General features: G+C 45.0%; 1 protein-coding gene across 1 annotated transcript; it reads left to right on the top strand.

The window, feature by feature from the left end:
- The first annotated feature begins 10886 nt into the window (after nucleotides 1–10886).
- Nucleotides 10887–52610, top strand: WARS2 (tryptophanyl tRNA synthetase 2, mitochondrial). Its single transcript, XM_086622588.1, has 7 exons — nucleotides 10887–10940; nucleotides 33903–34160; nucleotides 34556–34609; nucleotides 45523–45603; nucleotides 47304–47389; nucleotides 50037–50155; nucleotides 52150–52610. Exons 1-7 carry the CDS (start codon nucleotides 10887–10889, stop codon nucleotides 52596–52598), a joined length of 1101 nt encoding a protein of 366 aa, XP_086478714.1. The 3' UTR covers nucleotides 52599–52610.
- Nucleotides 52611–54539: the final 1929 nt, after the last annotated feature.

Here is a 54539-nt window from a genome sequence, read left to right as displayed (position 1 = left end):
TTCGGCCATTAATGAGATACAGAATCTAACTCTACAGCAGTGTAGGTCCTGGCCTATGTGCTGTACCAGGTCTGGTACTGTATAAATAATTCTACGTCCAGAAACGCTCCATGTTGCAAAGTCAAACATTCGGATGTTAAAGGTCATCAGCAATTTCAGCCCTGCCTAGGAGCCAGCTCACCCTCTTTAATCACATAAGCACATGACAATTTTCCTCTGGATCTCTGTTGAAGATCCTGTATATCTGAGGTTGTCTTTTATAGATAGGTGGTTCGTGTCTTACTTACTGCATATCACCCAAACTCTGCTCTGCAGCCTGAATAATTCGTTTTCTAGGATTTTTTTTTTTTCTGTTATATTTAACTTTTTAATTTCCAACATGTAGAAATTCCTGTTCTGTTTCTGGAGACGAGCACCTGAGGTCCATGCCTCTCCCCTGTCATGTTTCCAGTCCTACCTGTAAGCCCCCCACCCTTTCTCAGAACATCAGGATATTGAGCCCAGCAGCACTTTGGGCCAATGTCTTTCTTCCCAGTACTTCGGTCCCAGCTCCCTACCTTCTGTAGTCTTGTCAGCAAGGTTCCTTCTTCTTTCCCATGCCGTCAGACAAACACCAAAACCACAGCGGAGGCAGCAACGCTCTTCATTTCCCGAGCCCTGAGACAGCACAGCCACACCGTGCACCCCACTGCTCCGCTGGGAGAGAAGGTTGTTGTCCACCCCTGGGTTTGAGAAGGGGCAGAAATCCTTCCGAAAACGTGCGTTTCTAACGTCTTTGTGCAAAGCGGGACTTTCTGAGGCTCATAACTTGAGTAAACGTAGGAAAATTCTGAAGGAAATAGGCAAGCACACATTCCTGACATCAGAGGAATCCCCCGCCCCAACTGCTGATCAAAGGACAAGTCTTTCATCCAAATTAGGTAGGGATTATGAATTCTTACTGGTATCCCTTTCAAGAGTTGTTTTTAGCATATCCATGAAAATAAAGTCTCTCTAATTTTTTTCTTATTTTTCCTCGTCTTTTCAAAGAAAAGGAAAAAGACGGATACAAGGCTGAGAGATGAATCTCTGACATGGGAAATTTCAGGCTAGTTATTTCAAACATAGCGAAGTCCATACACAACTGAAAACAAGGCATTATAATGATGTGGCATAAATTGTCAACATACTTAATCATTAACATTTCCTTCTATTTTGGCTGTAACAAACAGTTTCCTTGACTATTTCTGCTAAACAGAAAACAAAACTGGTTTGTTCTCATATTGATGAGAAGGTGTGCTAAGACCTTGCAAATATTTAGTCAAAAACTTGTTAATAATCCTTCCTATGTTGTATTGAAGATGCTTGGCTCAGTCTGAGCAACCTCTCCAACCGAATTCCCACAGCCAAGCCACAGCCATGACAATGCGGTTTTATCTTACTGTCCCAAGATGGATGGCATGGATCAAATCAGAGCAGTACAGCAGGGTGCCTGATACAAATTAGCCAGGGCATCATTAAAGACTCCAAGCTATCAGTTTGGGGACTTGCCTGCCTCTCCTTTTCCTGCCAGCAGTCCATCCACCTTCCCAAGCCCTGTGGCCACTCTCCTTCAACCCCTTGCCCCCATCATCATGGCACACCTTGGTCTCGACCTGGGGTGGGCAGCTGGCCGGGGCCCATGCTGTGCAGGTCACCTGGAAAATAGGCTGGAGAACAGCAGGAAACCATCATTTCTCCTGCTAAAGACCAGAAGTGACCAGAAATGAACGAGCAAAATGCTTATGTTCCTGACTCCTATGACACTATGGCCAGGGTGAGCTCCGGTTCAGTTTTTTATCAGTCTTAGCATCAGGGTTGAGGACTGATTAGAAAATTGAATTGCCTTCTCCCCAGAAAGGCTGGAGGAGAAGGTAATTTTTCTGGCCTGACTGAGGTGTTTTGAAAGGGGATCCCAAGGCATGTTGATAGAGGAGCCGGCCGTTGGGCTGCTTCGGTGGTACCCGTGTTGTGGACAAACAACTGACTCCAGTTTCCAAGGCTGTCAATCTGGACCCCCCCTCATCACCACCAAATTAATAAAAACGTCTTTAAAAAGCGAATTAAAAGTGCTGAGTAGCCAGCAGGCTGGAGCTTGAAGCCCAAGATCGGGCGGTGGAGAAGGAGCAGGGGGTCTCTTTCTCACCTAGGTAATGATTCTACGAGGCCCATAAGGACATGGTTAAACCGAGTATTACGAAGACTGCACTTAAGAGGGGGAAAATATGTCAATCACACTTTGCCTTTGACAAAAGGAAATTCCTTGAAACTGAGAATGGGGAGAGAGCGGGAGGGAGAGTGTCTCGTCGTGTGGGTGGCCAGGAAACTGGAGGCCAGAAAAGTACGAGAGAGAGAAAGAGCAAGAGACAGGGGGGGGGAAAAACAAAACCCCACCAGACTGAATTCTAATCCAAATGCTGCGAGGCGTTCACACCAGCCCTTGTGAGAATATTAACAAGGTTACAGGAGAGGGGCCTTTAGCCTCGGGAATTATTAGTGAATATGGAATTATATTTGCGCAAACACAACCAGATGCAAGCGGCTAAATGCTCTGCAGATGTGACGGGAGACGGAGCGTGTTCCAAACGGGCAGCGGCTCCGTGCGTTTCAAGCCTCCTCCGCGGGGCCGGGTTGCCGGTCGGAGAGGGCTGCTTCTCCAAAACGGCAACGGGACGGGAGGGACGGGGTCTGCTTTGCCATCGGGAATTCAAACACGGGTACGCTTTCGGGGTTGTTCTGCCACAGGGCCACTAGCATCTCCCAGGTGACTGACCATCACGCCGGAGAATACGTCCCGACTACGTTCTTTCATCTCTCCGTGCCTTGGATTAATTTCCTGCAAGTTTTCATTTTTCTTCCATTTTGCCATGTCTTTGTCAAAAAACCTCTCGCTGTCTTCTCTCCCTGTTCTTCCTCATTGTTTGCTCTCTCCAGTTGCGTTGTCTCACCCCATCGTGGCCTGACCAGTTGGCCCGTATGTGCTTCTGTTACAGCGAGAAATTGATTATGAGAGCCAGGTATTTCTTTGAAGTACTCTTGGTTTACTACAAAGAAAGTCCAGCTTCTTGAAACACGGTTCGATTGAAGAAGAATCCGCCGCTTTGCTCGTGATCCCAGATCTGCTCGCAGTCAGGGCTCTGCTCAGAACCCTTCCCTTGGCTTTCTTCCAAGGCCATTGTGTATTCCCTTCATTTCTTGCACCACGATTTTTTGGGTTTGCTCCCTGCCTGCCCCCTCCCTTTTTCCACTGGTTCCTTCACTCCAATCCATCCTCTGCCCCTGCACGCAGTGTTTACTTTGGGCAGTAGCCTCCGTTGTGCAAGTCATTTCTAAAGTTCCCTCATTCAGCCAGCGCGGGAGGCAGCGAGCACACCTAGCACCCCGAGCGGGATTTATGGACGGTTCTAAACCAAAAAAGCCACCTCTCAGCTCCCAGACTCCCATTATCAGGTGCATAATACCAGTAGCTCGGTGTCTCAATTGGGAACGCAGCTTCATCGTTCCAGATGAATCGCTACTTCCAAAGTAACTGCGGTCCCTACTCGGAAGAGGAAAGAGCATATACTGAATCTTTAAAGATCCACTTTACCAATTTAAGCACAAAGCCACTAAAACGGCCTCAGGCACAATTATAAAAGTTTTCAGTGTCGCTCTGTGGCAGGGCTAAGACTTCTGCTCAAGAGGAAATTTTCTGCTATGAAGAATAATGGCAGCAAATGACTGTCCATCCTACGGAACCGTAAACGTGAAAATACGGAGATCTGGAGGTCACACACGTTAGTTAGACCTGGTTGAGTGTGCTAATTGTGATTTCAATCACCTCAACACTTTGGATTCCTATTAAGTAAGATCTCGCCCATTTCTTTTCTTGAATCGCAGCGCTTGTTTTCAAAAATTTCAAAAATCACAACATTCCTTGTGTGATTTTATCGATGATGTATGCCCTCAAATTTCACCCTCTTTGAAAATATTTTCTGTCACTTAATGTGTGTTTTAAAGGCAATTAAAGACTCTAGAGTCAAGGCTGAATTTTCAAACTTCGGCATGCTTTATTCGTTATTCTTTACACTCTCTGAAAAATACAGTGTTCTCTCCCTACAATCTTTGTTGATTACAAAACAAATTTTCTGGTTATTTCAAAGAGGTATCTGAATATATTAATTTGCTTAGAGATTAAAAATCAGGTATTTAAAAACAAAAAAATGGATCACCTATTATTAGACCTCTCTTTGTCTCCTATGTTGATAAAAAGAATACAGATTCCAGCAACCCAAGAGTATAGGAGGCGGGAGGTTGCCAGTGAAAAGGAAGGGTGGAAAAATACATTTTCACAGACGAAACACTTATTATTCTTTGAGTAAAAGTGCTTCCTACTGCCAAATAAGAATTTTACTCTCCTAGAAATAAAGGGGGAATCAAGTCATCAATGAGAGAGAGCAGCAAAAAGGACTTCAACCTCCCCTACAAACCAGCCTAAAACCTTTGCTAGCTTCCACGTAAATGGAACTCATCCCAACCTTGCACAAAGACTTTATTTCACGTGCTTCTTGTAATTAAACTGGTTTTGTGGGGGTACTTTTCGTGCTACACGTACCCTTGTTGTCCCTCAGGCAGGGCCCGGGGGATGCTCGGCGGTACGGGCTGCAGGCGGTGGCAGGCCTCCGCTGGTGGCCACGTTGAGAAGGCTTTTCCCCATTGTTCCCAACAGGGTCTGTGTTTTATGATGCCTCACAGTATAGGCAGCCACCATCTCCCCCGAGGGCAACGGCAGTTTCTGTTTCGTGGAGAACAATGGATGATGGTGGCCAGTCCAAAAGGGAACAATTGTGCGTGGGGGGAGAAACAACAACAACAACAAAACAATTTTTAGTTGCAAAAAATAACAGCGAGTATGGCCATTCATACCAAGCATCTGGGAGGAAAGCACCTATTGTGCCAGATGCTCTTTGTGGACAAGCTGGGAGGGAGGTGGGAAGCAGCGTGGTGGTTTTCCGCGCTGAAGGGGAAGGCAGGAGCACCCTCCCTGGAGCAGTGATGGAGAGGGAAGCGGACACGTGTGGAGGGCTGGCTCCGGGCTTGTAGGCAACGTGGGCAAAATCATGTTTTGCTGCCCAATGGAGAAGGGACAGGGACACTTCTGCCACGCGTTGGAGGAAAGGTGAGGAGGTGAGGCAGAGGGCTCAGGGAAAAGCCGTGGGGAGCTGCTGCCATCACCAAGAGGCCAGAAGAGCTGGAGACACGGAGCGATGCTGCTTGGCGGTGCCATCCTCCTGCCCAGCCGGAGCCGGTGCCCACGCGATCCCCTCGCTCCCTGAGCAGCGGCGGGTGGCCTGGCTCCGAGTCTGGGCCATAAGAAAAGTGGGTGGCAGAGCAGGGAAGGTTTTGCTGTCACCCCGAACCAACCTGGTGCTCTGGGTAGCTGGTCACTCTGCCTGAACGATGTGCCAGCCTGGCAGACAAGAGGAGCGGGATCGCGTGAGCCTGGGGAACCTCATGCATCCACAGGATAAAGCCAGGCTAAGGGAATGCCAACGGGGGGGTCGTGTATGAAGGATAATTAATGGTGGGAGGTGACAACTCAGCAGGAATTTGGAGTGAAGAAAGCAAAGGATGCTAGGGTCTGTTTCAGCAGCTTTTCATTGCTCTGTGAAACAAAGCAGCTGCAAATCCAGGTGACATATCCATAAACCATAGGTGTTCTGCATTCCCCAGGTGGGAACACAATAGTCAGAGCATAGCCATGAATGTGCATATAAAAAGAATTAAAAAAAAAAAACATTGAAAATATTTATCTGGCAGTGTTATTTAGTATTACACTAACACACACGAGTGATTCTTTCAGAGACAATTACAGCAACTCTGCATTTTACGTACTTCAGTCTTTCTAGTATCTAGAAATACACCCGGCTGTGCCATATCTACATTTTGTAAAGTGTTTATTTTGGTACTTCGTGACAATCTTATTTTTTAAATTAACATAAAATAATCAGTGAAGTGTATATTGAACTGTACATTTAATGGATGTTAAATCCTTACCCGTTCAACAGGTGTTAAGCCTCTGATCTCAGTTTAGCAATCAATATTCACATTAACCACACAGGAGAAAATATGAAAAGTTTGGAGAGGATGCACAGCTTGGTGGAATGATAAACAGTACTGAGAAACAGCCAGCTGGGTTGTTTGGTAGGAAGGAGAACTCATTCAAGCAATGTGTCTGAAAACATAAATGTAAGGTCACACACCTGGAGGGAAAAAAAAAAAAAATAAATTCACTCTTCCAAGGTGGGGGAAGCCTTGTGAACTGCCAATGTGGACAGAGATCACACAGAAAGAATGTGAGCTCCCAGTGCAGCGCAGCAGCTAATGCTATTCTCAGATATATAAAAGTTATTTATTGTTCTGTCAATCTGTGCATCATCTGCAAACTTTCTTAGCAACACTTTTTTTTTTTTTTCGCAGATGGTTGAGTAGAAGCAGACAAATTATATTAAGCATTGCGATAGGATTGTGGCACATTTTGGTTCTTGCCCTGAACAGAAGAGCTGGAAAAACTGAAAAGATTAAGGAGCTACAATTGTAATTGAAAAATGTGCAAAGCCTATTTTATAATGCCAGTTTTGAAAAAAATCAGTCCATGCCATTTCCTTAACAAACAAAAAACCCAGAAAACATTCTTTTCTTATAAGGGGAGATTTCTGAAAGTAAAACGTGTTTTCACTTAAAAGGCAATATGGTTACACAATCTAAAACTGGAAAGTGAAATCAGACCAATTCAGATTGGAAGGGCATATATTTTAGGAACTGGAAAAATTAATAAAAATGTATGATAGATTTTTACATCAATGACTTTTCAATAGTGCCTGGTGCCTAATGACCCCGATTGAAATGGGAATTATTGGCAAGCAGATCTCTCTGTACCCTACTCTCACATCCTTAAGGTCCTTATTCCAAGAAGCAGGTCGAGGGATTCATTTCCTTATTCTTTGTGGTGGCTCTTCTGAGCACCTTGGCCAGACATGGAAGTCACAGGCAAACGTTCACACTGCAGTACAGCTTCCAGAGGGAGCGAGAGAGATGCCATGCTAATTGCCATGGCAAAAACGGCCGCTGTCAGCTTCTCTTGCTCATCTGAGCAACCAGAGTTACAAAGCAGGGGTTCAGACTCTGAATTCCTACCCGTTTCTAAATTTTCCAAATCTGTTTGCCTGTAAGATTTTTCTCACTTAAATTTGCCATGCTTGTTTAAAACTTGTAAGTTTTCTTCATCTTTCCATTAAGTCTAGTAAAAATATTTGCAGTCTTAAGAGTCTTTAATATGTTCACAGGTATGGAAATATCACCATCAGTCGGATATGCCTGAAGGGGGTTTGGCAGATGAGGGAAATGATTAGGAGAGAGAAGAGCATCCTCAAATAATAAGGTTGCTCGAAGCAAAACTCTAGTCCATGGACTGTTACTTGGAGATGTGGTTCCACTTCAGAAAGAAAGAATCGCTGTGGCACACCAGCAACAGAGCAAAAGCCCTCTCAGGGGCTGAAGAACCATTCCAGATGATGATTTTATCAAACCGTCTCCCAGATTTGTTCCAGTTTTGCATACAACTTAACGGAACTTTGGGTACAATGGGGTGAGGGAGTACATGAATCTAGTGAAATGTATTTTAGGTGGTGTTTGCCCTGATGCAGATTAGTATATTGAAGTTTTAAAAGGAGGGCATTTATGCAGGAGATAGGAAGGTCTCAGGGCAGCATCCAAACCAGTAAGTTTCCTTCTTTCCAGGGCTAAATTCCTGTAAGAATACCAGAAAGCATGAGAAAGTACTGTATATCTGGCCTCCAGTGCTTCTTACAACACCTTTTCTCTCCTCTTCCAGTCTTGTGTTCTTTAAAAGCAGACAGATATGGATGACATGTCAGCACTAATTTTTTTCTTTGTGAAGTCTGTTGACATAGGCATTTTTTTCTGCCTGTGGATTTCATTTAACCTATAGATGTTAAATAAAAGTAAGGATGGACATAAATAAGTATGTCCACTCTCCATTCCTACTGACAGTCCCTCAGAACCTTCACCTGGACAGCAATATTTGCACATAAAACTCAATTTCAGATACAAAAGACAGGAGTTATTAAAAGCATCGCTTATGTCACACCCAAAAAAATACATCAAGCAATTTAGAGATACAGAATGGGATGTGGGAACGACGATGGAAGGTCTCCTCAGACACCCAGGCTGGATTAACCGCCGGAAATAATGGCAGAATCGGGTTTTCTATTTACTGTAGTAAAGCAACCTTGTCTATAAACTCCTTATTGCTGCAAACCAAAGGTGTGTGTCTGGGGAGGGCGAGCTTTTCCCCTTGATGTTCCAGGACGTGGAAATACAATCCTTCTTCAGACACAGATGTTTGCAATAGAAAACTTTCACTCCTCTCTCTTCTGTTTTTAATCTGCTCATGACAGGAAACACAGATTCAAAATGAATGTAAAGAACACAGTCGGCATAACTGATGATAATGCAAAAGAACATGCAGGAAAAGATTTCTTTTTCCCAACATATTATAGGGAGAAAAGGTTTACAGATTTCGGAAGATTCTAGGCGGCTTTATTTCTCAGTGGCTACCAGCCCAGTGTTTTTCCACGAACTTCACAGGATACAGCTCTCTGCAATGCCCACACTATCAACAGTTTCAGCACACAAAAGCTAATCCAACACTTCTCCACGCGCTCTGCCAGATCTCCAGCGCTTCCAAACGCCTGCCCAAGCCCCGCTGAACAGACAGATGTTCACGAACGGCCACGGCTTCTCCCATGCCACGTGGGAAATGGGAAATGAAACAGGTGAGAGGAACGGATTCACCCTCTCCAGCCGGCAGGCTCCCAAGAATTTCAAAAATGGGCTTTTAAACTACACCCACCCACGGTCTCAGGTGAAGTTCTTCAGCGTCACGATGTGAAGGGGTGGGCTGGGCTCCTTCCTGGGCTTTTTGGTTGCCTGTTCCAACTTCTCCTCTTACACTGTGATCTCCAGATCCCACCCTACCCGGCCTCCCTTCTCTGCCTGCTCTCCAGCTTGCCTGCTTTTCCATTCAGGTACCACCTTGCTCATGAAATCCTTCCTCAAAACCCTTGGGAGTCACAATATTTACGTGGTAATTTCTGAAAATTCGTTTCTCACACCGTGCGTCACACACTCTTCGATTTGTGTCATTTGTTTTGACCTGCAACTGCACAGGGCCACTGGTAACAGACCTGGAACCGCCCAGTGCCACTGGTAACCGACCCGTAACTGCCCAGTGCCACTGGTAACCAACCCGTAACTGGACAGGGCCACTGGTAACCGACCTGAAACTGCACAGTGCCACTGGTACAGACCTGTAACCGCCCAGTGCCACAGGTACAGACCTGTAACTGCCCAGTGCCACTGGTAACAGACCTGTAACCGCCCAGTGCCACTGGTAACCGACCTGTAACTGCCCAGTGCCACTGGTAACAGACCTGTAACAGCACAGTGCCACTGGTAACCGACCTGAAACTGCACAGGGCCACTGGTAACGGACCTGTAACAGCACAGTGCCACTGGTAACAGATGTGCAACCGCACAGTGCCACTGGTAACAGACCTGTAACTGCACAGTGCCACTGGTAACCGCCCTGAAACTGCACAGTGCCACTGTTAACAGACAGGTAACGGACCTGTAACTGCACAGAGCCACTGGTAACGGACCTGAAACTGCACAGAGCCACTGGTAACGGACCTGTAACTGCACAGTGCCACTGGTAACAGACCTAAAACTGCACAGTGCCAGTGGTAACGGATCTGCAACTGCACAGTGCCACTTGTAACAGACCTGTAACTACACAGTGCCACTGGTAATAGACCTGTAACTGCAAGTGCCACGGGTAACGGACCTGTAACTGCAATTGCCACTGATACAGACCTGTAACTGCACAGTGCCACTGGTAACGGACCTGAAACTGCACAGTGCCACTGGTAACGGACCTGTAACTGCACAGTGCCAGTGGTAACGGACCCGTAACTGCACAGTGCCAGTGGTAACAGACCTGTAACTGCAAGTGCCACTGGTAACGGACCTGTAACTGCACAGGGCCACTGGTAACAGACCTGTAACTGCACAGGGCCACTGGTAACGGACCTGAAACTGCACAGTGACACTGGTAACGGACCCGAAACTGCACAGGGCCACTGGTAACAGACCTGTAACTGCACAGGGCCACTGGTAACGGACCTGTAACTGCACAGGGCCACTGGTAACAGACCTGTAACTGCACAGTGCCACTGGTAACGGACCTGAAACTGCACAGTGCCATTGGTAACAGACCTGTAACTGCATCTTCTTCCCCGACTGCTGGTTTGTGTCCCCAAATCCCGCAGCGGCAGATTCCCACGGTGGCTGTGCCAGATGTTTCCAGCCCCGCAGATGAGACACAGTTCACATCACCTGAACGTTCGGTAACGAGCATTTCGCTGCTCCCCAGTCCGGGAACCGAACTGGGTAGAAATTAACTGGGGCGAAACGCGGCGCACGCTCAGTCGGGCCGGGAGGCGCGGGGGCGGCCGGACCCCCGGGGCCGGCGGGCGGGGACACGCCGCCGAGCAGCGCTTTTCCGGGATGCACCGGCAGGGCCGAGCGGGCGGACGGCGGCCCCGGTAGGGCCCCGGCACGGCCCCCGCCCAACCGCTCCGGTGTCACGTGACACCCCCGCGCGCCCTCAAGCTGCCCCTCCGGGACTGCGCATGCGCGTTTCAGGCAGCGGGCACCCCCCCCCCCTCCGCTGAGCGCATGCGCTGATCCTTCCGGGATTCCGTCCGCCCCCCCCCCCCCCCCCCGCACCCCTTCCCGCCTTTGCCATGGCGACACCGAGCGGCGTGATCCGCGCCCTGCACCGCGGGACTCGCGGCCAGGTAACGGGCCCGGGACGCTTCCCGCGCCCCGCGGGGCCGCCGCGTGCCCGGCTCGACCGGCGCAGCCGGTAACCCGCCCCCGGCGCGGCGGGGCGGCTCGGCGCATGCGCGGGGGGGGACCGGGACGGTGTCGGTCCCGCGTCGGTCGCGCCGTTGTCGCCGCCTCGTCCTTCTCCCACCGGCCGTCCCCGGCGGAAGGAGCGTTTGCTCCGCGGGGCACACGGCGTTCGGTGCCGCGCCGGTCGGTGCGCGGTGCTCGGTTATCTGGACGTTATCCGTGTTTTCAGCGTTACGTTTTTTTACGGAGCGTTATCCTCCCGTTTCCGATGTCCCTACCGGATTCGAACCCCTGGAAAAAAAAACAAGACAAACAAAACGCGCGCAGGTGTCGGCCCTGCCGCGGCACTGCGTGTCGTAGTGCTTTAATTTAGAATCATGGAATCATGGAATGGTTGGGGTTGGACGGGACCTCAAAGACCATCCAGTTCCAACCCCCCTGCCATGGGCAGGGACACCTTCCACTACAGCAGGTTGCCCAAAGCCTCATCCAGCCTGGCCTGAAACACTTCCAGGGATGGGGCTTAATTAATTTGCTTAATGCGCTCGAGATTTTCGTGATGAGGAACAGGAACTGGCCTTCCCCCCGCCGTTCTGTCACAAAATTGGAATAAAGGCACTGTTGGCTGCACTGGGAGGATGCTCCGAGCCGGGCCAGGGAGGAGCACGCACACGTGCAGCGAGTCCGTGCTTGTGGCAACCTGCTTGGAAAAGTTTTCTGTCCAGAAATGATCTGCCTTGCCAGTCTAAATCTTCGTGCAGCTTGCAGTCGTGCTTTTAAAACGAGCGGAAGAGTTATTTGTTAGAACAGTCTGATGGCAACGATACTAACGGTGCGTTGTTTTAGTGAATGGCTGCCTCCCTTAGCTGGACAAGTGGCTTTTTCGTGAAAATCATGCTCACGTTGGTATATCATCCGAATCCTGAATGGCACGGTGTGTTTCTGTAATGGAACACCTTACCCGGAATGGGTGCCAGGAGGGATGTGTCTCGTGTGGCTTGCAGGGAGGAATAGGGTAAGCAGACAATCAGAGGTGGCTTTCACTTTCTTGGCATGACCCGTGCTGTCCCTGACCTTGCAGCGACTGGATTCTGCCTGTTACCCTCAACCACAGAGTTGTTATTCCGGGAATTTCAAGCTGAAGCGCACACTAGCACCCAAAAAGTTGGCGTACGTAGTGGTGAGTCTGGGTAAACTACGAGCTGCAGGAATTTTTGTGATTCAGAACTAGAATTTCAAAGGTTAAATTGAAGAAATGAAGGCATGTTTCAGTTACTTAGGTGAGAGGGAGAACTTGTTACTCCATGTGAAGCTTTCATGACGGATATTTTACTTAGTAACTGTATGCTTCCTACTAGGTGTTATTATGAGGCAGATGCAAGGTTTCCGCTTGTGTTTTTTGTTTCAGAGTTCATTTGTGTATAAAACTACTTTGAATTTTAACCATACAGAAGACCTAAAGAGTCTTGACGTGGCATACTCAATAAGCTTGCTGGGTGTTTCCATTCCTTTAGGTGCTTTGATTTTGTTTCACTTAACGTCCACCTAAAGCTTCCTGGGCTTTTAACACTGAAAATTTGTGTCTGTCTCCATAATGTGTTTGCCAAAGCAAACAACATGCCTGTCTCGCAAAGACGTCTCAAACCACTCTTTAGAACACGAGCTGCAAAGTTCCTTGAAAATAATTGAAAGGGTTTGTACACGCTTGTCTTTCCAGCTCCTCGGGGTGGCTTTTTGGGATTTGTTCAGTATGGTAGCAGGTACCCTGCCCTGCTTCATTCATTCCTCTAGCAAAGGATTCTCTTTTATCTTGTGTAATAGAGAAATTGGCTCTGAGTGAACCTGGCTCTCTTAAATCTCAATATTCTCTCTGACATGAACTTCTTTGCCACCTCTGAGTTGCCCGCCAGGTCAAGATTACTTATCAGGTGCTTTGTCCCTGGTCACTGTGACCTGATGTCCTTCAGATGGGATAGGTCTGAGAATGTGCTTCCTTCCTATTAGTCTTTAAAAGTTAATTTGGAAAACGAGAAGCCCGAAGTTAGTGTTGGTTATGTAACTTCATACCGCCCGTCCCCAAATAACAGCAGTAATTTAAGTTGCTTCTCTGATTTTAAATTTGCAAGTCTGATATGCCGTGGGCTCTTGTCGCTTTCCTCTCTCACTTTAAGTGCCTTCTTATGTCTATCTGGAAAGAATTGCACTGGAATCGAAGTTGTGCTTCAGTGCTTCTTTAAAAGAATTGAAGAAAAAAACCTGACTTCCTAATTTATGCTGTTCCTGTTGCCAGACTGGACTTCAGAGTTGCTCAACTATCGTGTATTTGCTGCGTGCTAGTAAGGAGTATTCAGATTTCAAGCTGGAAATGTGTTTGTCTTCAAGCTTGAGCAGTATATATTTATTGGCACCCTTATGGTTTGATGTTTAAGCGTTTGATAATGCAGTCATGGTTGTTAGAAGACGTGATTTCTGTGATTTCAGCTTTGTTTCACTGCAGCACACGGTTCATCGTGCTGGATTTATCATGCTGTGTGTGGAAAAGTTCCTCTGTATTTTTTCTTGTACGTATTTCTAGTACACAACTAGAATATGTGGTTAAGAAGAAAGTAACATTTAGTAGGAGAGATTAATTGTGTTTTGGGTATCTTGACTTTTAAGAGCTTATTTTCAGATTCCTTACTGTTTTTCAGTGGTCTCTAAGCCAGAGTTATAGAAAGTCATTTCATTGAGTCTGTTTCTTTGATAAGACACTCTTAAAACTGGCAACTAACAGATACTCCAGGGAATTACTGATAAAATTCTGAGAAATCCAGCTGTGGCATAACCTGCTAGTAGGAAAATTTAATCTAAGGTGAGTCAGCTGTTGGTGTGTGAGCTGATAAAACGTGAATTAGGTTTAGTCCTGTCAGCAAAGCTCCAGAAGTTGTTGCTGTCAATGAAAGTGTTCAGTTGTATCTTAAATCTTACTAAATCAGGCCTCACGGTGTGTCAGGCAGTGAATTTTGTGGATTAGTTGTGACATCAGTATCTGATAATCTCTGATATTGATAATCTCTCTGTAGTCTTGCTGCTGCAAAGCCCAAACTGTTCGAGATCAGAAGTGGCCAGTGGTCAAATCCCAGCCAGTTCATTTCTCCAGTTCAGACCTTCATTCTACCTCTTGGTGAGTGCTGCACAGAAAATATCTCTGGTCAATGTTTCATCAGGACCACTGCAAGTACAAGACCTTCGAGGGGTCTTAGCTGACACGTTGGTAATCTTAGCAGCTCATTTAGGAATGTTCCCCTTTCTTTGAGTTAATATCTGAAATAATGCCCCAGGATGGATCCCCGTGGGTCGTTTCTCTCGCTTGCTTTGCAGCGTGTGAGCAAAGGTGGTGCTCAAATCAAGATGTTTTTACAGCATCTTCCTCCACTGCCACAGCCTAATGGGTCTCGAGGCCAAAGTGAGACTGATCTGGCGTCCCTTGCTCTTAACAAATCCATGTTTGCTGTTGTTTTCCTCTAGTTATCTTCTAGGGAATTGCAAAAGATGCTTTTTGTTCACTGGGAATTGATGCTAAGCAGACTGCCTCCCAGACTGCCCCTCTTTTCCTGTATTTTTGGAGACAGGAATGACATTTGTCCTTTTTTGGTCTTCTGGTACTTTGCTTGGCCTCTGAGAACCACAATGATTCTGGCCAATGTTCTCAGTACTTTAAGAAGAGAACGTCAGACTGGTTGGCTCTGATGAGGTTTGACTCATTTCGTGGGGAAGTATTGTTCTGTCTGTGTTCAGGCCACCTGGTCACTCCATTGTTACAGCTAGTCATGTTAATGGCTGGTCGTTTCATATTTTTTAGTGAAGATGGCTGTGAAAAGGGCAGTTAGGTAAAAATTGAAGGGTTGTTTTGGAGGAGACCATTAAAATGCTTTTTCCCAGATTGCAAATTTAATCTTGAAAATGTTTAGCTATTGTTACCATATGGGTTCCGCAGAAAGGAAGTAACTGAAATTACCAGGTCCTAATCCTTAAGGATTTCAAGGGTTGTAGTTAAAACTAGAAGGAGCTGGGTTTTTAGTGTCGTTCAGCTGTGTTACGAGTGAAATGCAAGCAGTGTGAAAGCGTCATAGAATCATAGACTCATAGAATGGTTAGGGCTGGAAGGGACCTTCAAAGGTCATCTAGTCCAGCCCCCCTGCAAGGAACAGGGATATCTCCAACTAGATCAGGTTGCTCAGGGCGTCTGTGTTCCCACCTTGCGTTCGTACCTGTCGCATAGCGGTCACTTCGTTAGCTGTCAGCGAAACGAGGCCCCAGTGCGGGTCACGAGCTGTGAACTGGGCTCCAGAACCTCCGAGTTCCATTGGGCACCCGGATGGATGGGAGAGCAGACAGGTTTTCAGGTGCCTGCCTTGGATTTATGGTCGGGACAGTCGCCGGTGGAGCATCGCTTTACCCCAGAGAGCGTGGAAGCTGGAGGCTGCAAAGTGCTTGAGAAAAACGCAGAGACCAGTTAGCCAGCAAAGACCCGTGCTGTTTGCTGGTGCCCAGTATGGAGTCGTTCAGTGTGTTGTAACCTACAGGACCTTTAGGAAAGGTTTAAGTGACTCGAGAAACGCTTTCCGAATACAAGCAGCCTCTATGTGGATTCACGTGTGGAAATTGGTACTTTTTTTTTTTTTTTTAATTTCCTGTTTTCCTGAATTCGAACTTTTTTTTTTTTGACTGTTATTGTTGGGCACAGATACTAAAAGTATCAACTACCAACTCCTGAAACCAGCTGGATTCAGCCACATATTCCAGCCTTTGCATTAAACCTCTAGTGTCTCCTCCCCAGGAGTCCTTCCTAATGACTCATTTCTTTTTATTTTAATCACTAAGTCAGTCATGTTTAATCCTCTAGAGAAACTGGCTTATCTTTCGGATAAAACGTTGGAAGTGTTCTCCAGGCCAGGATGAAACCATTAGCTTGTGTGTCTTTTTCAGAGCTGAAGTGTATTCTCACTGCCTACTAACTTTCCATTTCTTGGGTCTTCACGGGGTTTGAGAGAACTCGGATTTCCACACAGATCTTTTAGACCTTCCAGTTGTAGAGAGACTTCTCCTCATCTGCCTCGCTCCGTGCCTTGTCTCTAGTGGATTTTGGCCATTGTAGACAGAAATGAAGGATCTTTGAGGCACGAACGTGTCCTATTCATTTCCATAATGGAGTTCTAACAATAAAGTCTGGCAAACGTAGATTGTTTTAGCAGGAAACAGCCCTTTATTCTGGCGTCTTGGGTAGAGTCCCACCATTCTTTCCCCCGCTGGCCCTCGCTTTCAGTCTCCTGGCTGAGCCTGTTTTTTCTCTTGAGACACTTCTGGGTTCATTAACTTGTTTTTGTACAGTGAGTTTAATGAAAGATGCTACTCTGGCAGTCCTGGATGCTGAAGTTTTGCGTGAATTTCTCCGGAGCCTATGTTGGACAACCATATTGTGAATTATGCAGTCTGTAGTGGGTCACCTCTGTCTCTCAACCGCAGACTGGGGGTCTCCTTTTGATGCTCTTTCATTGGCAGATACAATTTCCATTTACTAATACAGCAAGTGCTATTCTAGACGTTCAACAATTACTTTTTCCATGACACAAGTTGTGGTTTTTGCTGGGACTCTCGGGTTAGACGAACAAACATTTCGTGGAGTTGACTCAAATTACGTACAGTAGGATGAGAAGTTGAAGTGAAGAAAACCCCTAAACATTAAGTCAGTTAAGTCACTGTAGATCATGTATTTTTTGAGCTCTGCTGAGCTCGTACATAGTGAATTGAAATCGTTTTCGTTTTGGTTATTTGAGCCCTTGGCTGTAACAATACCATTCTTGGAGTTCCCAACTCAGACAAATCATGTAGCAGATTTTATGATTTTCTGTTGTATCAGGCAGATCTGCATCCACTGGGTACAGTGGATTAAATTCATTTTTCCCCCTGGAGATGCCCACCTTGAGAGTGCACTGAAGTTCTCACTGTGAGGGAGAGGAAATCGATATATATCTGTATAAGTGTGTACACACACACAGACAAGTATACAATGACGTGTATATACTTACTTTTTCATTTCCATCATTCTTGTGCTGAAACGTGATGATTGCTACCAGAAATAAGAAGTCTGCTTTTACTTTTAACTTCGAGTTCTTTGAATTATGCTAAGGTTTACTTCCACTTCCTGGGGCGGGCAGAAGTAATGGAAAGGGGAAGTTCACCCGATTGCTTCCATGATGTTTGCACAGTATCCAAGTGAAGAATTACTGTTGTAGGTTTGGTGTTGGAGGTTTCCTCAGTTTTCACGGCGTTGCACATAGGTCATGTTATGAACTACTACCAGGATGCTGATGTTATCCTCATAACCAAGCAGATAAAACCCTGCTGTCCTTCAGTTCTATTTAGGTGGCACTTTCATAACTGTACGGACCAGGAGCTTCTCTTTGTTTAGATTACCTTGTTTGTAGATGTGGGGTTTGGAGCCTTACAGTACACAGCAGGAGGTGAATTAGGTGCTTCTTGGTGATATTTCAAAGTGGGGTAACCCCATCCAGTTCACTCACTTAGGTGGGTGTCGATATTTATATAATCTCAGGGTTGGGTGGTGCTGAGTTTCCATTTTCAAGGCTCAGAGCTCCTGTATAACTCTTCCCAGAAGGATTCAGGAGCTAAAGTGAGGTGAAATTGTATTTGCACTCCCACCCTGATAGGTGGGGGGTCTGTGGCTTTGAATGCCATCTCTGTCGTTTCTGGTCACGCACACTCAGTGACAATCAAATATTATACCTTGGTCTTCAGAGTGGCCACCTCTCCATCTGGCTGCCGAACTATTAATCTCATTTGGAAGGTTGTTGGCCAGCATTCAAAAAAATTGAATTGCCAGCATCTTCACAGCTGCCTGGGCTCGCCATCATCTTTTTTCCTTTTGCCAGGTGCATAGTTCTGACTTTGGAATCTGCCATGTTAGCTGTGCCTTGGAAAAGATATAGCAACATTTCCATGTTTTCCAGGCTTCCTGATGGTCTCACCAAAGATTCACACAGCAGCTATTTCTGTCACTTGCTTTCACACTTGTAGATGCTCTAATATCCCTGTCCTTCTGCAGCAAGATTGCTAAATGGCCTCTTTCGAGCTTGTCCAACAGCAGAAACAGTTCTTTTCAGGGATTCTGCCTTAATCCTAGGATCCATGGGCATTCACTTTTCTGCTTAACAGCATTGCTTGTTACATTAACAACAGCAAGAAATACGGGGAGGTACAAACTTTTGATGACAGAACCACGTTATGCTCTCCTTCCTAAATAATAATCTTTTTTATAGCCACATCAAAGTTTCTTTCAAAGGTGGTCTTTGACTTTGACTTGAATTGGGTTATCCATTTGCAAATATTTTTCTTGCAATCACATACGTGCCAAGATGTGGAAAGACTTTACTTAATAGGCATCCATAGGGTGCTTTCCTTTTGCGTGGAAGAACAAAACAGTTTCAAACATTTCAAAGCCTCTTTGTTTCTTATGTAAAGGGAATGAGGGGTCCAGCCCTCTGAATTCCTGACTGAATCTCGTTTTGCATCTCTGCTGGCAACAAATTAGCCCATGTGGTTGCTGCCACCAAGAATGAGTGCACCTTCTGCTCTTCAAACACTTCCATTGTTTTTTTGTGGTGTTTTTGTGTTTTTTTTTTCTGAAAGATATCCACATATGAGATCTTTGCAGACTTAAAGCGATGTCAGCACTTTGCATGTTCATCAAGCATTAAGCCTGGTCAGAAGAGCCAAAGGTGCTGCCACACCTGCCAGAGGGACACTTTTACAGTTGGCCATACAACATTGATTGTAAGTCTCTAGTAGAATACTTGCCAGCACTCAAAGAAAAATTGAGCATCACACATCTCTGGGATGCCTGCAGTGCAAACAGTCAGCTGCTTTTACACCGATGCACTCCAAGGGTGCATCCAAACTGGGAGTTAATATTTGCCTGGTTTCCTGCGGGCCAGTTTGGAGAACACAGGTGAGTTAGCAAGAGCCATCTCATCCCTAAACCGGAGCAGTGAGTGCCACACACGAACCAGAGAACGTTTCATCTGAAGTTTCTGGGCTCGGGGTGTGTGACTACAGCTTGCCGTGACGTGGGTGGCCGTTCTAGTCTCACAGGCCATGTTCTGGAAACTTCTACGTGCTTTAGGTCTCAAGCATGGTAACCCTGAATTGTACAGCTGCAAATCCTTACCTGTATTGCCTTTTTTTTTTTTAATGTTCCTTAGATGTTAGCGACCAAGGGGCAAACTTTTTTAGGCAGCTTGTTACTATGCCAGTGACCGAAGGTGCTGATGCACATTAGATGTCAGTCCTACAAGATCTTCCTCTCCTGTAAGCAAAGGCTTTGCTCTGTATACAGAAAAAATCATCAGTTGTAAATTCAGTCTGTTTGTTCAGTGGAAATACAGACACTACAATGATCCTGTCTTCAACTCAACCTCACATTGAATTCCTTAGGAAGAGAATACAGCTTCTACTGACCGTTTGCTTTTTAGGGTCGGTGCTTATATCTCATACAGGGCATCCAGATGAGCTGCTGTGCTCCTGGACTCAGGAACATGCCTTGGCTACATCTTCTGCTCCAGCAGGAGGATTGGACTAGATGATCCTTTGAGGTCCCTTCCAATCCCTGACATTCTGTGATTCTGTGATTCCTGGAGGGCAAGACCTGAGCACAAATGCACCTCTATCTGCATGCCCCTCATCCGTTCCTTGTCCATCGTTTGTCCTTTCTGTGGAAACAGCCTAGCCCGGTGATTTCAGGACCAGCCTGCACTGATAAAACCAGTTTAAATGTAATCTTTGAGTGTTGTCTGTCTTCAGGAAAAGTTTGTAAAATTCAGTAGGAGTCCCTGATACAAGTATGATTATTATGTCTAAAATATTTAAACTGATAGAATTCTCTTCAGCATAGACAAGGAGGACCAGCTGGAGCATTTTCTCTGTGCATGTGTGCACCATTAGGGAATTTACTGAGGTTCCCACCTCCTAAGGCCTCTCAACAGCCATCGGGTGGTTTTAAAACTTTGCTTTTCACCTAAGATGAATTTCAGGCAGTGACCACAAGGTGAAAGTTTTCGAACAGCTGTGTTAATTTTGGCCCCATGTGAAATGAAGCCAACTTTTCCTTACTACAGGAAATTGCCAAATAACATAATGGAGAGGAAATGAACTACTCTTTGAGTTTCTGGGACAATATTCTGAAGAAACGTAGTAATTCCAAACAAAAAATATTTTTTAAAAAACATCCCTCTACATGTAAGTCAGTGGTCTTTGTTTATGTCCTGTAGGGCAGTCGTGGTAGCCGACAGACTCCTCACTTGAACAAAATATAGAAAAAATAGAATAAACTCTTTCAGCTAGAGGTCAGAGAAGGAGCGAGAGTGATCAGATGTTTTTAAGCAATTTGGATACCACTGTGATCAAAAACATAAAACTTCTCTACTTTCTCTGGGAGGGAAGTTGTCATGGTTTGATGTGGAGGGGGGGGGGTGGTTCTGGTGGCAGGAGAGGGATTTTGCTCCCTGCGACCTCCCCGGTTTTGGATCCGGGTTAGGCTTAGTTCTGGCCACCAGATCAGACTGCCATCCCCCTCGGGGTTGAGCCAATAGGGCGCCTCTGCGAATTGCCCTATTTAAGTCAGGACAAGGGAACCGGAAAAGGTGCTTCGCCCAGGATCGACCAGAGAAGGGAGGAGGGCACTGCCCCCGCTCCCTGGCTCCCGGCCGGGCAGCTGCCTGCGTCGGGCCGGCGCCGCCCACGGAGAATGGCGGCGGCGGAGCCAGCTGGGGAACTCGGGGGCACCCCACTCCCGGGGTGCCCACTGGGCTGAGTTCACCTGGAGAGGACTGAGATCTGAGAGAAACAGCCGCATCGACAGCAGGTCAGTGAGGATGGAGCGGGAGGAGGTGCCGGAGCCGAGTTTCCCCTACGGCTGGTGGTGAGATGGCAGGCGGCCCCCCTGCAACCAGGACGGCCTCGGTGGAGCAGCGACCCACTCGCAGCCCGTGGGGAGGAGATGCCTGAGCCTGAGGATGGTCGTGTTGGGGGCACGACAAGGCAGAGAGGCATCTGGAGTCTGCGTGACGACCCACGCCGGAGCGAGTGGCTACAGCTCCCTAAGTACCCGAGACTGTGGTAAAGCCACACCGGAGCAATCTGTGGGGAAGGATTGTTTCCAGTGGGCTGGACTCACGTTGGAGAAATTTGTGGATTTTTCCTCGTGGGTAGGGGATCCATTGGAGCAGGGGAAAAGGGTGTAAGGACTCCTTCTCCTTTAAGAAAGAAGCAGCAGTAACAGCACGGAATGAACTGACCTGCACCCCCCCAGTCCCTGCCCCCTGTGCTGCCGGGGGGAGGAGGTAGAGCCGGGAGGAAAAGGAAGGTGGGGGGGGGAAGGTGTCGGTTTTAAGATCTGGTTTTGTTTCTTTCTGTCCTCTCAAGTAATCGGTTTTTATTTCCCTTTGTCCTTCTAAGTAATCATTAATAAACTGTTTTGCTTTGAGAAAAGCGCTGCCTGTTTTGCCCAGGACCATGGTTGGTGGGTGCTCCCTCTGTTCTTGCCTCAACCCTCAGTCCTTTTGGTTTTTTTTTTTTTTTTTTCTCTCCTCTCTACTTTATTGGAGAAGGAGAGACTGTGTGAGTTTTAGTTGCTGGATCAGCCTAAAACCACGACAGAAGTGTTCGGTTATGGGGGCATTCTTTAGCTTTTTGTTTTGTTTTCTCTAACTTTGTGGTGTTTTCGGTATTTAAGATGGTTTCATCTATTCACTGAAAAGCAGATCAACATTTCGTATTTCAAATAACCTACATTGGTAATTTAGGAATACGATGTACTTTTCGTTACGTTTTGACAGTAACACCTGTGTTGTGGAGCAAAATGATGCTAATTCTTCTCTTGTTGCTGCCAGTTGCATTCTGCTGAAGCGGCGTAGGCTTTGAGTGCAGGTATGTACCAGCTTACAGGTAGGAAATGTTAACCCCTTGTCACATCTCTTGACAACACGGAATGGTTTTTTAAAACATGTCAGTGCTCAGCTGCCACCTGTGAAAAGGCCTCAGTTCTTAAATTTTATGAAATGCAGATAGAAGGACTTCACTCTTGAAACGCCGTCAGATCCGGCCTGTCTAAATGGAACTCTGAATTTCTCTTCATCCTCTTTGGTCATCGTGCTTTGACCTCAGTCATGCCTGTGTGAGATCATAGGCTCAGAGGACCAGAAGAGACCCAACTAGAGGTGAGCTGGTGCTTCTCCTGGCCCAAAATAAAAATTAGTTGCCTCTGCATCTTTATCAACACATCTTCTATTTTTTTTTTTTAATAGAGAACGTCACTAAGCACTCTTCTGAAATGTTTTTTTTTACAGTTGGAAAGTTTTCTTTACATCTGGTCTGAAATTTTCTTACTGCAACTTCAGCTCATTGTTTCTTCCCCTATTAACTATGGTCCCAAAAGTCGTATGTAGAAGACTACATATTTAAGGTGTGTTTAAGACTCTGTCCCTCCACGTCTTCCTTTCACTGGACTAAACCTCAGTTCTTCCAGGCTTTGCTCCATAGTCTTATTTCTGAGGTCTCTCGTTGGACTTGATGATACTTCTATGGCTGCAGGACCTGAAACATGCTCCAGTGCCCCAGCTTGAGGCCATCCTCATCCTGAGCAGGATGAGTAAATTGGTTTGTGTCTTCTGGATTTTAATGCTATTCCTATATTCCTGTGCAGCTTTTGCTGTATTTCATAAAAGTGATGGTTTTGCAGCAGCATGGTACGGATTCACACTCCCCTTCTGAAATGTTCCAGACCCCAGATCCTGGACTGCTGTTCTCCTTCCTGTGTCGGTGCAGTTGAGTAGTCCTTTCTGTACAGATCCGTGTACTTTTGCCTGGTAAATAGCATCCTGTTTGCTCAGACCATTTCTTCGCTTCGTCAATATCGTTTTGAGCCCTTATCGTCCTTCCACCTTTGTGTCATCTGCAGATTTAATGAACGCTCTTTATTTCATCATCCAGATTACTAATGAAGATATTAAAACATTAAATAATACTGGACCCAAGAAAAAAACCTGTAAAACTGTATTTGGTATATCTTCCCACAACCCCCGTAAGCCATCAATAAGTGCCATTTTGGTTTTTTTCTGTCCAGTTCCACCTGCAGCATATATTACGTTCTAGGTGCTATTTCTCTAGCTTATGAGAAACTGATATCATTTTTTAAGTTAATGAAAATCAAGATATAACCTTTAGTAGTTCTGCATTCTAGCATCTCTTGTGCTATATAGAAGGTTATTAGAGTGATCTGACATCACTAGTTCTTGAGAATACTGCTGTCTGCTGTTCTTACCTGTAATTCCTTCTAAGTTCTTTATTTATTCTTGTATTTTTCCAAAGTTCAGCTGACTGATACAGCGTAACTCCATTTCAGTGGAGTCCCAGAGTGGAGCAGGAGGTCCTGCGCTTGTTCCCTGGCCCGCTGCTGCTGTGCCGGTGCGCGCTCCGCCAGCCCTCGGGGCTGCAGCCGGATCACCAGGAAGGCAGACCTGGTGGGTGCTTCAAGGAGCTGTTTCCAGAAGGCATCTGCGCCCTCAGATTTTAGTTGTTTGATTGGTGCTGCTTCAGCCACGTAGTTCCATGAACAGTAAACTAGTTTTTCTATGGATTTGTGTCTTAGAGGTGTTCCCCACAGTGTAATAAGCTCTCCGTAGTAACCCTCTGCTCCCTCTCCTTTTCCCTTGGGTCGCTCTCTCCAAGCAGTGCCTACTCAATGTCAACTATCAGATTTTCCACTTTGAGCATCGTGTGCATCACCTAATGGATTTAGAAGCAGCACGTACCAAACTGGTCTGGCCTTCACGTCTTGGCCGGCGGGCCCAGACGTTCCTGCTGATGGGTCCAGCACACTCAGCTCTCGCTGCAGCCTCCTGTCAGCGAGGCACGGATTTGGGTCGTCTCTTGGCACCTTACTCGTGTGGCAGTTGCAAGAACATGGTGTTGCTGAGTCCTTTACGCTTTCGCTGAGTCTGGGCCTGCGGTTAACGTCTGCAGTTAGGAAGTTTGGTTGGAGAAGCTCTATTTCTTAGCTTAAAAAAATGGAAGTAAATGGTTTGAGAGCAGTTGACGCACGGTTAAGGCTGGTAGGCTGCTTCCTGTCTTGGACCATTTGAAACCATCAGCTGCAGTTCTGTGTATGTCCTTGAAAACCAGGGGGTGCAGAAGTAGCCCGTGTGCCAGCAAGCTCCACGTTGGGCTTGCTCGGTGACTGCGCCTCTTTGGCTATGCCTCAGCCCTGAGCAGATGCCATGGCGTGCTGTCCTGCCAGGTGGGAGCACAGCACAGAGGAAAACAAGACTATGGGGCTGTGTCCTTGCTAAGGAAGACGTGATGGTTTAGAGTAGGGTCGGTGACCGCGTTGGCTGCGTGCAGACCCAGTGCCTGGCTCCTTCACCCACTGCGCGTGATGCTTCCCGCTCGGTCGTGTTACCACCTCCGCTCGCCCCAGGGCATCCGCGGGGTGTTTGAACCAGCCCTTCTGTTTTGTAGGCTGCTCGCCAGCCCCTCAGCCAGCGATGCATCCCACTCCCGTGCAGGAGGGAAGGGTCCGTGGCTGCCCTGGGTCTGGAGTTGCCTCCCGAGACGCGTGGCCACGCGAGCTGCGGCGACCTGCTGCAGAGAACCCGTGCGTCTGCCAGTACGCTGCCCCTGGCACGGAGAGTGGCACGAGGAGCTCGTGAAGGCGAATGAGAGCATCTGCGGGATGCAGCGCCACATTAATTTGCTTAGTCCTTAACGAGGCAGCGTGAGAGGGCAGCCTAACCCAAAAACAGTTGTGCTGGATTCTTCTGCTGGTCCTAGAAGGCTGGGTTAAATTTATAGGGTGCAGTTAGTACGTGCTGTAAATGTTCCTCCTCTAAATGTGTTTCTCATTTTAAATATAAATATTAAAATCTTACTTAAGTTTAAATATAAATGCATGTGACGTTCAAGAAAGGGGTACCGGGCAGTGCTGTTTAAATCTTAATTTAGTTCCGTTTCTGAGCAGCAAGTTAATCCTTTCTCAGAAGCTATTTATCTGAAAACTTGCTCTGGTCTAAATAAGTTGCCTTCTAATTTAATGTTAGCTCTTTAATCCCTAATTTTAAGAATTAAGCACGATAAAATATCATTTGTACCAGATGAATTTGATGAATTACCAGATCAAGGTGAACATATTTTAAAGAGAAGTAATTGCTTAAAAAGCAATAAATGAAGCAAAGTCTGTAGTACATGGACTGCTTCGAAGTTTCCCTTTTCCTTCATTTTTTTTTCCTATCTCTAATAACATTAACACTTAAGTTGTCCCAATTAGGCTTTAAAATTTATGCTTTAGCTAGTAAAATCTGACTCATCTGGTTTCCCTTCAGTTTGCTGCTTAATAGCTGCCCGAAGACAGGTTTTGCCAAGTCCATATTAACAGACGAGTATATAATTTTAGCAACGAGGGCTTTGAATTTGCAAAGTATTAATGAGGGAAATAAAAAAAAATCATAGATGCAAAAGATGCAGTAGTTGAGGGCTTTGTCAGCCAAAGAATTTCTTTTGTCTCTGAGGTCGAGGCAAGTTTTTTTTTTTTGTTTTTCCTTCCCTTTTTGATCGCTGTCGTTAGGATCCTCGTGTTCGAAGTTTCAAATTTTCTAATTAGTGTGTTTTACTCCTGGCTGTGTTTGCTTAACACTGGTCTTTCTTCCCTTTGACTGTCCCATTTTCCTTTCCTCTGGCAAATTTGGACTTGCTGCAGTTTGGGACGACTAGGGCTAAACGAAGGGCCACGGGTAGGATTCTAGCAAGAGGGAGCAGAGCCTGTGACGGGTCCTTGGCTGTTTCCTGAGCCGTTCCAGCCCCATCAATCAGCGCTGGTGCTGCGCAGGCTGCGCGCCGCGTTATGTCGCCGGCACGGCAGCTTCTCCGTCCCTTCCCCTCGCCCCCCCGCCTGCTGCCACGCTGGGGAGAACTGTAGAGGGAAGCCATCAATCTGGCCTGTCGCAGATGTCAGCGGTGATTCTCCTGTCGGCTTCCTGCTCCCTCCGTCGTGCCCACCACCTGTGTTTGGAATTAGCTCCGGTGCTGCGGATCTCGCTCGGCTCTTCACCTGTCCTGCCCCGACTAAATAGCTGTTAAAACGCCGCGGTGGGTTGCGGGGGGGATTCCTGCTGCAGCTGCTGTTGTGCTGCTGCTCTTGTAATAATGTCATAGTTTTCTCTAACGGCGTTTTTTTTGGGGGGTCTGAAATCTCTTGCTTGTGTTTCAGCCCAAAAGTGAGCTTGTGAACAAGTCGTTATTTAATGTAAAGATGAAAGTATTTCTTAGATACATTACGGATAGAGGCGTAAGCCTGTCTCCCATCTGTTAGTTCTTTTTGAACACAGTCTAAAGAAATTAGTTAGTCTGGAGCCTTGTCCTTACCTTGAGCTACTCAAAGAACAAAATTAGCAAAAGCCTCTTCGGGAGTTGATTTTGGTACCTCTATATCTGGCTAGTGGGGTTCTGAAAATCTAAGTGTCCATCTTCCTCGTCGCTGGGCAGGTTGAGATGCTGAGCTGTACTGCCTGGGTGCTTCTAGGGCAGGATTAGCATCCTCATCTTGTGGTCTAAACCAGACTCTTAACTTTTCTGTACACTTTTATGGAATTGTATCAGTGTTTTCCTCTGCAGACCTGAGAACTGCCCATCTAGTGGCGGCTTTCTCCCACCTCCTTGGCTGGATGCTAACTTTTTCTGGTTTTAAAACCCACAAAGAGATGAAAGTGTTTATAAGGCATAAGGTTGCCTTCGAATTAAAGTGTATCTGCTGTCATTTCAGGGGTGTGATGGCAAGATTTATGTGGAGTTTGAAAGAAGAGAGACTCCAAAAGCTTAAGTCCTGTGAATACTTTCACTTGATTTTACTTGTGTGACTCCTTTGTGAAGTGGAGGAACTGTATTGTGACTGATTTTACTGCGTATTTGAGAAGCAAATCCACGTACTCACCAGGTGAATTCAGCCCTCACAGAATTCAAAGCTAAACATGAGAGGTATAGTCGAGGTACGAAGAATTTGCTGCTGGCATGGGATGTTTTGGTCTGCATGGATCCTTTCGGTGTGGATTCTCAGCACTTTCAGAGACTTGAAATTGGTTTCTTCTTTTGAACGAACGCAGTTTGAGGCTTCCCAAATCACTGCTCACCTCTCTAAACAGCTGTGGTTTTGTATCCATGGTTTGTGTTTCAGTATGATGAGTTTAGTGCTTGAGTTTGCCTGGGACTTATCGATTTAAAAACAACAAAAAATCTTCCTGGTGAAGTCTTAAAAATCTTAAAAGTAACTTCCTATAATTTTAAAGGAGGCAGAGGTGGCTTCTTATACTAATAAACAAAGGGAGACTTACCATTTTAAACGTTGCACATGTGGTGCTGAGCTCGTGGAAGGAGCCCTGTAACTTTATGGTCAGTGATACAATGAAATGCTTTAAGCAATAGGATTGTCTTTTGCTTTCTGCTTGATTTTTGGTTTGGAAAAACAATTCTAGGTATGGTTAGCTGTACACTTCCTTTCTTGTTTTTAAAGGAATCTTCAACTCTTACTTTCCAGACTCTCTAATGTTTACTTTTTAAGAAAGACACGTTTTCACAGGTTTTTCTAAAGTAACTATTAATATTTTAATTTCAGTTTTTAAGCTTGTAAATATTTTGCCTTTATGGATCCTTAGCTTTTTTTAAAGATGTCTTGTAGCTGTTGTGTTGTTTAGATACCAATATATCAGATTAGTATATACTCAGATTGTATAGATGTCTAAATTAGAGGGCATTAACCAAGTCAATTTGAGTCGGCTGGAAGTCATGGCATGAAATTAGAGAAATTTTGTTTTGAAACTTTTTCTACAGCTGCAAATGGTTTAAGGAGCATATGGCATCCTACTCTGGAGGTTGCAAAAAGCCTTTAAACACAATTGGAAATGCAAGATGTACAGCTACCAGCATCTGAAGAACTGCATAGCTGCTTTTAAGGTTCAGTGCTGCTGGGTTGTGGAAGAGCTTGGAAGCTTCTCTGTGTGCTCTTCAACAGACAAGGGAGTCCTGTGTCTGCTTTCTGAGATGAACACTTCAACCCCTAAAACTGATTGTCCTCCTTCTCCAGGTTTCCTATAAATAGTGAAAGGTGTTGCTTTCTGATCTAGAACGGCTGACCACGCTTAGTGTGTGATAACAGTTTGGTCCACTAAAGGTAAAAAACCTCAATTTAAGGTATCTGCTGGTTTTTTTGTGAGTCCTCTCTTAGAAGAATTTTTGCTTTGGTAGATTGTTGTGAGTATAAATTTTAGGTGGTTTGCATGTTTCTTTTAAAGGTTTGGAGGTCTTCAAAACCGTAAGTTTCAGTGATGTTCAAGTCAGTCTGCCCATGTCAGTAATAACATGGGAAAGCTGAGCATTACACATACATTTCCCTATATAACTGAACAGCATCGAGTTGATTTTACTAATATCCTTTCTTTCTTAAAATTCTTTCGATTAGACGAGCATGCTTGTTAGCACCTTCTTTCTTTTAAAAAGACGGCTGTTTGTGATGGTCTTGAGGAGACACGCAGGTTGGATTTCCTTAACTCTAGCAACTTTGGTGTGTTTCTCTGGTTCTGGCACGTTTGTCTCATGAGCAGGGAATGAGTGTGGTTTTGACTACTGAATTGAGGCCTTGGCAACCATAGCTTTCCTTACTACAGGTGTAGTGTACGAGAAAAGCTCTGCTTGGGTCCAAGAGAGCAGCATTGGATTTTGGAAGCTATCCTCTTTTCCAGTATACTCCTTTGCATTGAAAATGGATGCGGCCATACTGCGGGGTGTCTGGGCCAGACTTTAGCCATCCTGCTCTGGGACACCCCATCCCTGGAAGTGTTCCAGGCCAGGTTGGATGAGGCTTTGGGCAACCTGGTGTAGTGGAGGGTGTCCCTGCCCATGGCAGGGGATTGGAACTGGATGATCTTTGAGGTCCCTTCCAACCCAAACCATTCTATAACATTTATTCCTGATTCTTTGAGAGCATTTGGATGTTGATGGTTCTTCAGTATAAGGAGCAGCATCTCATCATGAACAAGGAGTTTGGGTAAGAGGACACCTGAATCTCAATGGGGTTTGGGCCAAGCTTCGTTTAGAAATGCTGCTGAGAAATGCACTGTGGTGTCTGGAATTGCCATGCAGAAGTCTTATCGAGGGAAAACAACTAGTAGATGTTAAAACATCCGTCAGATAGCACACTCTGAACAGGAGTGGAGGTGAACACGCCGCACTACTGGTGTAGGTGCACACACCACACAGAGTTAAACATACGAACAGCGGGCTCACACTGTGCTTACTACAGATGTCTGAATGAGTGAGTGCCTGTGGGCTGGAGCTGCATGTCTTGTGGCTTTCACTCTGCTCCGTTGGGAAGTCTTCACTCCTTTTGTTTTCATCCTTTTCCAACTGCAGTCCTTTCGAGCACACAGCTCCCATCCCCTGACCTAACAGCTCCATTGAAGTGCATTCCAGCCCCATGATTTCATGGTACCAAGCAGAACTCCCCTGCCACGCTGCTATGCTGCCCGCTGCTTCTCAGGGAATGAACAAACAGGGAACATAAACTCCCTCCAAAGGAGCAATGTTCTCTGTATATTTTCAGTGCTAGAAATCCAAGATTCGTTTAAGGGTGTTTTGTGTGGGCTTTTTTTTAATATAGACTTCTGCTAACACAATGGAATATTTCATACCACCCTATTTGCTGCGACATCTCGTGCTTTATGTTGTTAAATGGCATCAAAGGAGTTAAAGATGAAAGGCTCTTGGTCGACTGGTCCCTCAGCTGGGAGCCTCTGTGGGTTTGTTCTTTGTAATGGGTTTGCTAGTGCTTTACCCAAATCCAGTCTAGCTCAGTTTTCATTATTGGATTTCCTTGTTTCTGCAAATTCCATGCTTAGGCTAAGCCATTGCTGAGCTTAGACTCGGAATAATACTGCTACTGTTTGTTTCTCGTGTTGGACTTGATATTTATTGCCCATATGCTGAACAATCCTTTTATATGTGGTTGTTTACCGTTTGAATGTGCAAGCACCGTTAAAGATGCTGTGCTTGCTTTCACAGGTATGCTCTTTTCTGGATAGGCAGAGAACTTTCTTGTCCCTTTATGTGAAACTGTGTCCATTTTACATAAACTTGGGTGTTTTTTTTCTACCAGGTAGTGTGTCACCAGGTGCTGACTTATGTACAATAAACCTGTCTTTAATTAGCTCATTGTCACCCTTCAGATATTGGGAGTTAGTACAGAGTTTGAATGCATGGTGTATGTTGAAAAACTGGTGTCTTGTTTTTTCTTGGTGAAAAATGTTCTCAAGTTATGTACTTAAACATTTCTGTTGCATTTGTACCATCTATTTGAGTGTATGATTCTCAAATTAGGGGACATAATTTTGCCTAGACTGCAGTTGAAAGATGTGCCAGTTTCTGCACATCTTTTAACATGGTCGTCCTACCATACTTTATTTGATGCATATCCGTAGTGGATTTCTAGATCACAAAGTTTCTTAGCTGTTTTAACAGTGCAGGTAGGAAACATATTTTATGAAGTCAGGGGAGTAAAGGCAGTAATAGCTTCCTTACCAGGTGGTAGGCATACTCTGTGCCTTCTTACCATCTTGGAATACCATGCAAGAGCTCTTCTGGGAGGCGGAGGGTGGGGAAGCACAAGCCGAGGAAGAAAAGAATACAGGAACATGGGAAGGATTAAATTATCTGATAAGAAAATGGAGAGTAGGGCTAGAAGAAGCTATAGCCTGTGCAGAAGAGCGTGGTTAAACAGGCACATAAATGGGCAGTGGAAAGCAGGCAGCACCGTGGGGAGAAATAATTGTGGGAAGGAGCATCAGGAGTTGAACTGAGTGAGGGGAGACAGGGAGATGAGAAGAGGAAACGTGCTCTGACAAACAACCAGCTGTTCTGGGATCGCTGTAGGGGCAGAACACCATCTTAGTGATCATCTATTTATAGCCTTGTTTTATTCCAGAGCTCTTATTCTCTTGATGAAGAGCAGGAACACGGGAAGCAAAAGACAGATGCGATGCCTGTGAGGTACCGGTGGCATTGCCTAGCAACTGCCCTGTGCCCTTACGAGAGCACAGCTCTGAGGCCCAGTGAATCCCGAGTTTCCACAAGACATCATTCCACAAGACATCATCCATACCTGGGCTGCATCAAGAGGAGCGTGGCCAGCAGGTCGAGAGAGGTGATTCTCCTCCTCTACTCTGCCCTTGTGAGACCTCACCTGGAGTACTGTGTCCAGTTCTGGAGCCCCCAACATAAGAAGGACATGGACCAGTTGGAGAGGGTCCAGAGGAGGGCCACGAAGATGATAAGAGGGCTGGAGCACCTTTCCTATGAGGACAGGCTGAAAGAGTTGGGGCTGTTCAGCCTGGAGAAGAGGAGGCTCCGGGGTGACCTTCTAGCGGTCTTCCAGTACCTCAAGGGGGCCTACAAGAAAGATGGGGAGAGGCTGTTCAGGAGGGTCTGTTGTGATAGGACAAGGGGTAATGGTTTTAAAATAGAGGGAGGTAGATTCAGATTGGATATTAGGAAAAATTTTTTTACCATGAGAGTTTTAGAACACTGGAAGAGGTTGCCCAGAGAGGTGGTGGATGCTCCATCCCTGGGGACATTCAAGGCCAGGTTGGACGAGGCCCTGAGCAACCTGATCTAGTTGGAGATATCCCTGTTCCTTGCAGGGGGGTTGGACTAGATGACCTTTGAAGGTCCCTTCCAGCCCTAACCATTCTATGATTCTATGATTCTATGATCATTTAATGTATGTATGTTGAGATTCTGTGTGCCTCCTTCTGTAGGTGAGCACCTGGCCCTTTTCCATGCTGACAAAACGCTGGCTGCAGTCCTTGAGCCAGGTAGTAGCTGGGTGGGAGGTAAGGGGCTTCTGCGAGTGGTGATGAATGCCCTGATGTAGGCTCCTAGAAAAACAAGGGATCAAATGGCAAACAAGGGATTGAGCAGTATAATTCCGTTCTTGTGCAACAGAGAAAAGAGACGTGGGTGGTCAAGGACTGGAGCACCAGAACTGGAGGTTAGAACTGCTGTTGGAGGAAATGGTGTGCTTTTTGTTGCAGTGACTATCTTACAGCTCCTGTGCTGGAGGTTCTCCAAAAGCATTGTGAAACTGAGTCAAGAATATACCCGGAAATCAAGAAGGTATTTGGGATGGAGTAAGGGGGTTACCACCTGGACTTAAATGTGTAGGCATGTATGTGAGCAGGAGAAACTAGCATGGCTGCTAGTGCAAACCTGCTCTTACCTGTCAGCCCAAACACTTAAGTGTTGGAGAAGAAAGTTGTCTTGATCTGAAAAACAGACCTGCTCCGAAACCAAAGAGAATTTTTCAACAAATTTTGAAGGAAAGAGGCTAGGCTTTTCTGAACTATAGATCATGTTAAAAAAAAAAGAAAAAAAAAAGTCCCATTCCACTTGGAAACACTTTCTCATTAATTTTTCTTGAGTCTGAGTCAAAATGAATGAAGTCAGTTTGAAGTCCTTTTTTTAGTGATACTTGGCGTTGACTTTTGCTGCCATTTTGTGTGGTTTCATAGTTGGTTGGGGTTTCTTTTCCTCCTCCATATATTTGTACGAGATTCACAGAAACTAAAATGGACTACATCAGTAAATAAATTTTCTCTACCTTGTTAGAGATGTTGCTTATAAAATTTAGCAGGAAAAAAATCATGCAGCCAGAGGCGTAACGCAGTTGATATTCCTGCTGCACAGCAGCCTGAGGGTTGCTGTTTGCAGCTTTGTGGCTGGGGCTCCCTGCTGGGCTTGGTGGGACCCTCTTTTGGAGGTGGAGCAGCCTTGCGTGCTCTTCCAGCCTGGCGTGGAACAAGCGTTTTCGCGTAAAACATCGCGGAGTTACTTCTGAATATGGTGGAATTCTTTGGAAAGGTCGGGGAGGTAATTGATCATACGCTGACAGCTTGGGGCTCTGAGAAAATGGTCAGCTGGAGGGCTGGGATGCAGGAAAACAAACTTTCCAAGATGGTAACTGTCACCTAGCCAAGCTATACATGTTTTAAGCTTTTTAATCTTTGCCCGCAACCTCAGCTTCTTAATCATTTTTTGCTGCTTCTCTGTGAACTCTTTTCAGACGTTGACATTTTGCTGGTACTGGTGCATCCACAGAATTCCAGGTGTGATCTTGAGCTATAGCAGGGTTTCTTTACAGAGCCCTTTTAGAAACTCTGCTGCTGCAAAGATGGGTAGTTTCAAAACTTCCATAATCCCTTTTGTGATTCTTTGACCTTTCGGTCAAGGACTAGGTTTCTTTCAGGAACCACTCAAAATGTTCTTTGCAGCTAGAAAAATAAGGCTTCAGTGTTCCTGGGAGTTAAGATGGCAATTTGCTTGAATATTGCATATGTTTACAACAAAAAGGTTTTAATTTCTCTTTGCTGTGATCCTAAGTTTCTGTATCAGAGTGGATAATGTACTAAAGAGAAACGTACAGCTTTGACACAAAAAAGGATGAAAGACCCTGCCACTTGGTTGCTGAGATCTGCTTTTCACTGATCTTGTTCACAGCTATGTTTGTTTGCATTTAGACTCTGACAAATTATACTAGTGGTCAGTCTCGCTGCAGTAGGATAGAATATTTTGACTGACTTACTGCAAGATTTTTAGCCAATTCTGAGGTAATTTATACATTAATACAACTAAGGAGAGGAGAGAAGTAACAGGCATAAGTGGGGCTTTATTGATAACTTGAAAAGATAAAAGAATATAAAAAAAATATAAAAGAAAATATAAAAGCATGTGTTAATTTTACCAATGCTTTGTAACAGAATACGGTGGTGGATCGGATTTTCTCTGGTATTCAGCCAACTGGGACGCCTCATCTGGGTAACTACCTCGGAGCCATCCAGAACTGGGTGAATCTGCAGGAAGAGGGCAGCTCAGTGCTCTACAGCATTATGGACATGCACTCGCTCACCGTGCCCAAGGAGCCAGCCGTCCTGCGCCGGAACATCCTGGACACCACCGCTGCCATCCTCGCCTGCGGCATTGACCCAAAGAAGTGTTGCCTGTTCCGACAGTCGCTGGTTAGTGCTCCTGTTACGTTAGGTTTGTTTCTTATGAAGTGGCTTTTCAGACATGTTAATGAGTAAGCATAGCAGTTCTGAACCCCTTTTCCGTCTTCGTGTCGGCGGTCCTAGGAAATGTTAGTAATGTGGGGTTTCAAACTTACCTCTTGCTGTTTTGCAGTGGCTGAAGTCATGATTGAGGAGTCCATTTAGGGATAAGTACGTTTTACATTTCCCACGCAGAACTAGGAGCTCGTGCACGTTACGAGTAAAATACTGAAAAGACCTGTTAGGAGAGCATCCATTTAGCTCTGTAAGTCTCGCTTTAGCTGCAGAAGGTAGCCTCATAAATGCATAAACAGTCTGTGCAGCCCTAAAGGCAAGTAGAACATGTTTCTATGGTTTTGTGTCAGTACTTACCACTTAATCTGCCAGCTGCACAGCCTCTCCAAGAGCGGGTTGTCATGGTAAGTGCATCAGTTCCATCCTAATCACTAAGGAGTTCCGTCTTCTCTTTGCTACAACCTCCTTTTCGTGTGCACCTTTTCCCACCTGATCTGATAATTTATATGTGAAATATGTGCTTCTTCTCTTGACCACCCCAGGGGTTACTGGGCTTACCTTCCTACTTGGCATATGTCAGCTTAGTCTATTGCATGCTGCATTTTCCTGGAACACAGCTTAGTTTCTTGCCTGATAAACTTTGTTACTGACTCTAAACCGGCCAACTTCTCTGATTTCCCACAGAGCCAAATGTGTCAGAGCTTCTGTTCTTGTGGAGACATCCTTAACCAGATGTCCAACTTGCAACAGAACTGCGAAGGTGATGTGCACGGGGTCTGAATTTTATCAGTGTGAGATGAAATCATACTGTTACGTTTTTCCTTTGAACATGACTCTTTACAGGCAGTTTCCTGTGGTTGTCAGACTGCAAATGGCAATCATATCTCCATATCCCTGGTGGATATTGAAATGATGAAGACAGATACTCTTCCTGCTTCATTTTTTCTCTGTATTAAAAAAACAATCTAAATAGATTAGCTCAGAATTCTAGTGGAGATATGTTTACATTAATTTATGCTTTGTTCAAATCTGTTTATCTTTTTAAGCAAGTTACCAGCTTGTGTTTTAGTTTGGCTCTATTCTGACTTAACTTCATTCACATCGAGGCTGACATTAACTGGAATAATCTCAAGCTGAGTTACAAGCCAGTGATGCAGTAAAAACCAGTTTGGAGTTTTGGTTTTTCTTCTTGTTTTCAAGCAACTGAACAATTCAGTTACTTACAGTAGAGGATCAGTGACTGGATACACAGAGGGGGCTCTTCAGCCTAGAAGAGAGATGCTTTGCTGGTTATGGTTAGAGAGGAATAAAATAAAGGTTTATAAAACTGCTAGTGAAATGGAGGAAATAGATAGGGAACAACTATTTTATCCACTGAAGAACATGAACTAACAGGTATCAAAGTAAGTTAACACTTGGTTAACTTACAAGTTAACCAGTCTGTTAATGGATTCCGCACAAGCAAAACAATGCTGCGTTTCATCAAGTAGGAGAAGATGGGGTTCGAAATGATCTAAGGAACCTGAAGGTGCACAAGTCCATGGGACCTGATGAGATGCATCTTTGAGTCCTGAGGGAACTGGCAGATGGAGTTGCTAAGCCACTATCCATCCTATTTGAGAAGTCTTGGCAGTCCAGTGAAGTTCTCACCGACTGGAAAAGGGGAAACATAAACTCCTTTTTTAAAAAGGGAACTCGTGCCTGACAAATTTGGTGGCCTTCTACAATGGGATTACAGCATTGGTGGATAAGGGAAGAGCAACTGACATCGTCTACCTGGACTTGCTGAAAGCATTTGACACTGTCCTGCACGACATCCTCCAGATAAGGACAGAACTCCTTGGCACAGGATATAGTGCCTGCTGAAATGTGTATGAATTCAGAAAAGGACTCAACAAATTAATCTGGAAAATCTGTTGAGGACTCTTACATACCTCAGGTGCCACCTCTGCAGGAAGTGCTGCCACTACAGCTGGGAGAGCATCTCTGCTTTTCTGTACTTAACATGATTTTCTGTTGGTTACTGTCACAGATGGATATTTGATCTGTTCCAGTGTTGCTTTCCCTATGTTCTTACGAGTCTAAAAGCTAAATTACTGCTCTTCCAGGTTTTGCTAATGCTGGCACGCAGAATCCCCTTGAAACCAGCAGATTATCAGTGAGAATCTGAAGTTGCAGTCAGCCACAGAAAGCGTGTTGTGTCTTTCACAACATAATCTTGCGGAGACGGAGTCTTCGAGTCCCCACAGAAAAAGTATCAGACTCAAGAAACGAAGGACTGCAAGTGATGCTCCTACAGTACCAGTCCAGTCAACCACCAGTGATAACCTTAGATAGCTAGACTTGAAAAATGGTCATTTCTATCAAACGACAGTTTCCACCAAAGATTATTCAGGTTTATGTTGCAGTGGTTAGGCTGTTCTCTGTTAAATAGACTGCCTTTTATCTTAATTTTTCTGGGTGTCCTTATCTGCCCACACCTAATGGCTTTTCTTCTTAGTCAATCTGAACTGTTAAGTTTAATTAACCACTGTGGGCAGTGCCTCATGTTTAATTAACCACTGTGGGCAGTGCCTAATGTCTGAACCATATTCTTACTAATACTTACCAAACGTGGATCAGGAGAACTTCCAGAAGTGGCTGATGCTGGCAGATTTTTGTAAGCTCCTTGTCACACTGCAAGCAGAGGAAGGACTATGGCAGTTGTTTGTGAATCCAGACTGCTTCAGTCCTGGTTCAGGCTTGAAGTGGTTTGCTGACTTCCCAAAAATAAGTCTGTTCAAGCTGTATGTAGAGGTCAGGTATACCCAGAGATGCACTGTGGTCTGATACAATTGCGTTGGCAGGACCAGACGTTTCTCTGGAAGCAATTAAAAGGAATATCTGTGTGTAGCTCTTGATGCGAGGAAAGGAGACAGGAACTTTGCTAATATGATTATTGTTTTAGTGGGATAATGAAATAGTATGTTAGGGAATGTCGTAATAGCGAGATGATTGTTCCTAAAAACAAAGGTGTGAGATGGATTGCAGCTATTGCTAATCAAGAAAGTTTATTGCTTGATTTTGGATTGGTAATTGCTCAGTTCTAAAAAAAGGAGCTGGCCTCTCCTTTTCAGCCACCGTAGCAGTCTCCAAGGGTGGTCTAAAAAGCCACAATTTTGTTTGCAAACATTTGGCTGAGGTATAAAGCAAAGCACCAGAACTGGCTGAGTACTGGAATAGGCTGCACTTCCAGAGATGGTCAGGAAAGCAGGGAAAATGCAGCTGCACACAGGGAGCTGGTTTAGGATTTTGGTTATGGGCAAAGTAGCCCTCTCTTTTCAATATCGGATCAAACTGGTGAATGGGAGAGTTCTGTCGTGGTTCAGCCCAGCGGTGGCTCGCTGCTCCCCTCGGTGCAGTGAGAGGAGAGAAATGTGACCAAAGGCTGAGGGTGAGACAGGAACAGAGGGGAGCACCCACTGACCGTGGCCCTGGGCAGAACAGACTGGGCTGGGGGACAAATCAGTTCAATTTGTTAAGGGTTCATTCAGAGAGGATGACAAGAAGCAAAGGCAGATCTTAGAAACACCTTCCCCCTATGCCTTCCTTCTTCTCCCCTGCGGGGAGCAGGGGCAAAGGCTGCAGGTCAGTTCATCACACGTTGTTTCTGCTGCTCCTTTCTTAAAGGAGGACTCCTTCCACTCTTTTCGCCGGCTCCAATGGATCCCCTCCTCACGGGATGGTCCACAGACATCATGAGTCCTTCCCGCAGGATGCAATCCTCACCCGTAACATGGCTCCGGTGCAGGCTTCTTCCCCACAGAGTCATGGCTTCTCAGGGAGCTGCCACCCACTCCAGCATGGGCTTCTCCACGGGCCTCTCCACCTCATTGTCAGTCTCCAGCAGGAAATGGAGACCATTCTTTACAACCTCCTTCAGGCTCAGGCGTCTCTGCTCCAACGTGGGCTTCTCCATGGGCTGCGGGTGGATCTCTGCTCCACTGTTAATCTCCACAGGCTGCAGGGGGGCCACTGCCATGCCACCACCGGCTGCACGGGAATCTCAGCTCCGGCACGGCTCCTCCTGCTCCATCTCCACTGACCTGGTGTCTGTGTGGCCGTTTCTCTCAGGTCTCAGTCCTCTCTCTGCTGCAGCCATGCCAGGCCTGACGAACCTCGGCAGTCCCGGCAGGACGAGCTCTGCCCAGTGGGTACCCCAGGAGCGGGGCGCGTCGGAGCGCTCCTGGCCACACTGCTGTGGCCATCTCCAGTTGGGTGGTGCCAGCCCGGCGCTGGCAGCCACCTGCCTCCCCCCTCACTTCAGTGTAGGTCCAGCCACATTTGGGCTCCTTTGTCCCCATCTTAAATGGGGCATTTGCAGAGGTGCTGATGGCTCAGCCCTGGCTGCAGGGGATGGGGAGGTCTGACCCGGCCAGAGGCTGCTCCGACCGATTTTGGAGCCAGGGAAGCTTTTCACAGCTACTTACAGGGGCCATTTCTGCAGCCCCTCCCGTTCTGCCAATACCCCATCACGTAAACCCAGCACAAGTTCTTGGTAGGTTAACGTGCTGTAACTATTGCTTCATTTTCAGCTTGATCTTGAAAATTACCCGATCTAGAGATCACAGAAGTGCTACAGCAATTACTTGTGAATAACACTTCTGTTCGTTTTTTTTTAAACAAAAATCACGTGATGAAATGAGTGTGAAATAAGAACTTTTGGGTTTAATCAGCAAAGCCAGCTACAGCTCATGACTGGTAGCACCCTGGTCCTGTAGCAGTGTGTAGCAGAAGACATTCTTGCACTGCAGAAGTGTGCTGGTGATGGTAAGCTCCCACTAAGGGAACAGCTCATGCAGTCGCTGTTGGAAGTGCTCCTGCGTCCTCTTGCTTCCTCTGGGTTAGCTTGGGTGAGAATGGCCTAGAATTGCTGAAGAGAGTTTTTTTTTGTTTATTTGTTTGGCTTACTCTTTCTGTTCTTTCCTCTGTTGCTGCTTGTATTGCTTCTCTGGAATATGTTTGCCATATGTGAAAAAAATATTGATTACTTTGTTTCTCGAAAGGCATGTGCATTTGGTGTGGGTTTCACTGTCAGTAGGCTTTTATTTACAGCAGGGTTTATGCCAATTGAACCTCTCATCCCTAGCTATCCAAAATTCTTGCCTCCAGAGTTTTCCTGTGTTTTATCATCCTTTCCAACACAAGCAAGAGACGAAAGGCTGAACCATCTTAATCACAGATTGACTGCTGGGAAGAAGTGTGGTGAGAACAGATACCTCTCATGTTTGCACCACATCCCAAAGGTGCTACTACGATAAGGATACAGGTGGATGTGTCTTGGACTGGTTTCAGTGATGTCCTTCCCTTGCAAGTGAAACGAAATAAGAGTGAGAGGATTTTTGCTTAGACTGGTTTTCATTGTGTTGCTTGGAGGGTGCGTGGCCTCTGTTCTTATGTATCAGGTATACAGCGAAGTTACCTATGAATGGAAAGTGGTAGTTTAATGAAAATTAGGTTTGTATGCTTCAGAATCTCCCATCTGTCAATCAGAGGGTTTTATAACGTATTTAAACTGGAAGTTACTGGCTGGCTCTGTATTTGGTTGCCATACATAGCAGTCACCAGATCTCCCACGCGTTGCCGTGTACGAGCTTGAGCTCTGGCTTAGGGAAGTAGCGGCTACAAAGAACAAGTGATGATAACTTGAAAATATTTGGAAGCATTAAGGGTGATGATGAATAATTAGGGTAGTGTTTGGAACCACATTGTCTGTGAAGGGTTATGAACAAGCACATTTAATTGGAGTATCTAGGAAAACACAATGGTGTGTTTTGGAATATGTTGGACACTAGAATGGCGTCCCAGTGAGAGACGCTCTTTCATTACAGCTTTTTAAATTATATTTGCTTAAGTAGGAAGACAAATGATTAAAAAAGTGGCAATTTCTGTAAGAATAGAAATAAATGCGTATTTCAAAATTTTGCACTTTTGTTTGGAGCACTGCTGCAAGATGTAGGAAACTCTCTTTGCTCTTAGAGAAAATAATGCCAAGATACGCTCCGAGCAGCTGCCTTTTCCTACCGGCATAAAACAGAATTAACAGAATAATGACTTATGCAACATATCCTGAGAATACTAGAAGAAAGAGCAAATATATTCCCTGAATTGTGCCATAACTGATAAAAGCTGTAGCAGTCATCTTTCATAAAACTTAGAATGTTTTATTAAAACCAAAAAGGACGATGGGGGAGGAATAGGGAAGACAATAAGCAGTCTGCACACATGGTCAGCTTACATGGTATATAGAACATTTTCTCTGTTTCCTGGTGGTTACAATACACATTTCAGTTCTTAACCGTCTCGTGTCTCATCTGCTTCACAGTCAAAGCAATTTTAGAAACCGCTGTTGCTTTTATGTGGTCTCAGGCTGTTCTTCCTGTGCACCTACCTCTCGTAGCAGGCACGTGCTAAATGTCCCCAGAGGAACTGGAATCCCATCGGAGTGGGTTCGGCAGGCAGGGGTTGGTATGCTGCACTAACACTTCTCTGAGGAGTCCCGTGAGCTTCTGGACAACATAACGTTCCGTTTCTGGGTGGAAAATTGCAGTTTTCAGCCTTCTGGATGGATTGATTTATTTTTTCAGTGTAATCAGCTGCAGTATTCTTGCAGCGTGCAAGCAGATTGTAGCAGTAACTCTGAGAGGTGGGAATTTGCCAGTTTGTCTTAGCCTTAACTCCAAATGCCAAAACACAACGATTTAAATCTCTGCACTAACTGTTTCACTGCTATTATTTTCCAGAAATATCCAGCTGCTTTGGTTTGTGGGCAGAGTTTGAATGGATTCACGCTACTTCTTGTCCAATTTTCAGAGGGGCTTAAAAGCTTCCATTGCATCATAGCTTATAAATTCATTAAAGTACATTAATTTAGCATGGTCCATTGAAAACTTCCTGTCATAAGAGGAAGTATGTGACTATTTAATTCAGAAAATCATTCTGCTTCTCTCGTCCTTGTGTTTTCTTCCCCGTAGGACTGGGCTAGACATAACTACAGCTCAGTGGGAAGAAAAGTCATGGTTCAGTAAGATGCCTTTTTTTTTTCCTTTCTTCCTTAATTTACCTGGTTTATTTCATACTGTTATGTAGCTGGTTTATGTTCCTCTCTCCACCAGTCTTCTGGACACCCCAAGCTAATTCCTCAAACAGCGTTGTGGATTAGAGTAGGAGAATATTTCTGAAAACCAGTTCATTTCGTAATGAATAAAGGGAGGGAAAAGGGTGTCTGGACCAAATTACTGTGCTCTATCTGGGTGCATCACCTGATTCCAGTAGGGGTATTCGTGGTCAGGCTCTTTGGAAAGGAGAGACAGATCTTCTTTCTGTAAGTTTTAGTCAAATATCAACAAGGATAAGTTGTTAAGTTGTTCAAAGGTGATAGTGGAAGCTGCAAATACTGATAGGTTTACCAGTGATGGCTGGATAGCTGGCCCCAGTTCAATACACTGCTTGACATGTTCTTGAAATCGGATGTTGCCTTTGTAATGGTGAACATACTGCACCCACACTTGAATTATTTCTTTGAACGGGAATTTGGGATACCATGTCAAATTGTCTGTCATAAAAGTGACTCGCTGGGTGTTCAGTTGCTGTGTGCATTTGATTCAAGCACAAATTTCTCTTGTTTTTGGCCCTGTTATTCTCTCTAGCTATATAACGTAGAGATACTTTAGCAAGTATCTTGGACATATTGTTTGCAACCTTAGGCATTAATAAATTCTTACCTCTTGTTCAAAAAAAAATGCATGTGAGCAGCACTTTCCTCTAAAAGGCCTCTTAAATTTTCTGGAAGCACTAACTGGTGCTTCTGGGAGAGACAAAAATCCTAAAAAATGTCTTCATTTCTTTTGAAATTTAAGACACTTTCCCTCCTTGGTTCAAATTTCTTTTAGTACACAGCTATCCAAATTACCTCCCAAGACCTGTTGGGTTGTCCTCTACACTGTCAAAACCAAATCTTTGAAATTTATTGCCCATTTAAAAGGTAGCCCTTAACGAGGTGATGCTGCTGAGGGGAAGCTGGAATTTGCAGCACCTTATAGAGAAGGGCTACAGGTTGCAACTCGAGGCACACACTCAGTGTGCCCATACCTGGAATACTGGGGAGAGCTTTAGTGTCTGCATCTCACGAAGGAAGTAGTGAACCAGAGATGATCAGGATTAATGCTACAGGGGACAGAGTAGCTGCCTTAAAAGGAAAAATTTAGAAGTCTAGGAGGAGAAGGCCGAGGTGTAAATGCAATCAAAGTTTATGAAATCAGAAAAGTGCTGGATAAACTGAATGTGGAATTGTTCACCAGATGGTGCAATGCAAGAAATAGGTGGCATTCAAAACTGGGAAACGAATGAAAGTACTTCTTTAGACATCAGGTTTGGACCTCTGGAGCTCGTTGCTGCGTGTGGTTGTGAAGTGGGCACTATCAACAGGTTCAGAAAGGGATTAGACACATTCATGGGGAGCATGGATACTAACAGGCCTGGGCCAGGGATAATACCTTCTGATGTTCCCTAGTACAGCAGTTGTGGATGCTGGAGAACCATGAGGGGAAGATGCTATAGGAAGCAATAGGTTCATGTGCTGGCCCGACGGGCCATCTCTTGTTGCTACGCCTGGAATCAGAGAGCTGGACTACAGATACCTCTGTTGTGATCCAGTACAGCATCATTTCTTACATTCTGGTGTTTCGGTTGCTCAATGAAGACATCTGCTCAGAATTTTAAATGCACTCGGGGCACGAGGCGGACTGAGCTTGTCTGAGAAAATGGCTTCTCCTAACTGTGATCCTTGGTATTGCTCAGGGCCAGAAAGGAGGAGTAGACAGGGCCTTTATTTTACTGGTATCATATCCATCTTTGCTTCTTCCAGTTTCTTTGTACCCAAAGTTTTCCAACCAAAGCGATGGCATACTGAGCTCAATGAGTTACCCGGCTTGAGCTGATGCGCGGTGGCCAGCCGAGTGCAGCAGTTACCTGCCCCTCTTGCCAAGTCAAACACGGCAGCTAAAACAGTGATTTAGTCTGATTTAGTCTGATTTAGTCTGATTTAGTCTGATTTGTGGTTTGAGCTTAGTTCCCCCTGATTCACAGACCAACCGTACAGGCAGTTACTGCAGTTTGGGTGATGAACGTTAACTCATTAGGCTCCAGTAGTGAATTTTTTCCCAACTGAAATCTCTACCCTTCTGTGCACTTTCTTACGTTTTCCCCCCCTTATATCAGCCTTTTTCTTCACATTATTCAGCACTCCACCCTCTCTTAGCAAAGGACTGTGTGCGTTTGAGGATTAGAAGTGAGTATCACTTGCGAGGACCCGGAACTGTGGATTCAACACAGCTGTTTAGATCACTTGGTGTGTTGGGAACTGATGTAATGTCAAAGCCACTGGTGCAGTGAAACACACACGTGGTCTTGGCTGTGGCAGCAACGTCTGACAGAGCTGGATCAGTGACTGCGTAGCTTTTAAAGGGAGTCCTTGTCAACACAAGTGCAGCAGAGCACCATCTCCTCTCTGTCCGTGACTAGAAGAAAGGAATGAGAAACCACTTGGAGCCAGATGGTGACTCCTTCGAAAACGAAATAGGGATCTCGAGCTTAGTACTTTCTGTATTCAGTTTACTTTTTGTATCTTGCAGAAGGAACCTTTGGTGCATCTCACTGCACTTTGTCTTGTCTACAGAAGATTGCAGGTCAAATGAGCATGAAGAAATGAATAGAAAAAAAGAAGAAAAAAAAAAAAACTGGGGGAAAGGCAGAAAGAAAGGCGAGAGAATCAGCCTGGAATATTTCATATCTCTAACCGCTGAGCTGTTGTCTTGAGGTCAGACACCTCCACAGAACATTGACAACTGAAATAGTCTCACGATCGTTAGCTAGGGAATAAAAACATTTCAAATGTGATAACAAAGGAATTGCCATGAGCAATGCCAGTGATTGTTACTTGCCAACAAACACTTTTTACTGCCTTCCATCTGGGTTGTTATATCGTGTTTCAAGCGTGTGAAGCTTTGAACATCTTTGAGACCATTAGCATGATCTTAAACAGCCAAACCTTCTGATACTGAAAATTGAATCAAACGTGTAAGCAAAGACGCAGAACGTAGATCAGCTTTTCCTTTTGGTGAATATCGTGTATACAGCTAACAACAGACAAAATGTCTGCATCAGCAGTGCTTGCCTCTCTTACTGATCCTGCAGTGAATGAAATTTCATTCAAAATTTCATTGAATTTCATTCATTTCATTGAATTTCATTCATTTTCATTCAAAATTTCATTGAATTTCATTTCATTCAAATGAAATGCAAAAGCTGAGGAGTGTCTGTAAAGAAGCTAAACGTGGATTCATCCAGCAGAGGTTGTTGCACAGTGCATTTCTTGTCTCTGCCTGCAGAAAGTCTTCCCTTTAGCAGGAGAGTGGCAATCACTCTGCCTGATGTCTTTCTAGAACTATTAAAATTGACCACTATCACTGAAATCTCACCAGAATGTTAAATGAAGAGTTTCTTGTACGAGTTTAAATGGGATCTTCTCTCCTCATCTTTTCAAACCACCCTGTAGCAAAATGTCTATGGAGGCCTGATCCTTCTCTTTCACTGGCAGATCAGGATTAGTTTTGATAGGATTGCAGAACTGAGGGACAAGATAAGACACAATTCAGGCTGTGCTGTAGTTTGACTTCACCTGGTGTCTCTGTTTTGCAGACAGGTCAGGGTCATTAAGACCTCTTGGTGCACCCAAAGCCCTGACCAGCCTCACCTGGACCCTCCACCCATACACCTTCTGCCCAGTACCCCAGGAACTCCATTTTAAACCAGGCTCAGGCCCCCAGTCTTCACCTGAGCTTTGTCACAGTGTACCTGTGCTCAACCCTGTCCCTGCTGCCCTGATTTTCTCCCTAGGCTTCCTGGATTGACCGCAGGTGTGACTAATTGACTTGCTATGTCTGATGATCATCAGACTGTCACCGTCACCACCCCTGCCCTGATGAAATACTGCAGCTGGTTAGTTTACATGCAACTCTGTTATTGCTAAAGTATTTTCTTTCTTCTCTAGAATATGAGTGGATAGGATCAAGAACCTTGCTACGCTGCTTGAGTGGAGCGCATCCGATCCATGCAGTGTCCAAAACGTTCCCTTAGCTTGCACCTTGACCTCACAGGAAAAATGATAGACAAAAGTGAATAGTTTTATGCTCTGTGATACTATTTATCTGTATGGATTTTGAGAAAATGTGCATATAAATGCAGAAGATTAAAATGGATTCTGACTTTGTACTTCCAGGTTCCTGAGCATGCAGAACTTGCCTGGATTCTTGGGTGCTTAACGAACATGCCGCGTCTGCTACGCTTGCCCCAGTGGAAGGTATGGACAGTTTCATAGACTGAAAGGAAATGTATGGGAATTCAGTAGAGCTACTGTCCTAGAAATACTTGTTATCTGAAAAGTGCCAGCTGTACCTTGAGTATCCTTACTTTAGGTGTAAGTAATTCTCTAGTCCATGATGGAAGGAGGAAAATGCATCTTTCCAAGTTTGTTGCTTTCGGTGAATGTTTTTCTGCTGGAAGCTACAGGATAATATTTTTGGCAGAGACTTGCAGAAACTGTACTGAATAAGAGGGTTGTTCAGTGTTGTTAAACTGATTTTGCTAGAATGCTTGGAGTTATTTCAACGCTTATTTAATAATGCGAAACAACTACAAGCTATTGCAGTGGCAACCTTGAGCCTTGCCGATTGAGGGGTTCCATGAACAGCTTTTCTTTTTCCACCATGAAGAGTGGCTGTTCTGTAGATTTCATGGAAGAGGGTGCAAAAGAAGCATGTATTGGAAGAGGAGTATAGAAATTATCAATATTAAAAATGTGCTGAGTGATAAAGTTAATGCACCTTAAATGTTTGCCTTTACAAGTTTCAAATGTTCATCTTCTTAATCCTGCATCAGCTGAGTTCTTGCATTTAATTTCCTTGTATTTTATTTTGGCATTTAGTAAGCAGAAAAACCAAAAGGCAGGAGAGAGAAGTATCAAAAAAGGAAAAAAACCCACCAACTTAAGAGCAGTTTGGCTTGCAGAGTTCAGAGCAGTCTTAAATACCTCCAGATGTTTTCTTTTTTCCTGTTTTTCTTCTTAATTAAATAAAAACAGTAAAACTTAAATACAGCAACCAGTGTTAATGCATGGCATAGATTAAAGCCAACCTTTTCAAACCTGAGGTTCTAAAGTTAAGCTCTTAAATCCAACTTTGACTGGATTGACTTTCCAAATCTACAGATAGGTGTTATAGGTGCTAGGCTTTGCAAATTAGCTACCCTGAACCTTAGGCACTCAGAGATGTCGTCAGAAGACAGGATCTGTATGAGAGAGTGGGAAAAGTCTGAAAATATTTGAATAGTCTTAATGAAACAGTTAAGATTTTAAGGGCTTTAGTGTATTTAAGTATTTTTAAAAGCAAAAGGTAGAGCAGGGTGAGTACCTGTAGCCTGACTATCTCAGTGTAAATGATCCCTACCCTAGAGCAGTAAAGGACTTCAGGACAGTGGGTGGATTGTGGGGAGCAGTGTGAACTCATGGAGAGGACACAGGACTCCTCACCTGGAGTTCTGGGTTCTCCTCCCAGCTGTCACTGTCTCTTCTGGTGACCGCGTGCGATCACTGCGTCCCGATCTCTTTTCTGTGGAACGCAGGTATTAATGCCTTTTTATAGCTCTATGATAAAGTGTTTCCAAAATTTCCTGCTGCAAATGCTATTTGAAAAGGAGGGGTTATCAGTAAGTGGAATATGACAAATACAAAATAGTCAGGCTGTGATTGGTTCTGTTAGATTACAAACAGAAGGAAAACACGAGCCTACGTTTTCTCCTCGCTACGGTGTCAGAGCAGTGTAGGGAAATCCATAAATACAGGACACAACATGGGGATTCACAAGGAGCGGATTTTACATGGCAGGCTTTTCCCTAGAGTTATGCAATAAGTTACTTAAATTAGAATTCTAATTCATTAAAGTCACAGACTTTGACATCATTAGCCGAAAGCGTGACTGCTCCCTGTTTTTCTTTTGCAAACAGATGAAGCGTGCCAGCCAGAACGGCGAAGGAACCGTCGGTTTGCTGACTTACCCCGTGCTTCAAGCAGCAGATATTTTGCTGTACAAGTAAGAGGCAGAACGTGGGCAGCCCGTGGGCAGCGCCTGTTCAGCTGCAGCAGAATGAATGGTCGGCAGGTCAACACGCTCGCTTGAAGTGGAGAAGCTGGGTGTGATTAGATCAGAAGGTTGGGAATGGATGCCAGCTTTTTACCTCTCGGGTGGCTGGTTGAAGGCTAGCCTGATTTGAAAGCAGCTGATGGGGCTGTAAGGAGAGAAAAAAAATGGTCGTTTCAGAACAATTCTTAGGGAATCATAACACATTGATATTTAATTATTCATATTACATGTCCACACCCATGAATACACCTAGGGTTTTTTAAGTAGTTGCATTTTGTTTGCTGGGTACGTATATAATGTGCACATATAGTGTACCCATGTTCCTGTGGGATGCTGTGTGGGCCTGGTGGTACTGATGAAAAAGGGAATAATTTACTGCACCTTGTGGTACCTGGGCCGGGTCGGTTTTCTCCGTAGTGTACGATGTGCTGCACTGGTAATACACCCTGATGAGGGACTGGTGGCTCGGCATGGCTGAGATTGTAGCTCAGCTGATAGACCTTGTAGTGCATTGGCGTGGCTGGGTGTGTTTCATAAGGTATTTTAGACTGTCTCCATAAGTAAATGTCAGAGACAATGCACTATGGGTTAATTGTTTTTATGTTCTAAGCATATGTGCTCTGTGGAATTGTCCTGAAGTGAAGCTGTGAATATTTGTTGGGAGAGAGGAGTGATACAGAACTATGAGGGCAGGGACTTTGGGAGGACAAAGTAGCGAAGATTAGCAAGTTGTTAACCCAGAAAAATGAACCTAGAGAATTTTAATCCTAAGTGATCCTTAGTAGGGGAAAACAGTAATGTTAGAAGACCAGTAGATGCCATTTCTCATTCGCTTGAATTTTAACTAAAATAACAGCAAGCAAGCAAAACTCAGAATGAATCTGAACATTAAAAAAAAAAATCTAAGCAGTGAGTCCCGTTTGTCAAGCAGTGTTTAAGGGTGAAACTTAGACAACTTTATCAGAAATCACGTTGTTTTGATTGAGCTCAACCATGTATGTCTTTTCCATCTCTAATAAGATCATGTGATTCATCATTCCTTAGCGAAGCCTGTGGTTTGGTTTTTTCCTACCGTGTGGATTAAGAGCAGGCTGTCCAGACAGAGCACAGAACGAGGAGGTGAAAGAGAAACTACCTCCGAAGAAATTTCACATAGTGTCTTGAATAAGAAATATTTTAATGTAAAAGCATAATATAGGTAACAAAAATCAGGGACATGGAAACACAGGAAGGGAACGGCAGGCGTGAAGGAGAATTAGGAGCTGGAGGAAGGGGAGAAACAGTGCTCATTCAGATGAACCAGGGATCAAAGAGGCAGGAGAATGGACAGAAGGTAAACGTATTACAGAAAGGAATAAAAATAGCAACAGGACAGAAATATTAAAAAACCAGCAAGGAACAAGACAAAGAATCATGCAGAGGCGTTTATGAAGACAATGTGTTTTCTATTTAGTGGCAAACTTTATGAATATGGAACCATTTTGGCATATGGAAACATTTCTTTTGACCTGCTCAAAGTGTATTGATTACCATAACTGATTTTCTTTCTGCTAGTTGTAGGCCACTGTGAGTTCCTATGGCTACTGTAACTGTTTTTAGGTTGCCTTGTTGACTATTTGGTGGGGAATAAAGGTGGACAAATTGATTCCTGGGTGTCAGCCCAGTTCCTTCAGAGTCAGAGGAAGGAGTACTGTGTTAAACTGAAATTTTCTGGGAACTTAAAAGATGCATAGTGAACTTTCTTGCACTGGAGCATACTCGGGATTCAGAGTTGAACACCCCAAAAGCCTTAGGAAAAGAATCTGCTGGAGGAGGGGAGAGTAATCAAAAGCTGGCAAGACTTCCAAGTCTGCCTCATCTGAAAGAATCATCCATTTTTAGTGAGTATGATTAACTGTGGGAAGGGATCACTGGGGGAAGTAATAGATTCTTCACCTCCTTGTGTCCTCTGACGCAGGTTGTGTTTTCCTCCAGAACTGCACTCAAGCTATTGAGTCCAATGCAGAAGATCAAATGATCCTTTGATCCTAGTAGTTCCAATCTAGGAATGCTAACACTTGTGGCAGTCGAGGCACTGGCCCACATGATGTTTGTATCGTGGTGACCTGTGAGGAGGAGTCACTTTCCTCTTTCCTTCCCTTGATAAATCCTCAGTACTAACTTTGCGACAGCAGTTGTGTTTTCCTGAGACTTGCCAAGGCAAGGTGCTCGTGCGTTGTGCCTCGCAGGTCTTTCTTACTTTGTTCACACACTGTGACACGTGCTCTTTGATCTCTGAGGAGACAGCAGGAGATGCTACAAAAGCCTTTCTTTGAGCTGAGTTTAATGATTTGCTCTTACTGGTATCTTTGCCATATCTGTGTTTTGCGAAGGGCTGTTTTTGCCATGGGAGATGTGCTTCGGTTCAGCACAGAAAGCAGACTCATCCTGGGATACAGTCAGTTTGGGATCGTGTTCCCACAGCACCTGTATCTGGCTGGGGCTGTTTGGCTCAATCTGGCCCTCGCTCGTGGCAGAAGCTGTGTCAGTCTTGAGTAACGTTTCAGCAGAACCAGAGAGCTTTGCTGAGATTCCTGTATCTGTCTTTTATTAAAAGGTCGACACGTGTGCCTGTTGGAGAAGATCAAGTCCTGCACCTGGAACTAGCCCAAGATATAGCACAACATTTCAACAAGAAATACGGAGAATTCTTTCCGGTGCCCAAAGCCATTTTAAGTGAGTTGCTCTTGGTGTTTTTCCCCCTTAAGTGCACTTCAAGGTGGTAGATGGATTTAAATATTGTGGAAATAATTTCAGGGACCAAGAAAAGGGAGCAAACTGATGCTAAAGGAGTAGAAAATTCAAAACTGACAACAGGAGACTAGAGGCTGTGAAATTGGACTCCCAAGACAGACAAAAGGCTTTACAAATCCCTGGTAGAGGAATGTTTGCGACGTCTGGTATTCTAGTCCAGGGGGCCAGATGCACTCTGCTGCTGCCAGTCAGCCTTGCTCTTCAAGTGTTGGACCTCTTAAGAGCAGCATCTCTGTTCCGTGTTGCTAGTTCAAGAGATTTACAAGAAACAAGACAAGAGACCTCTAGCAAGCAGAATTCTTCAATGTCTGCAGTGTAGATGTTTACATTAAGCATGCTAAACAGCTTGTAGGTTTATTACTACAGTGCTCAAAAATCTTTTAAATGTGTTTAATACAAGCTTGCATATTTCAGTAAGGGGCTCTTACAGAGCTTAGACCTTCCGTTTTTGATCTGGGACTCAGGGAGACTTATAAGGAAAATCTTCTCAGCCATTTTTGAGCTATAAGGTCATAGGCCGGGGGGTGAGGAGGAGTCAGATGGCACTAATGGTATGTTTGTTAAGAAACGTGAAGAATTGGGCAAGAAGCAGCATTGCATCTTTGTTGTGAGTAATGCAGAGGAATGCACAGCAGAGACCTTCGCCCCCAGAAGGGCAAGGAGCTCTCACCTTGGAAAAGACAGGCAGTAATAAACCTTTCTCAGTTTTCAAGCCTCAGTGGCAAAAACGGTGTTAGACCCAGAGTGGAGCTTAGATAATACCAGGTATTGCAAGCTCTGCAGTTTCTAATGAACAATTCAATGCTAATTACTGTAACGAGGAGCTGAGCGTAGCCTGTGATGCAGGTGAGACTGTTTCCCAGGAAATAAAAAGCTCTGTTTGGGAAGTGGGGGGTGGCTGGAACACGCACTGTTCCCTTTCCCCGTGAAAAGCACGCCTTCGGAAGCGCACAAGTGCGTGCAAACCAACGGAACGTCCTGGATGAAGGCAGGAGTTAGGGTCTCGTTTGGACTCACAAGCTGCAGGCAGTGAGGTTACCTGGGCTCCTTTGGATTTACAGGCTCTTCCAAAAGATTCGGAACAGAGCACTTTGTGGGCAGTCTGAATTGTACCCTGGAAGAACACTCAGCCTTTCACTGGGTACGTAGCCCGTCTACGAGGAGTATGGAGGTCATTTCGTTGGCTGCATTAGGTGTCTAAAGTTGGCACTTCCTAGATGAGTGGTACTTTCTGTACTCCATAAATTATGTTTCGTGGCGAAAGAGTGAAACTGTGTGTGTTGATGCTGCTAAAGAAAGTACTTTGCAATATTCTCCTGATGCCACTACTCCGTTTCATGTAGACACACGTATCTCAGTAGTTCGTGTGATGCCTACACCTCTCTTGCCCGAACGATGCTTTCGCTCTAATGGAGCTGGTTAGTGCTCAGTTCTGGAATCTTTAATAACTGTCTTTATTGACATTTAGGAGAATTACCAAGAGATTTTGAGTGGAACAATTCCCTAAAGGAAGGGGATTAACTGTTCTGAGATTCTTTTTCCACCAGTGGATTTAACCTGTTTCTCCACTGTTACAGAACCTTTCAGTAATGTACAGTCTGTGCTCTCCAGGTAGCCTGTCCCCAGTGCCAGGAATACGAGGGAGGAGATCAGCATATAGCCTCAGAAAATAATAGGAAGTGTCCCAGCAGAAGTTTCTGCTTAGAGAGGAGAGGAGAAATGGAGAAGGTTTTCACTGAGTTTATGGAAAGAGAAAAGTGGCTTAGAAGGACTAAATATTATGCTCACAACTCATTTTTAAGCAAGGATAAACAGAGAAATTCATCATGCTGCTAGAGTGTTCTTCACAGTTGTCAGAAGAAACCATTGTCTCTGTGTGTGTGTTCATAATTATTTCCTTTTTGGTTTTTTTTAAGGTGCAACGAAGAAAATAAAATCCCTCAGAGATCCAGCGGTGAAGATGTCCAAGTCAGACCCACAGAAGTTAGCCACAGTTAACATAGTGGACAGCCCCGATGAAATAGTGCTGAAATTCCGCAAAGCTGTGACTGACTTTACCTCTGAGGTCACCTATGACCCAGCCAGTCGCCCCGGTGTCTCCAACCTGGTGTCCATTCATGCTGCAGTAACAGGGCTGAGCATCAAAGAAGTGCTCCACCAGTCTGCTGGTCTCGACACTGCTCGCTACAAAATGGTGGTAGCGGAGTCAGTTATTCAAAAATTTTCACCTATCAGGAATGAAATCAAGAAGCTCCAGGAAGACAAATCCCATCTGATAAAGGTTTTAGAGGATGGAGCAGAGAAAGCCAAAGAACTGGCTGCCCCCATCTATCAAGAAATAAGAAGACTGGTGGGATTTCAGTAGAAACTGCTGAGTAGTTGCAAGGACTTTTGTTTCCTGGGACAGACATTTTGTTATTTGTATCTTCTTAATCATTTTGGTTTGAAACAAAAACTTTTTTTTCTCCTGGAAAATCCAAGTAGAACATTGCAGGTGTTTGCATTAAAAAATGTGCATGAAACCAGATATTTCCAGTGGGACCAGCATTGAGCTTGTCTGGATAGTCAAAGAAGGAGGGCAGAAGCAATCACAATTCACAAAGAAATCCTGCAAAAGCAGAACGTAAGATTGCCCAGATAGGGTTTTGGGTTCTTCAGTTGACCACCGCAAGAAGCTGAGATACAGGCAGAGTGATCAGGATCTAGCAGAAAGTTTTGTAATCTTCTCAAGAACATCCTAAGCTATGCATGTGATCTTGTTACAGATGGACAGTCCATCCCATAGGTGGTTATTCAGCTTTGATGTGGCGGTTGAATGTGTTCTTGGATAACCAGCAAAAAAAGCAGAGGCTTGCAAATCAAAATGCTCAGGGTGATGAAGAGAGAGTTCACTGCCTCTCCCTATCGCATCCTCAGACTCGGTGTAATTTCGTATCTGCATCTAGTTCGTGCGAGGTGAGTCAGTGTCTCTTATGGATATGGGATCCGCACTCTAAAACCCTGTGTGACTGCTGTGCTAGGTGGCCTCTTTGATGGTCACTCCAAAGAATCCAGAAAGTGGACTTGAACTTCACTTTTGCTCTCTGTGCCATCCTGCTGGTCAAGTCTAAAGGACTTCAGTGAGAAACAACACGTGCTTCGGCGGCTCCCGTTCCACCTGCCGTTCGTTTAGCAGGGAGCTCCAGCGTTTCCAGTTCAGCATCAAGTCTAGGATTCCTTTAGAAAAGGTGCGGGGGGGGAAGAGATGTCATCTTGTGTGAAAGAAATCTTTGGTTGGGAAATCGGAGAACTTCCTGTAAAATTTACAAAACTACTTGTCTAGAAAATTGTGCTGCGGTCAGAGCCAGGCTGAGATTAACTTAGATGTTTCTGAAATGTCACAATGGAGCCTCGAGAAAGCTCGGTGGTCGGAGAATGGTGTCAGCCTCTACTGGTCTTAGGCTTCCCAAGACCCACAGACTGGGATCCGTGAACTACAGCGTTTCTTGGGAATGTGTAGCAAAAGGGAATGGCAAAAAGGAGACATCCCCTTCCGAGGAGGGGGTAGTAGTACGTGTTAAAGGTAATGAAAGCCCTACTAGTCCTGTGTGTATTTAAGTGTATCAGTGTGCTTAATGGTGCTGCCTTTGAAATTCCTCTACTGGAAAGTAAATGGATTCATCCCGTGCTCCGGCAGCTCGTTACCATTACATGTCTCCGGCATTTGTCGCAACGGAGTGCAGGCTTACATGGCTGAGTCAGTAAAACTGGGAGGGTTCCTATGCAGTGCAGGTGTTTGGTTGGGTTTTTTTTTTTTAAAAAAAAAGCTATTTAGTCTTAAATTTAGTTAATTACCAAGGTGAGGTGATTCAGAAAGAATGATTTTATTTTGCAAAACAAGAAGTTACGGACTGAGCGTCTGCGGATCTGTACTGAGACCTGTATTTATTTGTTAGGGATCTGAAGAAGAGAACTGCTCTGCAAGAACTTGATGGTGACAGAGTTGCTAAAGTTAGTCAAGACTAAAGGAGCAGAGTGGATGGAGACAGAGTGATAGGAAACCAGACTCGGTGTAGACAAGTTCAAGGTAATGTCCCCCGGAAAGAATTCAGTGTATTCAAAAATAGTCCCTGGTTTCAAAGTAGCCGTAGCAGATTAGGAAAGGGCACAGTTACAGCTGTGCATATTTTGGTGGTTTTACAAAACTTTGGGTGTTTGACAGCTGCATCAGGCTGCCTGGGAACCACGACATAAAATTAATGCTCAGTCACTGCCACATACTGACTCGGCATAAGGTGTTTGCTGTGACACTGTTTAACATGGGTTG

The sequence above is a fragment of the Tauraco erythrolophus genome, chromosome 1 (genome assembly GCF_009769465.1).
Source record: "Tauraco erythrolophus isolate bTauEry1 chromosome 1, bTauEry1.pri, whole genome shotgun sequence".
Classification (NCBI taxonomy): Eukaryota; Metazoa; Chordata; class Aves; order Musophagiformes; family Musophagidae; genus Tauraco; species Tauraco erythrolophus.
Note: the sequence above shows the minus strand (reverse complement) of the source record. Positions and strands in the feature narration are given on the sequence as shown.

Excerpts from the sequence above, each read along its gene's own strand:
- WARS2 (XM_086622588.1), top strand. The coding sequence starts at position 10,887 with ATGGCGACACCGAGCGGCGTGATCCGCGCCCTGCACCGCGGGACTCGC. Across the intron at positions 10,941-33,902 it reads ACCGCGGGACTCGCGGCCAG|AATACGGTGGTGGATCGGAT; the intron begins GTAACGGGCCCG and ends GCTTTGTAACAG. Across the intron at positions 50,156-52,149 it reads GGTGCCCAAAGCCATTTTAA|GTGCAACGAAGAAAATAAAA; the intron begins GTGAGTTGCTCT and ends GTTTTTTTTAAG.